Raw genomic sequence first — 72089 nt, forward strand, 5'->3', positions numbered from 1 at the left:
GTTGCAGAGTTAGCTTTTGAAGATACTCCAATTTAAACAATGAGTGCAGACGAAAGCTGGTGGTACAGACTAAGGGTACTTTCTGTAGACAAATTGTAAGGATAATGTAAGGATTGAGGTTCGCAACTCTGAGTACTGTATTTATCCTGGTGGAAACATGATGTTTCACGGTATCAAGCAGATGTTTGGAGGACAGGCAAGAGGAGGGACATAGTGATTTTGTTTCCAAGTCTAATATCTATTATTGACTTTACACAAGGGTCAGGATTCTGGTTGGAATATTGTTTGACTGATAAATTATATCAGCTCAATTTAGTCTATTTTGAACTGGTAAGACATCCGTTCATACAAATAGAATGGATTACGAGACGGCTTAGTTGGATAAACGTGGTGTTTCACACGTTGCATTAAGTTCCATCTGGTGAAAGTAAATATGGAAGTGGATGCTCTCAACAACCGATGGGATATTTAAAATCTTTTGGTTAGTTGTTGAGTTATCAGTTGAATATAGCATATGTAAGAATGACACTTGCTATTACTAAGGTAATTAAGGAGGTCAACTTAGAATATCGGAGCTGATCCTGGAGGTGGTGTTACCTTACTCAGATAGAGCTTAAGGTATGGGAGGAGGATTAATAGGTTCTGTGAATGATGTCGGAGTGACTGGGATATACGATTAGTAAATTTCTCACGGTGCACTCAAATGGATATGAGTTATATAAAGACATCCAATGTCGATTTTGAGGAATAGGTACGGATAGGGACGAGTACATAACTGTCTCTCAGTGGAATTCCTGTTAGAATGGTGGAAGATTGATAATTAGATATCATTGGAGATTTTTACCACTTCCTATATCAAAATAGGAGTAGGACTAATCAGGAGTGAGTGGTCGGTAGAAATTATCGATATTGAATTGGAATTTTAATTCCATATAGGTTAAAGAATAGTGGATTGAACAGGTTCTTTTACGGACATTGTACGGGTAATGTTCATTTTGGAGTTTCATATCAGTTGAACATTGCACTAATAATGGAGTATGTTCTAGCATGTGGATATCCGTTATTATGGATAAACGTGCTATTTCGAAGGAATTTTCGGACGATGTTGGAGCAGTAACTTTGCTTCACATCTCCGGATGGAGGATTTGATCAAGGCATTATATTTGATCATGTAGGATATGCTTGGGGCATATATCTAAGGATTTCATGGATAATTGGAAGTGGTTACTTCACTTTTTAGAGTTTTTGTTTGTCATATAGTTAGCACAAGGAGGTTGGTATGACAAGGATTGAGGTTTTGTAAATTATTTAGTGCAGACCTTTCATTTGCTGGTTTTAAATGGAAGTAAGGGTTGTACAATTAGATCTTTGTAATGGATTGCACGAGTTTTAGCAGTGGCAGTAGGATTTTGTAAAAAGTTGAACCCATCCACTAGAGGTTTCTATCAGGAAACAGTTGTTTGGGATGTCTTCCATATAGAAAGCAATGTGCTTTTGTGGAGGAAGGTCAGTTTTTACATATTAAATTAACTTTTCACGGATTGTGTTTTTGAATTGAGGCAGTAGCCTATCGATTAGTGTTACCAACTTGTTAGCACTGGATGTATAGGAATTTTGTGTGAATATCCTATGGAACTTGGAGGAATAGGGATCGTTACCCTTAAACTAACTATTGGGTAAGATTGAGTCGTTGTTAGATACAACCTAGGACTTGTATATTTCTTGAGTTTCTTAAATATTGGAACCTTATATAGTGTTAGATGCATTGGAATTCAGTGGAGCCATACACAGAGGCAGAATCCACAACGGAACGAAAATGAATTTTAACAAATAATAATTCAGACTTTCGTGAATTCCGAGGATGGAATTCCTTTTGTTAGAAGGGAAGAATGTAATACCCCTAAGGATACCAAAAATGACATGGGCCGAGTATGATCCAGATGGCGAAAAGTGGGCCAAATAAGAATAGTCATTTAGGACTAAGCCTTCATTTGTCAAGCCCAGAGCTGGGAAGCTATGTTGAAAGCCCAACGTTTGATATAAAGAATTGAGCCCATAACCAAGAAGAGCCCAGAGTAACAGCCCAATGCAAGGAGTTAGCTAAGAAGCTTCTAGAAGATCTGTAACATTCTATAAATAGACTGAAAATAGAGAGAAAAGTGGTTGGAAAATTTTGAAGTATAGAATTATTCTTTCTAATTGAAGAGGGAAAATTTCTTGCATCTTCAATGGCGCCATCTGTGGGAAACAAACAAGATTGTTTCACATTCGATCAAGACTGGTTCGATCAAGATTGATTGGTGAAGAAGAAGCTTAACCTCTGTGAGCTGGATTCAGGTCGAGGAATTTATGCTCTGTCTTGTAGAGACCTAGTTCTAGTTGATCCTTGAAGATTGGAGCCAGATCTGAAAAATATCAATCTGTTTACCAAGATTAGATCTGATGAGCTCACAGCAAGAGTAGAATTAACAGATTATAGATCAGATCCGCTAGAAAAAAATCAAAACTCAGCTAGTTAGAGGTTAAATCTAGATCAGAATTCATCTGGTTTGAGGCCAGATCTAGTGCGCTCGCATTAGCGGAAGACTAATCCGATCAGGAATTCATAGTTGATGACTTTGCTCTGATCAGGAACGATGATAGGAGGCGAGAGTTCTAATCCACAAGAGAATGGCCACCAAACGAAGCTAGAAGAGTTGATGAGCATGATCGAAGCTCTAAGAAGAGAGAATACTAAATTGCGAGCTGGAATGGAGCATTAAAAGATTCCAGCGATTCCACAGCCACCTCCAGTAGGTGTGCGCACCTTGCAACTCGATGTTGCTTACCAAGGCGAGCAGGAAGGGAGCAATCATGTGGATCTTCACTGCGAAGAGATCAGGTGCTCATCGAGTGGAGGATCGAGAAGGATCTATTCATTTCAATCCGTATCATAAGCGGATTAGGTGAGAGGAAGCCACAGAGTCTGGACATCACAGGGCTATGTCACCACTGCAGAAAGAGTTCACGGAGGAAAGGTCATTCGATCTGCCCTACCGGCCTTCAATGGCTACGTACGATTATAGGAGTTCGGATGGCAGATCTGCAGATCAGAAGATTCTCCCAAGGCTTCTGAGGGAGAATGAGGTCCTCCGTTCGTCAGCACGAACGGTTGATTCACTATTTACTTATGAGATCCTAAATGCTCCGAATCCAAGGAAGTTTTCTATGCCAGTTTTCATTCTGTTCGATGGAACAACCGATCTGATCAATCATGTTTACTATATCCAGTTGAAGATGGCTCTAAACATGGAGAATGATTCGTTGATGTGTAAGTGCTTTCCTACAAGCCTGACCAGACCAGCGCTCAACTGGTTCAAGAATTTGGCCAAAGGCTCAATCGCAAGCTTCTAGGACTTGGGTGACAAGTTCATAAGCCAGTACTATGGAAACAAGCGCCCGGCCAAAGATGTCTCAAGCCTATTTACAATGAAGCAGCATAAAGACAAACGACTCCAAGATTTCCTAACCAGGTTTAACCCTGTCAAAAGCATGGTCATGGAGTGTCATCCCTCCATGACATTTTAGGCATTCAAGCTAGCAATGAACCAAGGGACACCATTCCATACGAGCCTGGTGGTGAATATGCCGAGGACCATGGATGAGCTAAACGAGAGAGCTGACAGTTTTGTGCGTCTGGAAGAAGAAGAAGTAGCTAATGCAAGGAAGATATCACTTATCTTAACAGAGAAAAAGTCCAAAACCAAGATCCGGCAAAAATAAGCTCCGCTACAGTGCCAGACCTCTTGGAAGGCAGAGAAAAGGCCTAGAGAAGAGGAGTTGGTCACTCTACTAAAGGTCACTCTTGCGAGGCTATATCAGGAGAACAAACATAAATTTCGCTCTCCTCTACCAATTAGACAACCTCTTGAGCAGAGGGATCAATCTAAACATTGTGTTTTTCATAGTGATTTTGGTCATCAGACTAATAAATGCAGGAACTTAAGGAGGCAAGTGGAGATGCTGATAGCGAGGGGAGAATTTGCAGGGTATGTCCAGGGGCCAGCAGTAGAGCAGAACTAGCTTGCTGAACAAGTGAAACGAAGTCAGAAACCCAGCCAGTATAACACCCAACCCGTTCGGATCATAAATGCAATCCATGGGCGTCCTGAGCAAACGAAAGAGTCAGAAGAGCTACTCAGAACGCGCCTCCGCCAAGCACAGATGAAGAGAAGGATTGGCAGCGTAAACGCTCTGCACTAGCATAACGCATCGGTTTAGATAAAATTTGCTAGAATGGACCTGCTGTGTGTACAAGTACCACACGAAGATCCTCTGGTAGTCAATTTGACAATAACAGAATGCTTGGTGCGGAGAGTTCTGATTGATCTGGGGAGCAGTGCTAACGTCATGCCAAGAATAACGTTTGACCGGCTTGAGATAAAGGCAGAAAAGCTTAAACCCACCGAAAATCCATTGCTGGGCTTCAATGTGAAACAGGTGAAGCCCATTGGTATGGTGGAATTGCCAGTACAGGCTACTGAAAGAGTTCTGACAGAGAGCTTTGTGGTCGTCGAGATCCATCCATCTTACAACCTCCTGATGGGAAGATGATAGATTCACAGGGTCCAAGATGTCCCATTAACTCTGCATCAGGTAATGAGATGCTTGAGTCCGGATGAAAGCAAAGTGATTGATATTTATGGAGACCAGGTCGCGGCCAAGGAGTGCTACTCTGTAACTTTGAAAGCTGCTAGAAAGGGAAAAGCTCCCTTCCGTTCTGCTAGCCCAAGATAGCAATTACAGGAGCCTCCACCCAACAAGAATGGGGAGGAGGAGCCTCCAGTCCTGACTAAAGAACCTCTCATTGATATGCAGATCGATCATGAGGAACCGGACCAAACCACAAGAGTCGGCTCAGGATTTGCAGAAGGGGAGAAATAGCAGTTGATTGATTTCCTGACTCAAAACGCAGATAAGTTCGCTTGGAACCATGCAGACATACCGGGGGGTCAATCCTTTTGTTTCTTGTCACTCCCTCAATGTAGACCCGAATGTCAAGCCTGTAAGACAGAAGCAGATGAGATTTGCCCTGGAGCATAACCAAATCATAGTAGATGAAATTGACAGATTGTTGGAGGTAGGGTTTATTAGAGAAGTTCAATACCCATCTTGGCTCTTAAATGTAGTTGTAGTGCAAAAGAAGAATGGGAAGTGGAGAGTTTGCATTGACTTTACCAACCTAAACAAAGCTTGCCCGAAGGATAGTTTTCCATTACCAAAGATAGATCAGATGGTGGACGCAACTACTGGATATGAACGGCTAACCTTTCTAGATGCTTACTCCGGTTATAATTAAATCCCAATAGATTCGAACGATAAGGATAAGACTTCTTTTGTAACTGAATGAGGAACCTATTGCTACAAGGTCATGCCGTTCGGATTGAAGAATGCTGGGGCCACTTACCAAAGGTTGGTCAGCAAGATTTTCAAAAATCAGATGGGGAAAACCGTGGAAGCTTATATTGATGACATGGTGGTAAAAAGTAAGAGGAATGATGATCACCTAGAACACTTAAAAGATGTATTCGGGCTGTTGAGGAAGTATGAAATGAAGCTTAAACCAACTAAGTGTTCGTTCAGCATGGGTTTTGGGCAGTTCCTGGGGCACGTGGTTAACAACAGAGGAATTAAAGTTAGCCCAACTCAAACAGAAGCTCTGATCAGAAATGTAGAACATAAAATGATCAAAGAAGTACAGGTACTCACAGGTCGAATAGCTGCGTTGAGTCAATTTATTTCTAAGCTGTCAGACCATTGCAAACCCTTCTTCGATACAATAAGAGGCCATGGAAGGCTAGCCTGGGGGGATGAGTAGCGGCAGGCGTAGACCAGTCTGAAAGAGTACATGCAAAACCCTCCAGTATTGACTGCTTTCGAACCGGATGAAAAGCTCTTTCTGTACCTTGGTGTCTCCAGCTTAGCGACAAGTGCTATTCTGGTGCGCTGTGCAGAAGGAAAGCAGTTCTCAGTGTTCTATGTTAGCAAAACAATGGCTGAGCCGGAAAAAAGGTATTCAAAGGCCGAACGAGTAATCTTGTCATTAGTGAATGCGAAACGGAAGCTCAGACAATATTTTGAATCCCATCCAATCGTCGTTCTGACCATTTTTCCTATAAGGGTGATCCTGCACAAGCCAGATCTGTCAGGAAGAATCACTAAATAGGCCATAGAGCTGAGCTCATTTGATATAACGTATGAACCCAGAACAGCCATCAAAGGGCAAGCAGTGGCTGATTTCCTGCTAGAACGTGACGCACAGGACATAGACGATGATCTTGGAGACTCCTCATGGGAGCTCTTTGTAAATGGCTCTTCTAATCAAATGGGGGCAGGAATTGGGATCAAATTGCAAACGCCGGAGGGAACCATGCTGAGTCAAGCGGTCAGACTTGAATTCAGCGTAACTAATAATGAGGCAAAGTATGAAGCATTGCTGGCTGGACTCAGGCTGGCAAAAGAGTTGAAGATCAAGAGCCTGGTTGCTTTTAATGATTCACAGCTGATCATTCGCCAGGTGAATGGAGAGTATGGAACCAAAGATGAAACAATAGAGGCATACTGATCTGCCGTTCTGCGTGAGCCAAAACACTTCGATCAATTAAATTCGTTCAATTGCCGAGGGAATACAATGAAGATGCTGATCGATTGGTTTGAAGTGCATCAAGTTCTGGAAAGACATTGGCTAGGGTAATACCAGTTGATGTGTTGTCTCAGCCATCCATTTTTGAGGAGCCGCTCGGCTCGGACCCTTGGCAAGTCAATGTCATACCATATGAGCCGAGCTGGATTGACCCAATTCTGATTTTCATAAGGGATGGTGTGCTGCCCGAGCGGAAAGATGAAGCAAGGAAGATCAAGTCAAATGCTGCAAAGTATGCTATTGTTCATAATCAGTTATATAAACGGTCTTACTCAGGTTCATACTTGAAATGTGTTACTCCCACAGAAGCTAGAGAGATCTTGCGCAACATCCATGAGGGTGTGTGTGGCAATCACTCAGGAGGCAGATCTCTAGCACATAAACCAATGACACAAGGATATTTTTGGCTGAACATGTAGCGAGATGCAGAAGAATTCTCTAGAAGATGCGATAAATGCCAGAGGTTCGGACCATTGATCCACCAACCACCTGAGGACCTGCACGTAATGGCCAAACCATGGCCTTTCGCACAGTGGGGGATGGATGTGGTTGGCCCTCTACCGACCGCCAGGTCACAGAATAAGTACGTTCTGCTAGCGATAAACTACTTTACCAAATGGGTGGAGGCAGAGCTGTATCCTAGCGTAACCCAAACTCATGTAAGACGCTTCATCTGGAGTAATATTATTTGTCGCTTTGGTGTACCAAAGTCGATCATCATGGATAATGGGACTAATCTCGACAGCAAGCAAGTGAGAAAGTTACTTGAAGAGTATGGAATCAATCAAAAGTTGGCAGCGGTCAGCCATCCACAGGTGAACAGTCAAGTTGAAATCACGAACAAAACAATATTTGCTTATATCAAGAAGAAACTTGAGGATGAAAAAGGAAAATGGTTGGATGAGCTCCCGAACGTCTTATGGGCTTATAGAAGAACCCCTAGACGGCCGACCGGGGAAAGTCCATTTGCTATGGCATATAACACTGAGGCAGTAATACCGATCGAGCACTTAGTACCCACTGTTCGAAGTTTAGTGTGGAATCAAGAGCAGAACGATAACATGCTGAAGTTCAACCTTGATCTGCTCGCAGAAAAAAGAGATGCAACGGCAATAAGGCTTACATCTTATCAGCAGACACTCATGAATAACCACAACAAAAGGGTAAAGTGTAGAGACTTTGCACCTGGTGACCTGGTTTTGAAAAAGAAGGTAAGGATTGTCAAAAAGATGATGTCACCATGGAAAGGTCCACACAGAGTGGCAGAAGCCATAGGAAAAGGAGCATATATTTTAGAGACTATGACTAGAAGATTGGTCAGCAAACCATAGAATGCCACATCCTTGAAAAAGTACTACCAATAGAAATTGAATTGTATTATGAGCAATACTCTTTTGAGGTTTTGTTCTTACAAATGTATAGGCTTTCCAAAGATTTATAAAAAGAGTTCGTTCAGTTTCAAAATTTGACTGAACGAAACACTCAGTAAAAAAAAAAAAAAAAAAAAAAAAAAAAAAAAAAGAAAAAAAAATGCTAAGTGGCAAGTGGCATTCTAGCTAAGCGCTAAGTACTCAGCAAAGGAAGTGGCAAGTGGCGCTATGAGCTGAACGCTAAACACTTACATAAAAAAAAAAGTGCCAAGTGGCAAGTGGCATTCTAGCCTAGCGCCAAGCACTCAGCAAAGTAAGTAGCAAGTGGTGCTATGAGCCGAACGCCAAACACTTGCATAAAAAAAGTGCCAAGTGGCAAGTGGCATTCTAGACGAGCGCCAAGCACTCAGCAAAGTAAGTGGTAAGTGGCACTATGAGCCGAACGTCAAACACTTGCATAAAAAAAAATAAATAAATAAATTTCAAGTGGCAAGTGGCATTCTAGAGGGCTAATCACTCAGCAAAGTAAGTGGCAAGTGGCGCTATGAGCCGAACGCCAAACACTTGCATAAAAAAGTGCCAAGTGGCAAATAGCATTCTAGCCGAGCGCCAAGCACTCAGTAAAGTAAGTGGCAAGTAGCGCTATGAGCCGAACGCCAAACACTTGCATAAAAAAAAGTGGCAAGTGGCAAGTGGCAAGTGGCATTCGAGCTGAGTGCTAAGCACTCAGCAAAGTAAGTGGCAAGTGGTACTATGAGCCGAATACCAAACACTTGCATAAAAAAAGTGCCAAGTGGCAAGTGGCATTCAAGCCGAGCGCCAAGTACTTAGCAAAGTAAGTGGCAAGTGGCCCTATGAGCCGAACGCCAAACACTTGCATAAAAAGTGCCAAGTGATAAATGGCATTCTAGCCTAGCGCCAAGCACTCAGCAAAGTAACTGGCAAGTGGCGCTATGAGCCAAACACTAAACACTTGCATAGAAACAAAAGTCAAGAGGCAAATGGCACTAATAGCCGGAAGCTTAATACTTGAGAAATAAAAGTCAGACTGTGACGACCCTGGTTTTTAGGCCAACGCGTCCTGTGATGAACCGAAGATTGACCCAATAGCAGATCCAGATGCTGAAGCAAGAAACAAGTCAACAGTCTCCCAAGGCACAACACACCTCTAAGACACTTTGATGACCTTCCATGAGGTCGTGGAACTCAATGAGAACTAACACGGAAGCAAAAGATCAGAAAAGTGGATTTTGAGCAGATGCAGTCAAACGGTGAAACTCCGTGAACAAAAAAAGATTCAAAATGAGAAAATATGAATAACAGAAGAAACGGCATCAAAAACCGAGTCCCGAACAAAGAGATATGCCCCGAACAAGTTCGGCGGCAACTAGAGCTAGAAACTTTGAAACTGGAGAAAAATGGCCAAAAGGAAATCCTAAGAGTACATGACTCGATGAAATGTGAAAATGAATCCCGAACGAGGATCCAGGCTCCAGACGAGGTATTTTTGCAATAACTTTCGTTAATTGCACAATGACCCCTCTAAAAAGGATTAACTGCACTAATGCCCCAGAATGAAAATATCTTCCAAAAATATTTTCTTCAAAACCCCTGAAATAAAATATCTTCAAAAGATATTTACGAAAAACACCCCAAGAAAAGAAAATAATTCTGAAGAACTGTGCATCCATGCCCCTATGGACACCGGGAGCAACTAGAGTACTTTCTTGCAAAAGTAAAGATACGTATTTCGTGAAAACCACTTAGAATGAAGGTACATGAAGTCGGAAATCAACTCCGAGCACAAAAAGTCAGGTTGTGCCAAAAACTGACAAATGGGGAAAAGACAGAATAGGGAAAAGGACGAAATAAAGAAAAGGACAAAAAGTGAATAGTGTCCGAAAAGTAAAAATGCAGAAATGACTCGATCCTCAAAGGAAGTTGTCAATCCATACGAAAGAGTCTCGGAAACCATTTCCAAGCACTCGAGATGACACTAAGCAACGAGAAACAGAGCTCAGATTGGAAAATTAAACAGAAAAAATTTATCCGTAAAATTTCAGGAAAAAGGAAAGGAAGGAAAATGACCGGGTCCTTACAACCTACCCTCCTTAAAGAAATTTCATCCTCGGAATTTGGAACATACCGGAAAAGAACAGAACAGGGACCGAACAAAAGGCCAAACCAAGAACAGTTCATAAAGCACTGAAGGATAACTCTAAAGTCTTAAGATCAACTGAAGGAACGCGGAACCATGGACTGAGACAACACCTCATACGAATCGGCACGTTAACTCAACATCAACCACCGAGAGAATCCCAAGACAACAAAACGTTGGAACATGATTAAAGAAGAGAGTGACAAGGCAGTACGAACAGCGACCAGAACCCGCCCACACTTACTCATCAGTAAGGTAGCATGACAGTATAAGGCACTAGTTCATAACCTACCCCAACTAGGTTAACTCTGAAAAACCTATCGATACGGATGACATCAATGTCAGAAATGATCATTACCAAAAGAAGCGCGAGAACTAGGCATCTGTGAGAGTTGGGGTAGCTAATCCCAAAACTCTGACAACAATGTCATAGGCACCATTACGCTTAAGGCCTTAGATCTAGAAGTGTGATACCCCTCGAATCTGAGACACGGGTTGATCAGGCCCAAACCCAAACCCGAGGGATATCAAACAATTAATATGTAATTGAACACAGAATACAAGACAAAATAAGAAATAAAGATAATAAACTGAAAGAATGCTAAATGAAAAACCTTAAAATATAAATACCAAAATTCATTAATCCAAAACTCCATAAGTTTACAACTCGGGAATCCATCCATTGGACCCCTTATTAAAAATTCTCCAACGAAAACTGAAAATAATAAATAAATATAAAATCTAAAGCTAACATAGAGAAGATTCCTACATAATCGGAGGAATAAATAGCTGTATCTCCTCTGCACGTCCAAGCTCTAACCCTGGAACTGACGAACACCTGAAAAATAAAGGAGTGGGTCAGGCCCACATGCAAGTCCTGATCTACTACAACCCAAACAGTAATTTGATACGCAGATACATCCTAGGAAGACTCAATAATATCTAGAGTAGTCCATATATGTATATAGTACACACTATAGGACGCTCGCTAGTCCAATAGGTTTGTCTCAGCCTGGACAGAAGGCAACATGTGAATACGCACCCTAAGGTGGGCATGAGTACCTAAACCTACCAGGGAACAACACCTATGTCCAGTTATCCATCCTAGGCGATATACACGCCCTAACCATGGTCCTGAGACTCAAGCTCATACCATGGCACATAAAATAAATATCTAAAGTCTATATTCCTCCTAATACAAAATACCATCCATTTTTGTAGTGGTCGGATATATGTATAACAGGTCCATCCAGAAACCACAATAAGTCATTCAATTATTTTATTAACATGACACAAATAGGTGATGGACTTAACTTACATAGTTAATCCATACCCTAATCCAAATTAGATAGGACTTAGTATTTAATCTAGTCCATACCTAGTATGTCACCGTCCCATACTGGTACATACCACCCTTCACATAGCATAGATACAAAATTCAACACTATGTACGCAACAACCATCCTCCAAAATATGTATCAATATAGATTCATACATATATAATCACATTAGGTAATCACTACATAACCTAAATATCATGCTCCAACAATTTAAATTGCTAGAATCAACCATAGTATTTAAATTCTCCATAAAATCCATAAATTGATAAAAATAGCAATAAGTATTTATCAACCATTCCCAAGATATGCATAAATGCAGTTTAACATGTATATAACCAATTTATGCATCCAATGTAAGACTTAGAATCCTCATTACAGTCCATTAAATTGACAAAGCAAAAATATGCAATTTACTTCACCGAACAATACCGTAACTGATGCAATCTATATCCAGTTAATTCCATCCATGTATCCACCTAACTGTACTACTATATGCTTGTATCACAACAAAAGCATGAATAGCAATTTAAGATTTGGCAGAGAAATTAAAATTCTAAAAACAGTAAACCACAGACAATTAATTTTCCAAACATCCTCCTACCAGTTCTCTATCTAAATTCGGATTAATTCCATCCTCATTATTTAAATGTAGGCTTGTTCCCTAAAACTTTTATAAGTCTTAAACATTATATTACAACCTTCAGTAGCTTCCAAATAATTTTAGAAATTCAAACCTCAGCCAAACGGACCATAAAACTCAGTTTCTGGACAGTTTAAGAGAGAGCAGGCTCTAGAAATTAAAGAGCCTGCTCTTTGTTCCTTTAGAGCCGGCTCTAGGCTCCTTAGATCCGGCTCCACAACAATTAAGAGCCGGCTCCAACCTTCTAGGACCCGGCTCTAAGGGGTTTTAAGAGCCTGCTCCCTTTTCCCCTTAGCAACTTCGTCCGTTTCGTCGTCTTCTCTAATTTCTGTGAGTACCAGTTCTTATAGTAACTTTTAGTGCATGTTTTAAGGTCTAATTCAGTTCTAAATTGATTGTAAAACAATGATATACCATCAAAACTTGAATTGAAAACAAATTACTACACAACGGAGCAAGGTTACAGAACTACAGTTTATTTACTATCTTTCTGAAACAACGAAGAAACAAGTTCAATTCCATGAATTTAAACATTGATTAAATATGCATAAAGGTTATAATTAAACCTTAGTTTAATCCCTGGAGTCTTCCTAAACATTCACAGAACACAGATTAAAGAGATAGAGAAGAATAAGACTTGCCTTTGAGAGTTTGAATCAAAAACTCTAACTGTCGTCTCTATAAACTCCGGCAACTTCAACTTGTTGTTATCAACCTCTGCCACTCCTAGTTAAGACCATAACTCCTCCTTGAATCCCTCCCTTAATCTCCTAAAGTTTCTCTCTGTAAACCACACAAGCTCCCTCTCTATTTCTCTGCCCTCACAACTCTCTGTATGGCTCTGTTACGTGACTCTGTTACTGAAGGTGGTGAGTAGGGTTTACAAAAACCCTAGGCAGACGTATACCCATATATTTATAGAGTTATACCAAACCCTAAATTAATTCAAGCCCTAACTAAATCCTAACCGGACCATAGAACTTAATTAAAACTTGTGTCGGCTAAATAAACTAAACCCTAAATTATAAAACAATTAATTTACATAAGCACGTAATTAACAAAACTTAAGAAACATAATTAAATAACCAATTAACCTAAAACAGTGTTATTTAAAACAATTAATTCAAGAAATGCAAATAATCAAGCAAATAATTAATTAAACATATATTTAAAACAATTTAATTCAAGTAATGCAATTAATCAAGCAAATAATTTATTTAAACAAACAAAAATACAATTTAAACAATAAATTTAGTAACAACACACATAAATAATTAAAATAAAGGCCAGGACTATCCTTTTAAAATTAGGGGTATTACTAGAAGCCACGAAGGAAAAGGGATGAAACGGTGCCTCCCTGGTGCATGTCTCACTCCACCAAACAAAGACTACGACACTACGCTCATATGAGCCTTACTCGTATCAACCGACATAATAGACAAGAAGGTTCCCAACATGGGTCCTTACGGAATGAATTTCTCCTATCCAAGGAAGAAACTCATAAAACAAGAACGCATCCAAGGGGTTCGACAGACCCTAAGTGATAATGCCAAAACTAGACATAAAAGTAAACAGCTAGCATGCAACATGGCAATGGACTATCTACTCAAGATGCCACATACGCAAACGGACATGTTATCAAATCAAACATGTTATCAAGAAGCACGTAAGTACATGGTACGACGATACACGTGAATGAAAAACGTAAGGTATGCTGACTTACGTTGCCTACGGTCATGCTAACATAAGCACGCAGACATGATATCACACTAGGACATGACAGTGACACAGACCATGTTATCAGGAAGCATATATACACACATAAAGCATGCTTAACAAATAATAGATGTCTCAAAACACCTGAGCATATGAACATGTTATCATACAAGACATATTATCAAACAAGACATGTTTTCAAGAAGCATTTAAACACGTAGTGCATGGCAACACAAGCATGGTACGCACCCAAAACCCGTCTTCCAAGGTATTCGAACCTTGACTCTCTGATACCACCTGTGACGACCCTGGTTTTTAGGCCAGCGCGTCCTGTGATGAACCGAAGATTGACCCAATAGCGAATCTAGATACAGAATCAAGAAACAAGTCAATGGTCTCCCAAGGCACAACACACCTTTAAGACACTTTGATGACCTTCCATGAGGTCGTGGAACTCAATGAGAACTAACGCGGAAGTAAAAGATCGAAAAAGTGGATTTTGAGCAGACGGGCTCAAACGGAAAAACTCCATGAATGAAAAAGATTTAAATGAGAAAATATAAATAATAGAAGAAACGGCGTCAAAAACCGAGTCCCGAGCAGAGAGATATGCCCCGAACAAGTTCGGCGGCAACTAGGCTAAAAACCCTGAAACTGGAGAAAAATGACCAGAAGAAAATCCTAAGAGTACATGACTTGACGAAATGTGAAAATGAATCCCGTATGAGGATCCAGGCTCTAGACGAGGTATTTTTGCAATAACTTTCGTTAATTACAAAATGACCCCTCCAAAAAGGGTTAACTACACTAATGCCCCAGAATGAAAATATCTTCCAAAAATATTTTCTTAAAAACCCCTGAAATAAAATATCTTCAAAAGATATTTACGAAAAACACCCTAAGAAAAGAAAATAATTCTGAAGAATTGTGCATCCATGCCCCTATGGACACCGGGAGCAACCAGAATACTTTCTTGCAAAAGTAAAGATACGTATTTCGTGGAAACCACGTAGAGTGAAGGTACATGAAATCAGAAATCAACTCCGAGCGCGAAAATTCAGGTTGTGCCAAAAACTGACAAACGAGGAAAAGACAGAATATGGAAAAGGACGAAATAGGGAAAAGGACAAAAAGTGAATAGTGTCCGAAAAGTGAAAATGCGGAAATGACTCTGTCCTCAAAGGAAGTTGTCAATCCGTACGAAAGAGTCTCGGAAACCATTTCCAAGCACTCGAGATGACACTAAGTGACGAGAAACAGAGCTCAGAAAGGAAAATTAAACGGAAAAAATTTATCCGTAAAATTTCAGGAAAAAGGAAAGGAAGGAAAATGACCGGGTCATTACACAGATAGAGGAGTCAAACTATCTACTCATTCAAGAATAAATTGAAAAACAAAGTTTTTGCAAAACATAAATATCATTTCATTCATCATAAGATAAGTTCTTGAAGTACATGAGTTAATTTAAAAAAAAAAAAAATTACAAAGATCAGCAGAACACTAGTCTGCAGTTTCTTCTCCTAGCCCGGATCCATTGCCTTCCCCATCATTACCAGCTGGAAGGTTATTGTTCTCTTCACCATTGACTGCATCACCATCTCTGGGGGGAGAGTCGGATTGAATGACCTCCTCAATCAGTAAAATTCTGTCAGAGGCAACTGATGTGGAAGGAACGATGGTGGTGATGGGAGGAACGTTCGAAGGGCAAAAGGGAGGGATGATCCCTGAAGCTGTAATCTCTTGGCATTTAATAAAAATATTTTCAGCAACGGCAGAGGGTGGATCCTGGTAAGTGTTTGGCGGGTTAATGTTCAGAGAGGCATCCATCTCATCTGGACCAGCACAGGAGCTCAATTCGCCCGTAAGGGGAAAACTGTCAATGAAACCATCTCTGTACCCCCTCAACATACCTAAGAGCCCCAATCTTGATAAAGCGAGCATGGAGAGCTCTCATGCCACCATCAACTCTACTTATGGCGTTCAGCAGAGCAGAGCGTTCGTTGGAGAACTTCTCCTCATAATTAGAACGGGACAACCTTTCAGTAATCAAGGTGCGCTGGAGGTCCCCCTTCTCAGCCTTCAAAGCATCCCTCTCTGTCTGTATGACGTTCCTCTCTGTCTTTAGAACGTTCGCATCATCTTGAAGAACATCCCACTTAGTTTTTAAAGCATCCCGCTTAGCCTTAAAAGCGTCCCTCTCAGTCCTCATAACGCTCATCACTTTCTCTGATTCGTTAAGCTTAACTAGTAGCTCAGTGTTTTTGTTTTCAGTTAGTCTCTCTGAGTCAACAGATCTTTTGAGACCAGCAGAGAGGGTTTTGATCTTCTTATTTAGAATTTCAATGCTCTTTTGAAATGTGAACATCCCAAACAGAGTCTGCACAAAGCAAAGGTGTTCTGTTAAGTATAACAGTCGAGTAATCAGAATGAGGAAAAATATATAAAGGGAAGAGGAACAGCTACGTCAACAGCAGCTGCTGGGAATCTCTGATACATTTCATTGAAGGTCGTTTTGTTTTGAACTTCAATGTCTTTAGGAGTCCAAAAGCCTTTGTAAAAGGCAAATGATGTGTGTGGATCCTTGAACAGGGAGTCTGTGGGGGCAATGATTGACCCATCCTCACGACTAAGTAAGGGGCGCCATGGGGTTACTATTGGTAAAGAACCAGAGGTTCTAAATGATTTGCCCTCTGGAATAGATAGCTGAGGAGAGGGGGTAGGGTTTGTAACTCTGAAAAGGGTTCGGGCTTTGCGTGCTGGAGGAAGGTCACTCTGATCAAAACCTCCTTCAGGCATGGGTCTTTTTCCCAAGCTCTTCTCTGAAACACCAGCCTGGTCAGGAAGAGATCCTCCACTATTATGAGAAGAATCCTCAACATCCTGAGCACCATTTGGGGAAGCCTTAGTCAGAATGTCAGAAGGTTTATTGTTCAGCGCAATAGGCTGAACTTCAGCGGAGGTAGATACAAAGAGCTCAATAGCCGGATGCTCGGTAGTTGGGACCAAAATAGGGGCAGTTGAAGTGGTCGCTGTGGTGGTTGGTGCAGCTGAAGGAGTAGGAGCCGAACGTCTTCTCCTGTTGAAAGAAGGAATCTGAATACTCTCCATGGTGGATCCCAAAACTGATATATCAGAGAGGTTTTCAGGGGTGCGCAAGTCAGCAACTGAGGGGATGCTGTTCTAAACTCTTTCCTTCAAAATGTCAAGCCTAGCCCTACAAACGCTATAAACTAACTCATCATGATTTATTTGAAGACAACTACAAAGAAAAGTACAGAAACGAGGAAGACAGGATTCACAATGGCAGTCGGAAGGATGTTTCTTAAATCTCTTATATTGAAGGATAGAACACTCTCTAAAAATGGTTGAGATAGGGAAAGTCAGAGGTAATGGAGTTCGCCAGTTTCCACTGACCCCAATTAAGTTTTTCTTCCAGCCCTTTTCAAATGAGAGCTTGTCCATATAGATGGATCGCTTCTCGATGGGGTGGAGGTGAAAGTACATCTCATTATTTCTGGTTTTGGTGACTCAATAGCGAAGGAGGAGGTCTATGATATCTAAGTCAAGACCCCTATCACTATTCAAAATTAAAAGGACTAAAATCACCCTAAGGAAATTAGGGTTAACCTGAAGAGGGGAAAGCCCTAATTTGCTGAAGACATAACAGAAGAACGGGTGTAAGGGAAATCTGATTACATTCAGATGAAGAGCCGAGAAGAGAATCTCCCCAGGAAGAAGACCCTCACCAGTACTCTTATCTAGATTAGCGGGATAAACCCTGAGGGAGACATCGTTAGGGATATTGTTTTTTGAACGAATAGCATTCAGATCAAGGGGAGCTATTTGAAAAGGGAAGGAAATTTTTAAAACCATGAAGTTCTTCGCTTTAAAAAAGAGAACAGCAAGAGCAAGGAATTGACCTTGAAAAGGGAGTTTGCAGAGTATCCAGTCACAAAGCGGAAGTCAAATTGCAACAGGAAAAGTTCACCGGTGAAAACAAGGGAAGCTCGCCGGAAAATATAGGTAGGTGACAGAAGTAATCGAAGAAGACGACACTGGAGGATATAGATGAGAAAGGTTGGAGAAGGGCAAAAATAAGAAGTTGGGTTTTTTTTTTTAAAGTACAAATGGCTCAACATTCAAGGGGTTGTGTTGAAGATGGTGCAGCAGATCTCAAAGTGTGAGTCTCAGAACCAACTGTTCGCTTTCCCATGTCACCACTCCGAGTCATCATGTCATGATTATGTCCTTTCGATAATCTCACCCTAATTAATTAGGGAGAGATTATGGGGGCAAATGAGGATACCAAAAATAACATGGGCCGAGTATGATCCAGATGGTGAAGAGTGGGCCAAACAAGAATAGTCATTTAGGACCAAGCCTCCATTTGTCAAGCCCAGAGCTGGGAAACCATGTTGAAAGCCCAACGTTTGATATAAGGAATTGAGCCCATAACCAAGAAGAGCCCAGAGTAACAGCCCAATGCAAGGAGTTAGTTATGAAGCTTCTAAAAGATCTGTAACAGTCTATAAATAGACTAAAAATAGAGGGAAAAGAGGTTGGAAAATTTTGAAGTGTAGAATTATTCTTTCTAATTGGAGAGGGAAAAATTCTTGCATCTTCAACCCCTAATGATTTTATTTTATTGTATTTTCGATGCTTATATGGCTATGTGTTTATATGGCTTCTGGTATGTGTTTAATTGAATAATTGTTTAATTGTTTAGTGTTAATTGTTTAATTGTTTCTTTGTATAATTGTTTAGCTTGGTTTATTTGTTTTAAGTTGAAATTGTTTTGTTTAATTGTTTAAATTGTTTTACTTGTTTAATTGAAAGTAAATATTTATATTATATTTATTTTTAAATGAAGTTGGACTTGGATAGGATCAATGGACTATTTGGATAGTGTAAATAGGTACAGTTTTTACCCATGGATAGATATACATGTATATATGGGTATATATGTATTTTGGGTTAGTTTAATTATTAGTAATTATTAATAATTAAATTAGCGTCATTATTTTATATATATATATGAAATATCAAGTTTTAGGGTTTTAGATATATTCATTAAAATTGCCAACTTATATACATATATGTATTTTATATTTTATTTCTGTGTTTTCTTTGCCGACTCCTCACATGAATAGAATTAGGTTAAAACTATTTTTACCTATATATATATATATATATATATATATATATATATATATATCGTATTATGTCTGCTTAGGGTTTAAAACACAAACCCTATTCACGGACAGTGAGGGTTGAGAAAAAACAGAGAGAACGAGTTAAGGTTTGGCCAAGAACAATGGCTGAACTGAGGAGGTAGCTTGCTTATGGGTTGAACCAGGAGCAATAAAGGAGTTGAGAACAGTCTCGGATTGCTGGAATATTAGGAAGATGACGTTAAGGTTTCAAAACTGAAATCATAGGCAAGTTCTATTTCTTGCTCTTTTCCTTTAACCTGTATTCTGTGCATACCTAGGTAGTCTCCAGGAACTAAATGGATATTAAAATTGTTGTTGTATGTATGTATTTTAGATTTTAAACTTTATATGATGTATTGATTAATTAAAATTTAATTGTTGATCAAAGTGTTTCGTATTCTATTTAATTGTTGTTAATGTTGCATATTATGCTTTAAAAAGTTTTTGGGATAGTTTTAGGACATGGACGGACCTCTGGAACCTAAACAAAACCTTACAGAGGGTTTTAAGCATTGTTGGAGGTGAAGACAACGACAGGAAACAGGGACAGAGCTGGCTCCCAAGGGGTTGGAGCCGGTTCCCTAAGTATTTTTGCCCACGGCTCTCTGTGAGAGAGAGAGCCGGCTCCATGGAATTAGGGAGCCAGCTCCCTAGGTCACAGAGCCAGCTCCCAAAGTAGGGGAGCCGGCTCCCTTGTGTGGGAGCTTGCTCTCTCATTTTTAAGAGCAAGCTCTCTTACATAGTAACTTACTGGAATTTTTTTTAAAGCACGGTTTTGATATTTTTGGGGTTTCTGGACTATTCTGGGTTATTATTAAGGATTCTAAACATTATTTTATGTTATATTAAAACCCATATTGCATAATTAATGTCTTTATGCTAATGGATTGAACAGTATGAACGCTTGAACAATTTTGCATACTGTTAACGGATAGGAGGATTTAATTGCTTAATCTGATTTTAGCAACTTAAATGACTGGGACATGATTTTTAAATCTGTATTGGATGCATAATAGGGTCATGTACTTATTACATTTCATTATGCTTATTCTGGATTTTAATTGATGAACTATTAAGTTCTGTTCTATTAATTACATGGATGTTATTTTGGATTTTAATTGATGAACTACTTTATTTGTTTTATCAATTATTGGTTTGATTGTGGATTATATACACCGGTATGGGACGGTGGCATATTAGGTATGGATTAAATCAAAACGCTAACTCCTACCTATTCTGAATTTTAATTGTTGAACTGTTTTATCTGTTTCATTAGTTATTAGTTTATTTTATGGATTATATGCACCGGTATGGGACGGTGGCATATTAGGTATGGATTAGATCAAAACGCTAACTCTTACTTATTCTGGATTAAGAAAATGGATTTAATTAAAACATTTAAATCCTAATTACATGTTGTGTCTTGGCAACGAATAGTTGACCGGCACTACATTGGTTTTGGATGGAATTTATATATATAAATTATGGTACCGCGATATGAACATGAGTCTCAGAGTCGATGGTTAGGGCGCGTATATGCATTGGGATGCATAGCTGGCTATGATGGTTTGATGTGTACCCTGCTAGGTCTAGGTACTCATGCCCTGTAATACCCCTAATTTTAAAAGGATAGTCTCGACATTTTAATTTTTCTTTTATTGCATTTTTATTTGTTTATTTTGTTTGTTTAATTGATTATGTGGCATTTGATTTGATTATTTGCTTATTTATTTTATTTGTTAATTATTTAATTGATTTATGTGTATATTTGTTTTAATTGTTTTGTTTAATTATTTATTTGTGTTAATTGTCCGTTAATGTGTGCTTAGGGGGATGTTTCATTAATTGTTTTAAATGGTTTAATGTGTTTACGTGACAGTGTAGGTTTAGATTTAAACTGTTTAATTAAATTAAATTCATTTTTATTATTTTTTGTCTCCTCATAAGATTGGTATTAGGGTTTAATTTCTTTTAGTTTACACGAATGGGCCGACTAGGGCTTATTTTACATTAGGGTTCTATCTCTAAACATACAGGGATTGGGGTTTTATTCAAGCCTATATATATAGAGAGAGCAACACGTCTGCTAGGGTTAGAGAAAACCTTATTCACGTACTTAGTATACTGAGAGAAAATTGAGTAAGTTTGGGAGAGGCAGAGAGGAACCAAGAGGGAAATAGTTAGGGTTTTGGCCGAAGGTCGGACTAAGGAGGAAGGAAGGAAGTCTGCTCGTGGATTGAATCAAAGTAGTAGAAGGTTGAACGGCAGTCTAGGATGTTGATGGAAAATTGTAGAGACGGAGGTTTAAGGTTTTGAACGGAAACCTAAAGGCAAGTCTCTATTCTACTCTTTCCCTTTACCCTATATTCTGTGCATGCTTAGGTAGGCTCCAGGACTTAAATTAAATTTAATATTGATCATTGAAGCATGTTTGAATTAAATTTAAATCGTTGCATAAAACTGTGTTGTGCTTGAAAGTTGTTCTCGTTTTACAAATCTGTTAGTATAAATGTTATACTTGTTTTTCTCTTATGTCAGTGAGTTTTGATGCATGTTTAGAATTAATTTGGGATCATAGATTGAACCTTAGGAATGCATAAAAATAATACAAAGGGATTCTGCATGTAGCCGGAGGCGAAGAAGACAACCGGAGTTGGATTACGGCTCTCAGGGGAGGAGAGCCGGCTTACAAAAGGAGGGAGCCGACTCTAGGGAGGAGAGAGCCAGCTCCACAAGGTGGTGGAGTTGACTCTACATGGGGTAGAGCCGACTCCCACAAGGGTGGAGCCGGCTCCACCAAGAGGAGAGCCGGCTCCATCATTTTGGAGGCGGCTTCCTCCTATTTTCTTTGGTTTTCTGTGTTCTGTGTTTGTTTTGATCAGGAAGGGTTGGTTTTAAATGGTTTCAGTTGTTGTTGAATGAAGCATATACCTATTACAGACATGTAAATACCACTGGAAAGCATGTAATTATAATTATGTTGAAGCATGAAACAACATAGGATTAAACAAGAAGCTTGCATATGGAAGGATGGACAATTAGTTTAAATTGCTTACTGAAATGTTTAGCAATTCGTATGTGCATGATTTAATATTGTTAATCATGTTGTAGCACTTTAATGAGCATAGTTGATCATCTAAAATATTTATGCTTAAATTGGATCACTTGATGTTTTAATTTATATAAACTACATCAATCTATGGACTGTTTGGCGGAGTTAAATGCATAGTCTTACTCCGTCAATTTAAAGGACTGGAATAAGATTTCTAAATCTTAAATTGGATGCATAATTTGGTCATACATATAATGGATTATATTTATGCTTATTTTGGAGTATGGTTGATGAGTATTTATTATTGATTTGTCAACATACACAGGTATGGGACGGTGACATACTAGGTATAGATTAGCTCAAACACTATAACCTACCTATTCTAGATTAAGGTGTTGATTTACCATAAAGGTTCAGTCCTACTCATATTTGAGTCATATCAATAAATAATTGAATGACCTTTTTGGTTTCTAGATGGATTGTTTTACTTATATCAGACCACTATAACAGATGGATGATATTTTGTATTAGGAGGATACGGACTTTATATATTTATGATATGGTGCCATGGTATGAGCTTGAGTCTCAGGACCATGGTTAGGATGCGTATATCGCCTAGGATGAATAACTGGACATAGGTGTTGTTCCTTGGTAGGTCTAGATACACATGACCACATTATGTGCGATTTGCATGGTATCTCTATTCAGGCTGAGACAGACCTATTGGACTAGTGAGCGTCCTATACTATGTACTTATACATATATGGACTACTCTAGATATTGTTGAGTCTATCTATGATGTATTTGTGTATCGGGTTTCTATATGGATCGTAGTAGAATAGGACTTGCATGTGGGCCTGACCCACTCTCTTATTTTTCAGGTGCTCGTCAGTTCCAGGGTTAGAGCGTGATCGTGCAGAGCAGATACAGACATTCATTCCTCCGACTACGCAGGACAACTTTTTTATTTAGCTTTGGATTTGGATTACAGTTATTTCCTTTCAGTTTGGGATTTTTATTATTAGGGTCCATTTGAGGGATTTCCAAGTTGTCAACTTTATGAAGTTATTTTGGAGTATTGGATTTTAATAAATATCATTTTGGAGGATTTTTAATTAGAATTCTTTTCAGCCATTATTTATTTATTCCTTATTTTGATATTGTATTCCATGTTCGTTAAAATACTATAATTGTTTAACATTCCCTCGGGTTCGGGCCTGGGCCTGATCAACCCGTGTCTCGGATCCAAAGGGTGTCATAGTTGGTATCAGAGCACTCCAGGTTCAAGTGTCTCTTGGGTATTTCGTATTAAGACTTCCGCGTAGCGTTTTCTCTTGTTTAGAGCTTAAGTTTAGGATTCACTGAATTCCTTTACAGTTCGTTTAGAAGGTACTAATCTCAATCTTATTCTGTAATTTCAAAATGTTTAGCACTAGGAAAAGATGTGGTCCGTGATGAAAGCAAGGAAGGACCCCAGGAAGAAAAAGACTACTCTGACAATTCCTCTGCGAAGACAAACCAAAAAGGTAGACTTGGTTCCAATTAGTGTTGTCTCAGAGTATAATCCAAGGAAGGTTTCTGGTGTTCGGGATTGGCCACCATACTGTGGACCCAACACAACTTCGGTGGTGCTCGAAGCTGAGCCAAGTGGAGAGGAAGACCCTGAAGAAGATCAGGATGGAGGAGATACTGGAGCATCCAAGATGGAAGGCACCGAAGTTCAAGGATGACTGCTCTTTTAAGAGTACTTTTAATTACTAGTAGTAGAGGAGGTATTAGTAAAAGTGTAATACGGATTTAATCACGTACACTAAGATTATGTTAAAGAATAATTTTCGATTATTCGTTTGACCGTTTATGGTTTGGAAAAGTTCTTAATAAAGTGAACTAGCGATTTTGGCTATCTTCATTGTGTTTCGTGATAGCATTTTTGTGATATATACACATGTGGTTTTATTATACTATATTAGGATGTGTATGTTGCGATGATAGATGATTATTACAGTGGAGTGATTGCGTTTGAACGGGCAAACAAATATTTGCTTGTAAGTACAAGGTGTTAAGACAGGATGATTACCAGGGAGTTTATAAAAGAACTTGTGTAAATCAATATGGTAGGTTTGGTTTAGAAGGAGGAATTCCCAGGATAGAACGATAATCTAAAAATTGGAAGATTTTAGAGCATTTTTGTTTTACCTTATGTGTTTTGCTCTATGGGGTATTCAGAAACATGGGATTTTCATGGATTGGTTGGTGACACACATATGCAATAGACCTCAGGATATTTTATTTTTACACCGTTTGGCAATACTGCCATTTTTCATGAGAGTGATGGGCCTGTGACACTAGATATTGGTAGACTCAGATTTCTAGCAAATCTTTTGGTCCTGGACATGCACACTTATGACGTAATACTTGGGATGGGTTGGTTATCACTACCATACTCAAGTTATTTGTTTTGGATAGGTCTATTGTGTTCACCATACCTGGTCAGGATATTTACATAGTCGCTATGCTGCGTTCTAACAGAGTTAATATCACTTATTTATTCCATGTGGAAGAGGAAGTGGAGGAGGAGGTTATTGTATCTTTGGATAGCATACCAATTGTACAGGATTTCCCGGATGTATTTCAAGAGATTCCAAGGTTGCCGCCAAGTCGCGAGATCGACTTAGCTTCAGGCACTACGCCTATTGTTAAGGCACCGTACAGGATGGCACCAGTGGAGATGGGAGAGTTGAGGGATCAGATTCAGCAAATACTCAGCTAGGGTTTTATTCGTAGAAGTACGTCACCTTAGGGAGCACTGGTTTTGTTTGTAAAGAAGAAGGATGGTTCACTTCGCCTGTGTATAGATTACAGGGAGTTGAACAAGGTTACTATTCGTAATAAGTACCCTTTGCCCAGGAGTGATGATCTTTTTGATCAATTAAAGGGAGCTACGTACTTCTCTAAAATTGATCTGCATTCTGGATATCATCAACTTCAGGTTAGGGAGCAGGATGTTCCGAGGACAGCGTTTCTCACTAGATATGGATCTTATAAGTTTCGTGTGATGCCGTTCGGGTTGACTAATGCACCAGCGGTCTTTATGGATTTAATGAACAGAGTCTTCGGGGCTTACTAAGATTAATTTGTAATTTTTTTTTATAGATGACATTTTGATTTATTCAAAGTCAAAGGACGATCATGCTAGACATCTTCGGATAGTCTTGCAGACGCTTCGTGAACACCAGTTATATGCCAAGTTCGAGAAATGTGAATTTTGGCAGCGGGAGGTGAAGTTTCTGGGTCATGTGGTGTTAGAAAGGGGAATAGTGGTGGATCCAGCCAAGGTTTCAGCGGTGGTTGAGTGGGGACAGCCTACTTCACCTACCAAAATTCGGAGTTTCCTCGGATTGGCAGAATATTATCGTAGGTTCATCTAGGGGTTCTCGAAGATAGCGGGACCACTCACTCATCTGACTAAGAAGGGTGTATGGTTCGTGTGGTATCAGCACTATCAGAGAGCTTTTGATGAGCTAAAGACTAAATTGACTTCTGCACCAGTTTTATCTACCCCATAGAGTAGGATTAAGTATCTTGTTTACATAGATGCTTCTTTGCAGGGTCTGAGATGTGTTTTGATGTAGGAGAAGTGACTGATTTCGTATAGATCTTGGAAGCTTAAGCCTCATGAGCTTAATTATCCAACACATGATTTGGAGTTGGCAATGGTGGTCTTTGCTTTACGTATTTGGAGGCATTATCTGTTGGGTGAGTCCTTCAAATTATTTAGCGATCACAAGAGTCTGCAGTACTTGTTCACTTAGCGGGAGCTGAATATGAGACAGCGCAGATGGTTAGAGTTTGTGAAAGACTATCATTTTTCTATACAGTACCATCCAGGGAAAGCGAATGTGGTGGCGGATGCACTCAGTCGCCGACCTGTTGGTAGTCTTTCTGCGCTATTCACTACTAAGTGGAATGCTTTGAGGATGGTGGATGAGTTGTCGGATGCTTTCATGGCTTGCATGGTATTTACACCTTCTATCATTCACAAGGTGTTGGAAGCACAACTCATAAATCAACAGTGCATTGACAAGATTGCAGAGATAGCGTCCGGGGAGGTTCCATTTTACTATGTTGGAACTAATGGAGGTTTGAGGTACAAAGGATGTTTAGTAGTACCTTCTGTTGATGATTTGAGGAAGGATGTGATGACTGAGACTCATCATTTTGAGTTTTCTGTTCATCCAGGAGGAGACAAGATGTATCAGGATATGAAGCGGCAGTTTTGGTGGGCAGGTATGAAAAGGGATATTGCTTTAATTGTCTCTCAGTGTAGTACTTGTCAGATGGTCAAGATTGATCATCAGCGGCCGCCAGGAGCTCTACAACCACTGCCGATACTGGAGTGGAAATGGGAGAGCATTTCTATGGATTTTATGGAAGGTTTGCCAAATTCCTTCAAGGATCACAATTCCATTTGGGTCATCGTAGACAGATTGACAAAATTAGCTCATTTTTTGCCTATTCGTACTGATTTCACTTTGGAGTAGTTGGCGAGACTTTACATTACAGAGATTGTGAAGTTACATGGCATTCCGTCGTCTATTATATCGGACAGGGATTCAAGCTTTGTGTCAAGATTTTGGAAGAGTTTTCAGTAGGCTTTGGGAATAGAGTTACATCTTAGCACTGCTTATCATCCTCAGACTGATGGCCAGACTAAGAGGGTTAATCAGATCATGGAAGATATGCTTCATTCATGCATCCTTGACTTCAAGGGCCATTGGGAGGATTATTTGCCACTTGTGGAGTTTGCATATAACAATAGTTTCCAGAAGACTATTAGTATGGCACCATTTGAGGCATTGTACGACCGACCGTGTCGATTGTCTGTTTGTTGGATGGAGGTTGGCGAGAGCAGATTCTTGGGTCCTGAGTTCATTAAGGATAATTCTGAGAAGATTGCTTTTATTAGGGATCGTATGCGCACTGTTTAGAGTCGGTAGAAGAGTTATGCCGATCGTCACACTCGTGCTTTGGAGTTTCAGGTTGGGGATCAAGTTCTACTCAAAGTGTTGCCAATGAAGGGAGTAATGCGCTTTGGGAAGAAATGGAAGTTGTCACCACGGTTTGTCGGTCCATTCATGATTACGGATCGAGTTGGAGCTGTCGCTTATCGGTTGGCACTTCTGGATAATTTGGATCGCGTACACAACGTGTTTCATGTTTCCATATTGCAGAAATTTCTACGAGATGAGGATCGATATCAGCAAATCGATGTTGGGGAGATTGAGTTGCAACCGGATGTAACTTATTTGGAGCCACCGTGTCGTATCATCGACCGTTGGGATCAAATCCTTCATAATAAGGTTATCCCTTTGGTGCGTGTTCAGTGGAGTCATCACAATAAGGCTGAGTCTACTTGGGAACGGGAGGATGTCATTCGCTCGCAATTTTCCGAAATATTGGAAGAAGGTAAGAGCGAATTCCGAGATCGGAATTCCTTTTGTTAAGGGGGAAGAATATAATACCCCTAATTTTAAAAGGATAGTTGCGGCATTTTAATTTTTCTTTTATTGCATTTTTATTTGTTTATTTGTTAATTTTGTTTGTTTAATTGATTATATGGCATTTGATTTGATTATTTGCTTATTTATTTTATTTGTTAATTATTTAATTGATTTATGTGTATATTTGTCTAAATTGTTTTGTTTAATTATTTAATTATGTTAATTGTCCGTTAATGTGTGCTTAAGGGGATGTTTCATTAATTGTTGTAAATGGTTTAATGTGTTTACGTGACAGTGTAAGTTTAGATTTAAACTATTTAATTAAATTAAATTCATTTTTATTATTTTTCTATCTCCTCATAAGATTGGTATTAGGGTTTAATTTCTTTTAGTTTACACGAATGGGCCGACTAGGGTTTATTTTACATTAGGGTTCTGTCTCTAAACATCCAGGGATTGGGGTTTTATTCAAGCCTATACATATAAAGAGCAACACGTCTGCTAGGGTTAGAGAAAACCCTATTCACGTACTTAGTATATTGAGAGAAAACAGAATAAGGTTGGGAGAGGCAGAGAGGAACCAAGAGGGAAATAGTTAGGGTTTTGGCTAAAGGTCGGACTAAAGAGGAAGGAAGGAAGTCTGCTCATGGATTGAATCATAGCAGTAGAAGGTTGAACGGCAGTCTAGGATGTTGACGGAAAATTACAGAGACGGAGGTTTAAGGTTTTGAACGGAAACCTAAAGGCAAGTCTCTGTTCTACTCTTTCCCTTTAACCTGTGTTCTATGCATGCTTAGGTAGGCTCCAGGACTTAAATTAAATTTAATATTGATCATTAAAGCATGTTTGAATTAAATTTAAATCGTTGCATAAAACTGTGTTGTGCTTGAAAGTTGTTCTCGCTTTACAAATCTGTTAGTATAGATGTTATACTTGTTTTTCTCTTGTGTCAGTGAGTTTTGATGCATGTTTAGAATTAAGTTGGGATCATAGATTGAACCCTAGGAATGTACAAAAACAATACAGAGGGATTTTGCATGTAGCCGGAGGCGAAGAAGACAACCGGAGTTGGATTACGGCTCTCAGAGGAGGAGAGCGGGCTCACCAAAGGAGGGAGCCAGCTTGGGTGGAGCTGGCTCTACAAGGGGTAGAGCCAGCTCCCACAAGGGTGGAGCCGGCTCCACCAAGGGGAGAGCCGGCTCCATCATTTTGGAGGCGGCTCCCTCCTCTTTTCTTTAGTTTTTCGTGTTCTAGGTCTGTTTTGATCAAGAAGTGTTGGTTTTAAATGGTTTCAGTTGTTGTTGAATGAACCATATACCTTTTACAGACATGTAAATACCACTGGAAAGCATGTTATTATAATTATGTTGAAGCATGAAATAACATTGGATTAAACAGGAAGCTTGCATGTGGGAGGATGGATAATTAGTTTAAATTGCTTACTGAAATTTTTAGCAATTCGTATTTACATGATTTAATACTGTTAATCATGTTATAGCACTTTAATGAGCATAGTTGATCATCTAAAATATTTATGCTTAAATTGGATCACTTGATGTTGTAATTTATATAAACTACATCAATCTATGGACTGTTTGGCAAAGTTAAATGCATAGTCTTACTCCGTCAATTTAAAGGACTGGAATAGGATTTCTAAATCTTAAATTGGATGCATAATTTGGTCATGAATATAATGGACTGTATTTATGCTTATTTTGGAGTATGGTTGATGAGTATTTATTACTGATTTGTCAACTATATTAGATGGAGGATGGTGTGCACCGGTATGGGACGGTGGCATACTAGGTAGTGATTAGTTCAAACACTATAACCTACCTATTCTGGATTAAGGTGTGGATTTACCATAAAGGTTCAGTCCTACTCATATATGAGTCATATCAATAAAGAATTGAATGACCTTTTTGGTTTTTGGATGGATTGTTTTACTTATATCAGACCACTATAACAGATGGATGATATTTTGTATTAGGAGGATACGACTTTATATATTTATGATATGGTGCCATGGTATGAGCTTGAATCTTAAGACCATGGTTAGGATGCGTATATCACCTAGGATGGATAACTGGACATAGGTGTTGTTCCCTGGTAGGTCTAGATACATATGACCACATTACGTGCGATTTGCATGGTATCTCTATTCAGGCTAAGACAGACCTATTGGACTAGTGAGCGTCCTATAGTGTGTACTTATACATATATGGACTACTCTAGATATTATTGAGTCTATCTAGGATGTATCTGCGTATCGGGTTTCTATATGGATTGTAGTAGAATAGGACTTACATGTGGGCCTGACCCACTCTCTTATTTTTTAGGTGCTCGTCAGTTCCAGGGTTAGAGTGTGATCGTGCAAAGCAGATACAGACATTCATTCCTCTGACTACATAGGACTACTTTCTTATTTAGCTTTGGATTTGGATTACAATTATTTCCTTTCAGTTTGGGATTTTTATTATTAGGGGTCCATTTGAGGGATTCCTGAGTTGTTAACTTTATAAAGTTATTTTGGAGTATTGGATTTTAATAAATATCATTTTGGAGGATTTTTAATTAGAATTCTTTTCAGCCATTATTTATTTATTCCTTATTTCGATATTGTATTCCGTGGTCGTTAAAATACTATAATTGTTTGGCATTCTCTCGGGTTCAGACCTGGGCCTGATCAACCCGTGTCTCGGATCCAAGGGGTGTCACATGCCTACTCCAGGTGCGTTTTGCATGATACCTACTAGTCAGGTTGAGACTGGCCTGTAGTCCAGTGACAGTCCCTTAGTGTGGATATATCTACATATATGGACTATTTAGCTATTGTTAAGTTATCTAGGATGTATCTGCGTATCGGGTCTCTGCTTGGATTGTAGTTAGAGTAGAACTTGTTCATGAGCCTGACCCACCATTATTTTTTAGGTATTTATCAGGAGTAGGGATTGTTCATGCTGAGCAGGGATCGTCTACTTCACTCTTCCGGATTTTTACTTAGAAGTTTTCTTTATGTTTCAGTTTTCTGATGTAGACAGTTATGTCTGTCATTTGTTTAATTTTGTTTTTCCAAGGGTCCACAGAGTATGGATTCCCGAGTTGTACAAGTTGGAGGATTATTTGTATCAGAAGAATTTATTTATAAGAGTTTATTCTGAGGATTTTGTTAATGGATTATCATTTTAGTTTCTTTCAGCAATTTTATTTTTTTATCTTTATCAAATTTGTATTATGTGTTCGATTATTGCCATTTGTTCGTTTTGATATCCTCGGGCGTTTGGGCGTGGGCCTGGCCAACCCGCATTCGGAAATCCAGGGGTATCACATTGAACTTGTAAGAATTATATTATCTTTGAATCAACATTCATGTTTTGTGCCAAGAAGTTTACCCCTTGCATGCAAAATAAATATTTGTATTCTGTGTTCGATTATTGCCATTTGTTCGTTTTGATATCCTCGGGCATTCGGGCGTGGGCCTGGCCAACCCGCATTCGGAAATTCAGGGGTATCACATTGAACTTGTAAGAATTATATTATCTTTGAATCAACATTCATGTTTTGTGCCAAGAAGTTTACCTCTTGCATGCAAAATAAATTTAAATTAGCATGATAAGTACACTCGATTTCTTCTAAGGATCAAAACTTCTTAAGTGTCATAAAAATTAAATTTTTTATATTTATTTGACACTTTAGTCTTAAGAATATGTCATTCAAAGAACACTTTTTTCTAGCTTAGATGACTAATGTGATATTACAAGTAGTATTCTACTTTGATATATCCATTTTTAGCACTTTAAAACTTCATGTTATGTTTCTACATCACTTTTTAAAGAATGTGTCTAAAGAGGTAGTAAGCTTATCCACATAAAGAATCATGTAGCCATTTTCTCACCACATCTCTTAAAGAAGATAATTTGGTATCAAGGTCTCAATCTATATATCATTGCTTTTGCAATTTAGAACTTCATGAGATTTTGAACTCACCCCTTGAAAAATATGTATAAGAGAAATATTGAGCTCATCCACATAAAAAATCATGTAGCTAATTATCTCTAATCATATATATTCAAAAGAATATGCTTTTGTATAATTGGAAATTCATTGCATAAAACTTAAGTAATGACACTACATGCATATGTTTTATACTTTACATGCCACATGTGAATTTGATTATTCAATAATATCTTTTGGTATAAATGGCTTAACTTATATATCATTGCTTTTAAAATTAGGTGTATCCATTAAATAATATAATGACTTTTTGGTCATTATATTCCGTTCTTATGAGCTTTCATAACTTTGAAAATTTTTCCTTATTATTGAAGATATCAAATGGGAAACATATATTAGGATTGAAACACATTTAAATTCTTAGATTTGCTTATACAAGGTTTTTGCCTTTTGGTTTATTCTAGTCCATGCTTCATTTTTTTATTTTTTTTTGTTACACTTTATTATGTATACTTTTGTATACTTTTGCATAATTGAGTTTAAGTTTTATCTTTGGTTTCTGTTTTATGTATACTTTTGTATATGTCATGAACCTTAATGATCTATTGAACTTATACTATCAATGAAATTGGTATCTTATGATATAATTGCTTATATATTTCATTCCAAAGCACATTGTAGTCATTAATACTATACTGCCATTGCTTGATTATAAATACTTCACTATGCTAAATAACCTATGCTAAATGAAGTTGTCTAGGCCTCCCACCTTTTTGAGATGACAAAGGGGGAGAAATATGTGTGATGTGATTCAAATGCTTTATGTTATATATATCATTATCTCATTGTCTTTACATGTCAAATGAATGATATATATCTTTTAATGGAAGCTTGTTGACAGGGGGAGATTTTATAGAAATCTATTAGAGCTTTAAAATGATCTTAAATACATGTAAATGTTGAAAATAAATGTAAAATGTACTAGCATGCTATTTTATGACATTATATTCAATGAATGCATTTTGACAGGGGGAGCATTTTTCAAATGCTATTCCATTTGCTTATGAACACATAAATGTTTTGTCATCATCAAAAAGAGGGAGATTGTTGACCTTAAGGATTTCATCCAAGGACAATCTAGTTGTTTTGATGATAACAAATCATTAATGGTGTTTAAGGACTAATGTTTACATTGAGTGTTATATAGATTATTCACATTCAAAGAATGACCTTAATGAAGTACCAAAGATCATTCCAAGTATTCCATTATTCAAGATTACATTAATGAAAGAAATGTATACAAATAAGAGTTGAAGTTGCGAGGAACAAAATGCAATGTCCATCCAAAGATAGCTTGGACAAAAATGAGTAAGAAAGTAACTCAAAGAAATGAAGAAAGCAAGAATACTTCAAAGCCTAAAGATCATGGACAAAACATAAAGAAAGGGGTAGATAAGATGGTGAGTGTTTAGGATTAAATGTCAAAGTCTTTATGAATACATTTGAAGCTCATCTCTATAGGACCATGCATATCATACATCATTCATATCCTCCTATATCCATTAGCAATAGACTATGCACTTTATTTATATATATTGACATAAGAAGTCTTTGCTAAGAAAGAGTTAGTTCAAGCTTGTATAAGCTTTGAAAGAACTCACAACTTAAGCTAGAAATGATAGGACCATGCATATTAATCATAAGATTTATTTTGGTCTCTAGAAAGTAAAAGTAAGGCATTGAACTTAATCTTTCATCTTTAAAGCCTTTATTAACATGAATTGGTAAATGACTCTAGGACACAATACACTTGAAATTTATCATCCGTATATGTCCCTAGACTCTTAGAAACTGGACTTGAACTAAATTGATCCAAACATCAAAGTCCTAGGTGTTAGAAAGATGGCTATCTCATAAGAAGTAATTTTCAGCCCATAAAAGTTTCAAACCAGCCTGTACTAAAATAGTTATAACTATTTTTGTAGCTGGAGTTTTCAAGTAAGGCCAGTTGCATTAGAAATCTGACTTCGAGACCTTGAGTTTTGACTCAAATTTTACCTGAATTGGATTTGAATTGACTGAGATATGACCATCACAAAATTCATGTTTTTGGTCTGCGAAATTTCTGACCAGGTTTCACTAAAACAGCCATAACCATTTATGTGGTTAGATTTTTTGAGTAAGGCTGGTGGCATTAGAAAGCTGACTTCAAGGCAATAACTTTAGACTCAAATTTCACCTCATTTGGAGTTAAATGGATTGAGTTATGTCGATTTGATGTCTGTCCAGCATTGGAGCCACCTCCATGAAAGAAAGAGCCGGCTCTTTATCATTCCAGTAGCCTATTCTCACAAAAAATACCAACTCCCAAGTAGAGAGCAGGCTCCCAAGTTAGGGAGCAGGCTCTCAGAGGTAGGGAGCCGGCTCCATGCCATGGAGAGCCGGCTCTCAGAGCTAAGGGAGCTTGCTCCCTTCAGGACAAAGCAGGCTCTGCTCCTATGATTTGAGTCCAACGGCTATTTAATTTAAAATTCAAAATTGTCTACTTCTTGCATCATCTTTTAGCCTCTAAAACCTCTATAAATACCAAGGGAATGTCTAAGTATAATATACATACCATTTGAGAGACATTACATTGCAAAGAGAGCTTTTGTTCTCATCTTCTCTCTCATTTCATTTTTTTATTAATCTTGAGAGATTCAACTAAGGATTCAAAGGGCTTTTGCTCTAGTTCTAATCCTCAAAGAGCTTTTGCTATATTCTTCACTTGAGAGATCTTATTGAGTTTATAAGAGTTTTTGTTCTTCATTTAAATCATCTTCTCTCATTCATATTTTTCATAGCGTATTGAGCTTCATTTATATTCATATATACTCTAGTTGTGAGCTTTGATTTGCATATCAATCTTTGAGAGATATATTTGTATGCAACAAATTTGATGTTCACTTGTAAGGGCGTGTGTGGCCTAAGGAAGAAGAAGCAAGTTAGCTTCAATTTGTAAGGGTTGGTGTGACCCAAATGAAGACTAAAAAAAGTTGTCTCTTAGCAAGGTGTTGTTTCATGTAAAAGTTTGCTCTCTACCCGTAAGGAGAAACTATAGTGGATTGGGAAGTCTCAAGAGGGATCTTAAGCCGAGGAGTAGGAGTTTCCGATCCTCGCAAAAATCGTCGTGTTATAGTTTGCAATTTCTCTTCTCTTATCTCTTTTACAATTGTGCAATAAATTGTTTACTTTCATATCTTGATTTCATATGTTGATTATTGCATAATTGGTTATATTGTTGATTAGAAATTGTATTTCTATAATTTGCGAAAATTGGCCATTAACTCTATTCACCCCCCCTAGAGTCAATTCTTGGTTAACAGTGTGTATAAGGCCATACATAGCACATACTATTGGAGTTATGAGTAGATTTCTTTCCAACCCTAGAAAAAGAACATTGGGTAACAGTGAAGTGGATTCCCAGGTATCTCAAGGGTACTTCTAGAGTTTGTCTTAATAATTATACAAAATAATTTAATAATTATACAAAATAATTTAATAATTCAATTACAGCAATTAGGCATGTAGAGATCAAGTTATAACAACAATTCATGCATCAAATTACAAAATCATACAAAGCATGCAAACATATATTTAAACATATAAACTTTATGTTTTATACAGATTTGGTGGAGAAAACTGTTTTCACCCTAACATAACTGATGTGGCACCGATGTTTGGGACCAGGTGTAAGCTTGGTCGATTGTTCGAACTCTCATCTCTTCATCTGCCTACTCCCACCATTTTCGCTATATTTACACAGGTCAATTCTTTTTTTCTTGAATTATGACACTCCTGCTTAGGTCATGTTTCCTTGCCTCGTGTCAAAACTTTAGTCTCTAAAGGCTAGTTAGGTCAAGTTAAAACTAAGAATTTTGAATGTATTTCATGTCAGCTAGGCAAACAACCCGCATCACCTTTTAGTACAAGTGAATCACGTGCTTCTACTCCTTTTGACCTTATTCATTATGATGTTTGGGGACCTTCGATGTCTATAATAGGTGGATCACGGTATTTTGTGATATTTGTTGATGATTTATCACGGTTCACATGGATATTTTTGATGAAAAACCGTTCTGAGTTACTTAATATATATTTTGATTTTGCAAAAATGATTTTAACTCAATTTTCTAAAAATATAAAAAAAAAAAAAAAATCATTATAACAATGCTATGGAATATCAACAAAATGCATTTTTTTCAAATTCTCAAACATTATGACACTATTTCTCACTCATCTTGTCCCAGCACATCACAACAAAGTGGTAGAGTTAAGCGCAAACTTCGACATATTCGAGACACAGTTTTCTCACTCACATTTTCTGCTTAGGGGGAAACAACTCTTATTGGGGGGAAGTGACTCTTTTTGGGGCCTTGGGGGGAAACAACTCTTACTACTGTATACACTATCAATCATGTGTCACCACCTCTCTTGCACAACCAAACACCATGTAAGCGTTTATTTGGCAAACCACCTGAGTACAATCGTCTTAGAGTTTTTTGGGTGTGCCTTTTTTGCTCTTCTCCAACCCCACAAACGCACAAAATTACAACCATGTGCTTGACTTTGTTACTTTCTTGGGTACGGAATTAGACAGATAGGGTATCGGTGTGATGATCTAATCGCTAAACGACTTATTGTCTCTCGTCATGTAGTCTTCTAGGAACACAAGATGTTCTATATATTGTCCAAATTTAATGTTTTTGAAAATGCATTTCCTATTCCTTCATTAACATACTCTGCAGATCTTTTTTCTGATATTCACCCTTCAGAATCATCAGAGGCAGTCAATCCTCCTTCGACCAAGTCCTAGTCATTTGCCCAATCCGATTCTCATGTCAGCAAAACTACTTTAAATCTAACAGGAAGAAATGGACATCAGAAGCATTTTAATTCTTATTTATGCTTCTGATGTCTTATTTGTAGTAGCTTTGTGCTGGTTCTTACTTCCTTGGAAATATAATTGGGTAATTTTTATCTTAGATTAGTATGTTATTTACTAAAAGAGTTTTTTTTTTTTTTTAATTTTTTTTTTTTGGGCAAAGGTAAATGACTTTTTTTTTTTGGCTCCACAAAATAAAGGTTGCAATTGGTCTTGTGATAATGGACAAGAAGAAAAAAAGGGGTCAAAAAGCAAACATTTATAATAATAATAAAAGAAAAGCTAGGCCAGTGAACGAGCTTCGGATTATTACAAGTTGAAGAGGTTTTATTTTAGATTATAAACATGTAACCTCTAAGTCACCCTCGACAATATTTGTGTGATTGGTCAAGAACAAAGTTATGGTATTATTCTAGAACCCAAAAGCACACGAACCCTCGGACTTGGGAAAATCAGATTGTTTGTTTAAACATTAAAAAAAAAGGGCTTACAATAGAGATTTGCAAATTATCTTTAAAATATGTTCTAATATTTTCTTGTTTTCATGTCTCTGAGTTCTCCGTTTTTCTAAGAGTAGAAATAGTATTCTCCCCATTCTCAATCTACACTTCCTCACTCTTCCTCTTTCAAAAAGCTGAATTAAACAAGTACCACGTAACGAAACTTTTAACATACTGAAGTCATTAGAAATCCCTCCTTTTCTACCTGATTAATCAAATACTTTCTTTGTTTCAAATTAAATGTCTAAATTTTTATTTTTGATTGTCTCAAAATAAATGTCACATTTAAAAGTCAAAGTACTATTTTTGTAACATTACCAATTAAACATTCTTACATTAAACTTATAAAAAGTAAACAATCTTGTGGACCCGCTATGAACATATTTAGTAATTCATTCATTATCAATACAATAAAAAATAAATTAAAATTCATCATCTTAAAAGTTAAATTTTTTTAAAAGAATATCTAATTTACGAGGAAGGGAGTAATAGTTAGATAAAAAATTAATAATTTATTAAATTACAAATGGGTATTGACAATGATCAATTTGATCTAATAATAATAATAATATTAATAATAATATGGATAATTTCACTGACACCCCCAGTAGTTTGGTCAAATATCAATCTAAAACATCTTTCGAAAATAACTATCACTCACATTACAAACGTTTGCTCCGTTTTTCACTTACACCCCAAAAGTTAGTTTACAGATGTGTCAGACCACTTTTTACATGTAAAAAGACATTTTTACCCTTTGACTTTAGTTTGACCCTGACTTTAGTATACCCTCATTTTTTTAATTTATTTTTTTACAAAATATCAGTATTAAAAGACAATATGGCCCCTCAAAAATTTGTAAATTTACAAATTATATTATATATACAGGCAGACATATATATACTCCTATATACACACACAGACATATATATATATATATATATATACACACACACACACACACAAGCACAACACCACCCCCAAATACAGCGGCGGAGTCGCCGTCGAATCCGACAACGGCCGCTCATTCGCCGTCAAAGTCGACTCTCCCACCTTCCAAACCGATGTCTCCCTCGCCGCGACCTCATCTGCAGGTCACTCGGATCTTCCAATCCTCATCATCGGACCCTTTCCTCGACCTCTCCGACTACCTTCAAGACCCGGATCTGTCTCGCCGGATCTCCAAGACCCAGTCATCTCCCTCTTCGCAGAGCTCGTCTCCGCCGGATCTGTCTTGCCGGCGCCATCAACATTCTCATAGCCGTCTTCGCTCTCTATCTCCAAGCTCGTTGTTGCTGCTACTCTACCGCCGAGCCGAGCTCTTCACTGCCGAATTGGAGTTGTCATCTCTCCCGCTAATCCACTCGCTACCAAGTCCTGCGAATCCTCCTCCATTCGCCCCTCGCCGGTTCTCTCAAACCCAGATAATCAGTATATATATAGTTCTCACGGCCAATTCAGTCCACCGAGCTCGGCTGTGGCTGATGAGCAAGGGTCTTCAGAAGGCAGCCGGTAAGCAAAAGAAGCTTAGCTCGCTCTTTCTCTCCCGGCGACAAGCACTCGTTATCGCCGTCGCCGCCCTAAACCATGTTGCCGCTTCTGTCGCCCGAAGTTTCCCACAGTCGTCGGCGACACCACCACCACCATCACCCCATCATCACGGACCACCAACCACCAATCTCTCTATACACTTTCTCTCTCTTATGCAACACACCACCCACCACCAAAAAAGCCTTAACTTTTGGAACCACCACCCACCACCACCACCACGACGGCCAACAGTTCCATCTACCCAATTGTCGGGATATAATTGTCTTTTAACTAATCTGATATTTTGAAATAAATGTTATTAAAAAAATAGGGGCAAAGTTGTCTTTTCACATGTTTTTAACGGAGGCTGTAACGGAAAATAAAAAATGGACCTAAGTGATAGTTATTTTCGAAAGATGTTTTACACTGATATTTGGCCAAACTACTAGGAGTGTCAGTGAAATTATCCCATAATAATAATAATAATTTGATCTAACACTCTAACATAATATTATATAAATGTAATACGATATAAATGTAATGCTATACTATAAGACAAACACCATATTAAAAAAAAAAACGATATAAATGTAATGCTTTACCATAAGACAAACACCATATTAAAAAAAATAAAAATAATAATAATAATAATAATAATCTAACAATTCTGAATTATTACAGTATTAATTGAAAATTTCATAATAAATAAAAGCAAAAAGAAAAAGAAAAAAGTGATGTTCTATCAGCTCATGTATGTTTTTCCGTATTTGACCACACAAACCTTAAAAAGCTTGTGCGGGGCTGTTTCAGTCAGAATTTGAAAGTGCGGCTGTCAAGTGTTGTTTGGGTTTATGTTCAGTTCTGTTCTGCTCTGTTCTGTTCTGTTCAATTCATGACTCACGTGCATCACAAATGACGTCATCAACCCCTTCTATTTTCTCTCTATTCAATAATAAGAAAAGAAAAAATGATATTTTTGACCGCATCATCTGGTTTCTACCCACCCTACCCTACCCTTATCTCCTCCACCGACTGGATCTGCAATCTCTCTCCTTTGAGGTAAGACCTATCTGCAATCTTTCTCTCTAGATTATTATTGTTATTCTCAATTTTTTGTGTAAATTTCTCTCTCTTAATTGGTAAAGATCTGTTCTTTTTGATGGATGAAGCTTGCTAGGGTTTTCCTCGTCGTAGAACCAACCAGTCATGGCTATGTCCAGTTTTTTCCATCAAAAGGGGGTGCGTTTTCTTCTCTTTAAGCAATTTGCAAGTTCTGATTTGGTGTTAGATCTTTTATGCAAAATAATTGTTGATATGAAATTTCAGTAGCAAATATATGTGTATATATATATGTATACATATTGTTCTCTAATTTTTGAACCATTCATACTAACAGCGGCTGTGGATCGAGAAATTATTGCATCTGTATAATGGCACATCATACTCTACCATTCTTGTTATATGACTTGGCTGAAATTCACTGCTTTGCTTGGATTGCAATTGAGAATATTTTTGCTTATGCCTCTAAGAGTACGTTTTTGTTCTCTCTTATATGTATATTATATAATATTATTCTTCTTTTGTTATAGTGAATTACTTGATCGTTGCAAGAAATAATGATTACTTGTTTCTGTTGTATTTGATTTCCTTACCGGCTGTATTGTTATTTTTTAAATTATTATATTTGCTTATTTATTTATGTATATTGTTTCTGGTTGTTCTAACTTTTAGATGTCCTGAGACCAAAACTTACAATCTTTGTTTTTCTCTGCGAGCATAGACGACATGTATTTATGCATTTACCCTGTGAGAATCCATTGGTAAATAACTTGTTCAAACAAGTTGGCTGTCAATTCTAATAAACGATGACACAACTGATTTTTTGCTGAAATCGAGGGCCAAAAACTTCAAGTAGAAGATATTGCATTATGACTTAAGGATAGAAGATAACCCACTCCGTCCCTATCTATTGCCATTCTTTTCTTCGTCTTCAAATCAAAGAAGAAAAATATAGGAATTCTCTCCTATCGGTCTATGCCAGCACCATAAATCAGGTTGGGGAGGAAGATCACAATTGGAGATTGATAGAAAAGCAAGGGTATGGGCTAGTGTGGGTAGGAAACAAAAAATATCTATTCTAGTTCTATCATCAGCTATGGGTTCAAATCTAAGAGAAATTCTAGAGAGAGACCCGTGATCCCCAAAAGAGGGAGAACTGTATCTTGTCCTTTTACTATTGGCAAAGGGAATTTTGTCCTACCAAAGGATCTTCTATTTTCTCACCCATAGGTTACACTACCAAGAAAAGGATGGTACTTGCCTCTCTAGTTCTGCTTGCTCTGTATTCTTACCAAATAATAATATCCTATGGCAAACTGGCACCACTGGGCGAACTCTGCAGTCTGCATGAGGCAATTTGAAGGGTCACATAGGTACGGCTATGATTTGGACATAGTATAATAGTGAACCCGACTAAGCATGAAGAGATTCTATTGAGCAAAAGAATAAAGTATACCCTATTCTGTTCCTCAATTGGCTTTCTTTTCCTTTCTAAATGAAGGAAAAAGAAAATTAGGTAAGAACTATTTCCTACGGATGATTGCATTCTTGCTCGTGCTTACGGACACATTCCTGCTTGCCAATTAACCAAATGTTTTTCATTAATTTAAATTTTCAATAAATAAGACAATTCATTCTAATTCTCTACCTGGTAAGTGCAGTATGGTGTGCTTGAATATTGACATGGTATTTTGTCCTATAAAGGGAGTTTCTACTACATGCCACACTTCTTGCTCTCCTCTCTTTATTCTTAGAAAAGAGTAAGAACCTAAAAGATGCAAGAAGGGCCCACATCATTCTTAGCCACAAGAAAATGAAACAATGTGCCATTTTGTACCCTGCCCAAATAGTGAAGGCTTTTCCAATCACTTAGATACCATTGCAGCTATCATGATCAATCATATCTTTTCAATGTCAACAGTGAGAGAGAGAGAGAGAGGAGAGAGAGAGAGAGAGAGAGAGAGAGAGAGAGTTAATGTAATGTATTTAAAGTTCTAAACTCAATGGTGAAACCAGTTGCTATTTTTGGCAAAATCTTTCGAGGTATCATATATTGTGCTCACTCTAAGTTGTTGTAGAGTCTCCAGAATTTCTTCGAATTTGGGAACGAGGAGTCCTTCCCTTACCTTGGTTATCTCATTCGTGCAATACAACGCTAGGTTTGTGATCTTGACAGCGTCACTTCCACTGCACCCTGTTTTCCTAATTTCTTTGTTGACCACGTGCCCATTCTTGTCAGCCTCTTCCTTTGCCCAATCCGGTATCACAACATTTCTTATTGAACCCTCCCCCCCTCTTTGTATGACTTCATCTCTTTTCATGATCAGCTGGAGCATTACTACTCCAAAGCTGTAAACATCATACTTTTGTTTTGCGAGATAGACTGCCAACAAAAAATAGGAAGAAAATCAATTGTTAGTTCTGTTTGAAAAAGGAAGTATGGAGTAGTAGATATATTATTACTTGAAAGAGGGGAAAAAAAAGATAAAGAAAAAAAAAAAAAAAAAAAAAAAGAAACTCTCTCTCTCTCACACACACACACCAGCACACACAACACATTTACTTCCACAAAAAGCATAAGAGGCCCATGTTGCAAAATTTTCAAATATTTTGGCAATACAAACAATCATTAGATTACTTATACTTGAGTGATATCGTCTCAGCACTACCATGGTCGTGAACAATCAGATGCAACTAAAACTAAGCTGCTAATGTAATAACATATGCGATAGAATCAACCCTCTGACAAAACAAAGAACAATCATTGGAGTACTTATACCTAAATGATCTTGTCTTAACACTACAATTGTCGTGAACAATCCTCTGTTGATCTCTTTAGGATTCCTCTACTTCGGTTGGATTTTAATTGGTATGGATCGATATCGATTGAAAATTTTGGATGTCGGGATCCAATGATTCTAATTAAGAATGACAACCATGTGCGTGCATATTTGTGAGTTCAATATTTAATGCTTACACACACGCACACACTCTCTAAGTAAGTTTAATAATGTAGCTCAGGAGGCCTCACATCAGCATTGCAAATTTGCAAGTGTATGGGGCAATAAAATTGAATCCTGCACGCACCAGCGCACACACAACCAATACTTCCACATAAAGCATAAGAGGCCCATGTTGCAAAATTTTCAAATATTTTGGCAATACAAACAATCATTAGATTACTTATACCTGAGTGATATCGTCTCAGCACTACCATGGTCGTGAACAATCAGATGCAACTAAAACTAAGCTGCTAATGTAATAACATCTGCAATAGAATCAATCCTCTGACAAATCAAAGAACAAACATTGGATTACTTATACCTAAATGATCTTGTCTCAACACTACAATTGTCGTGAACAATCCTCTGTTGATCCCTCTGGGATTCCTCTGCTTCGGTTGGATTTTTATCACCCCCGGGGGGGGGGGGGGGGGGGGGGGGGGGTATTAGTTCTTTGAGCATGACGTGATGTTCATTTGATGGGATAAAATATTCTTATCAAGGACATTTGACGTAAAGATTGTTTGATATTATTATTTGGAGGGGTTGATATTTGTCTGTATATTCTTTTATGCAAAAAAAAGTATCATCCAAAAGTCCATTTTCCAATGATAGTTATGCCTAAGTTGGGTGCTTGTGGGAAAAGGCTAGAGAAAAATTAACCTTTTGGCATTATCTTTGCTTCAAGATTAGTCATGTTTTATAAAAAGGATAAAGAGAGGGAAAAGGTATATCCACAATCTACAAATGCATAAGGTAAAAGGATTAATAATAACAATGATTATTATACCGAGGGTTGAGCTAGAGAGTAACAAATGAACTTATTGTGGAAAATTTGCTAGGCATGTCCCATCACTCTCATTTTCTGAAATCCCTAACTATAAGCTATTGCGAAATTTCGCTGACCTTTAGCGGTTTTCTTCACTTGTATGTTGAAAGCAAGAAGGTAAACCTTAATATCATCCCATTTCCAATTAGTATCAGAGATTTTGTAAAGACTATTGAAAAAGATGAATATATGTTGCACACTAAAGCTAGAAGTAAATATATTTACGTGAGCGGTGAGCAGAAGGAGCTATATATCCATAGGTAAATGCCATCAGCGTCTCATCCACCCTTGTCACAGTACCAAAATCAGAAATCTTGGGCTCACCGTCCTGGTCATTGAAATAAGGGGGTTAGAAGAACCAGGAGCAAATATAAAATTCAGACTTCAGCAGTATATTAAATCAATTATGTCCATTTTAAAAGTCACTCAATTCATATATGTTTCCTTGGAAGAATTTCTGATCATAAAATTCAGACTTCAGCAGTATATTAAATTGATTATGTCCATTTTAAAACTCACTCAATTCATATAAGTTTCAATCTTTATAAAAGAAGCTAAATGAGAAACACTTCCTTGGAAGAATTTCTGATTGCTATTTTGTGGGGCATCTATGTTTGTGAGGATGCTAACAAATTATGAATTCCAACGATAACAACAGCAATTGCTGTGTAGGGGTAAAATTTGAAAGAGTTAAAGAGGGAGATGCCATCATTGAAACAAGAATTTTTTTATTCCTCACCTGTCCCAATAAGATATTTTCTGGTTTTAAGTCTCCATAGACCACCCCAGGGAAGTCTCCACAGACCACCCCAGGGAGGTAGGTGTGGATGTATTTCAGAGCACTGGCTATTCCTCTGAGTACCTTGAGGATCCCCGGCCAGTCTAACCCTGCAGACAAATTTAAACACAATACAATAATTATGAGCAGCAACCCCACTTCAAATGTAATATGCTATTGCTTAACTCAGAATGTATTCTGTTATTACCTGACTGGTGCTGTTTTAGAGTGCCACCAGCCATGTATTCGTAGACCAGATAGAGCTTCCTTTCCGCTCTGTTATCACAATACCCTATGAGCTTGATGATGTTGCGGTGCCGGAATCTAGTAAGCCAATTGGTTTCGGCCTGAAATAAAAAAATAATATTAAAATTTTCAAAACAAACAAAAGATTAGTAAATAAACCTCAAGATTTGCACAATGGGTGAAATGGTTCCATGCCAGGTATTTGCACAATGCTAATTTCTGGTCTGTTCTACCTAAACCTCAAGATTCAGTGGTTTGGAAGCAAAATTTTGGAAGTCAGAGAGTTCTTAAAGGGCAATGTCACATACAATCTGGGTAATGGTAATTCTTTCAGCTTGCTTGAGGATCCATGGTGTGCAGTTATGTCGCTAATTCAGAGATTTGGAGTGACTAATTTCAGGAGCTTTGATAGAAAGGACTTCGTAAATGTTTTAATTGATAATATGAGCTTGTCCTTCCCACCTTTCTTCCCTCAGGTTATGAGTGATTTCATTTTCCAAAAGTGAATTAAAAGATGTCCCTGACGATATTGAATGGAACCATGGGTCATTCACTCTGAAAAATTAGTAGGGTTAGAGAGGAAGACCTTTAAGACGGCCTACTCTTTGTTGGAAATTTAGCGAGAGACGCAATGGCCGTGATCATATTGCACAACAAAAATTTATCGCTACTGCTTATATGCTAGAGAAGTGTGGTGCTCTGTGAGTCTCATAATGCATCTGCCAGAGACCTCTTTCAATACCATCAATCAGCTTGTGAAATGGATTTTGCAGAACTCTACAAGACAGAACCACAAATCCAAGATGCAAAAGTGCCTCTTCTCTGTTTTTCTTTGGATAATTTGGGTTGAAAGAAACTCTGCTTTTCATAATGGATTTAGAGACACTGCCATCTCTATAGTGTGGGAAGTGCAACAGTTTTTGTCATTAGATTTATCAGATATGTTATGTTTGGTGTGTTTGCTATTGGAAATTGATACTTCCTTCCATTTTTGTAATAGATAAGTGCTCTCTCCTTGCCAAACAGGGTTGGAGATTGAGGATTGGGGAAGACAGTTTAAAACACCAATGGGCCAGTGGCTTCAAAGGGAGGACAAAAGGGTTTTAGTACCAATAAAAAAAAAAATAACAATAGAAAAAGGAAGACAGCTTAAAGCATAAATATTTTTCATTCTCATTTTATTTTATTTTTTTGGTTCTAGTACCACCAATTAAAAAAAAAAAAAAAAAAAAAAAAAAAAAAAGGGAAGACAGTTTAAAGCATAAATATTTCTTCATTCTCATTTTATTTATTTTTTGGTTCTAGTACCAATTAAAAAAAAAAAAAAAAGAAAAAGAAAAAAAGGAAGACAGTTTAAAGCTTAGATATTTTGTGTTTGTTATTGGAAATTGATACTTCCTTCCATTTTTGTAATAGATAAGTGCTCTCTCCTTGCCAAACAGGGTTGGAGATTGAGGATTGGGGAAGACAGTTTAAAACACCAATAGGCCAGTGGCTTTAAAGGGAGGTCTAGGGTTTTAGCACCAATAAAAAAAAAATAACAATAAAAAAAGGACAGTTTAAAGCATAAATATTTTTCATTCTCATTTTATTTTTTTGGGTTCTAGTACCAATTAAAAAAAAGAAAAAGAAAAAAAGGAAGACAGTTTAAAGCATAAATATTTTTTCATTCTCATTTTTTTTTTTTTTTTTGGTTCTAGTTTCAATTAAAAAAAGAAAAAGAATAAAGGAAGACAGTTTAAAGCATAAATATTTCTCATTCTGATTTTATTTTATTTATTTATTCTTCTTGCATCTCCAAAGAATAGCTCTCTGTGGCATGGAGGAGAGTGTGCCCGCTAGCAAAAGTAGCACAAGAAGGGATTAGATGGGGGTTTTCATGGAGGATAAACATGGGCCAGAGTAATGATTTATTTTTTTTTTTTTCTAGTCAAATCGACTTGTTAAACCAATCTGGTAATAGAATCCGATTGTGTGATCACAAATAAGAAAAATAAGACATAAGGTGTTGTGTGTGATTCATTCAATGTAATAGAATGAGAGCAAATAAGGTTTCTGAATTAGGTAAGTAAACTATATTGGGGAAAAGATACATATTCATTCTATGGTTCTCAAGGACCGAGGTAGCAAACCTGCCATTGTGCCAACAGATTCGCCCAGTGTTCATCGCTAATCGCCGGTTTAAAGACTTTAATGGCTATATCACGGGGATCCAGTCCCTGTATAGCCATCCTTCCCTTATAAACTTTACTAAACCTTCCCTCCCCTAGTTCATCTGCAGGTAGATAATCACTGAAGTCTTTCATTTGGTCCTGGGTAAAATTTATTATATAAGCCATTTCCTGTAAAATAAAAATACACACACGAGAGGGAAAAAAAATAAAAATAAAAATAGAGATAGAGCAGGTGGACAAATTAGTCTGGTACCTAAATAAAAAACAACCGAAGACTTCAAGCTTCAAATTAACACACGAGAGAGAGAGAAAAATAAATAAATAAATAAATAAATAAAGAGAGAAAAAGGAAAGAAAAAAAAGTGCGTGGAAAAAAAAATAATAAAAAAAAAGAGTGCGTGACGTGGAAAAAAAATAGAGAAAAAAAAAAGGAAGAAAGAAAAAAAAAAAAAAAAAAAAAAGCGTGAAAAGGAAGAAAAAAATCATACCGATTATTTGTGATCTGACAAGTCTTCAGAACTATTGTAATTGATATCAAACCTAAAATAGTGGTGGTATATATAGGTAACTAAATATATCCTATTTGTATTGGGATTTGTATAATTCAGTTCAAATTGCAAAGTAAAATTTCAATCCAAAATTGGATAGAAAGGAAACCTTACAATCCTATTTTACAATCCAAAATTCCATAGGGAAGTGAAAAAAAAAATAATCAAGTTGGATACTTCGAGTCCCACTTGAAAAAGGAGACAAGACATGTCAAATGTAGGACTCGAAGTGGGGCAATTTGTAAACACTAAAATTTTAGTGTGCTTTGGTTTTGACAAATAGACCCATTAAATATGGGCCTAATATTTAATTAAGTTATTTAATTGATTCAAGTTTGATTCACTTAAATTATTTAATTAGCCCGACTCAGTTGATTAAATATAAATGTAGTTATTTCTAATAAAATATATTTGGAATAATTATTTTTAAGGATAATTATTATAATATAACCGACCCAGCCCAGTTATTATTTTATCCTTATCAGGAGATGACACGTGTCATCATCCTATGGATCCAAGAAGCCTATAAATAGAGGCTTAGAGGAGGAAGAAAAGGGTACACAAAAATTAGAGTCCAGAAATTAAGATAAAAAATCCAAAAGGTCTAGAAATTGAGATCAGAAATCCAGAGGGCCACAAATTCAGTCAGAAACAGAAGCTCTCATCCCCAATATCCAAACCCAAAGGCGAAGAACACCAAACACATCCATCAAATCGTGCCGGTCTTCATCAAATTCCACGGTTCTTTATTCAAATTCCACACCAACAACAAAAAAGGAGATCGAATCAGAGGACCATTTTTTTTGTAAAAAATATTATAAAGGATTGTACTCCACATTCATAAATTAATAAAAATTATTATTATTGTCCATATTTTGTTTCTATTTGTGGGACAACAAAATTTGTGTATACAAATTTTTTTTTTTTTTTTATAAATAAAATAAAAAAATAGAGCAGCTGGACAAACTTGTAACACCCCTCTGGCCCAGAAAATGTTATAGAAAAAGTAAATAAAGACGGACAAGCATTTTCCAAATCAATTTTGCCAAACAAGCGAAGAACACTTCAAGTTTAAATCAGTCCCAACCAAGTGAAAAAAAAAAAATCACGCACGAACGAATTAAATAACAATCAACGTTTGTGAGGACCAGAGAACTGCCGGAGAAATGAAGCGATGCCGACGGAATTTTGGGATAAGGGTTTTACATATAATAGGGTTCTGTCTTTAGGGCATCATTCGTGTTTGGGCTCCAATGCTTGGGCCTTTTTTGTTGGGGTTCAGACTGTTTTTGTTTGGGTTTAGCCCACTTGTACATTTCATATATCTATACAAGTTTAATTTCCGAAAAAAAAATTATATGTATGTATATGGGATTTGGTAAATTAAAAAAATTGTCGATTATTTAGGTTGGGTTGATTTGATATGGTCTGAAATGAAATAATTGAAATATATACTACGTACCAATAGGGTGGTCTTAATTAGGCAGGTCCAAACTCAATTTGTAGCATGGGTCCAAATTGTCTGTGTCTGAACTGGGCCGGTGATTTTAGAGCTTGGGCCGAGATTGTTGAACGTTCACCTCAATATATAGACTTTGCTTCAGGAATTCAATAGAAATAGAATTTTTTATTATTATTTTTTTCCTTAATAGAAATATAATTAAAGAAAGGCGATGACGACTTTGATTCTGAAATTCGGTGACGAAAGACAATGACATATTGTCTGTATTTTAGTATTTTCAAATCATCATTAAAAATAAATCTATAATTCATCATTAAAAATAAATAAATATTTTAATAAAATAAATTATTAATTAAAAATACATAGTTACCACTATTAAAATATAAGTTAGGCTGATATAGCAGCAGAGCAAAGTATACTGGTGCAACTCCTCCTCCTCCTCCTCCTCCTCCTTATTATTTATATTTTCAATACAGGCACTCATACTCTCTCAATATCTTTTTCTTTAAAATACTCAAGAAAATCGTTAAATATGTTTTTCTTTTAAAATATACGTTTTTTGGATGATCACCCAAAAGCTTGTCGCTAATCAAAAAGTTGAAGTAATGTCGCCTTATTTAAGTTTTTTTGAGTTTCCATCCGTAAATATACGTCCATATTGCTTTCCAAAATGAAAGAACTTCTCTTATGTTGGTCGTTGTCCATGGAGGCAAGAATAGAGTTTCTTTCTCCGCACCTCCCCAATGAAAGTAGAGCCCTCTTTGTTTTTATTTCAATGGGTTAATTTTGTTTCCCTTTATTTGTTTATTTATAATAATTTCAGTCTTGCTTGGCTTTCATTTCTTGCCTATCAATCAATTGCGAAGTTTTCAAGATTGTTTTTTTTTTTTTTTTTTAAAGCATTGTGGCCTTGCAGAGTCTCTGTTTTTATCATTGTTAAAGTCTATTTTTGGTTTATTCATAATTCTGTATGCAATGATTAATATGGGTTTGATTTTTATTTACTATGGTTATATATAGATTTTACTGTATATGTAAGTTTATGGGTTTGATTAATGCTTTCTTTATAAGATTTTGGGTTTTACCCAATCTTTCTCTCTCTATAATGGTAGTGTACATGCAAAAAGAGTAATGGGTTTGATATTTCTTTACTATGGGATTATATAGTTTTTACATTGAATTGATTTTTCTGGAAAGTTACATGAGTAATTGAATTTGTTTCTTCAGTTCTCTCCTTTTAATTTTATTCTTAGTTGGTTTTCTTATCTTCTATTTATAAATTGCAGAGGTATATTAAGCACACAAGGAAGTCGAGTTTTCTTCTCTAGGAACGGGTATGCCTATAACCAAACACGATTTGATTTTATTTATTGGCATCATCTTTGTCTTTCAAATTTATTGATTATTAACTGACATGAACATATTTTATTTCTTGCTGCAGTATGATGAATCGTTACAATTGTTTTGTATGATTTTCATTTCTTAACAATATCTAAACCAAATTTGAATATTTGTATAGACTTTTGGAGATTGATTTAACTTTTATATACATCAACATTTATGCTTCTGAATTGTCTTTCTTATGCCTTGTTTATGAACTGTATTGTTTGTTTCATTTTTTTCTATTCCTTCGAGCTTGTAGAGTCTTCAATTTGAATCATGGTGCCCAAGACCAAGGCACATCATCCCCTCCACGGAGGGGATCCGGATTGTTTGTCTATATTGATTTTCGAACCTCCAACTCTCACTCTATGAGATTGAGGAAATACTTTGGGCTTGCTTGGTTTGTCACTCGGAAAATAGTTTTCTGTTTTGATTTAATGGTACAAAAATCCTACTTAGTTTAGTTTTTTTAAAATTCAATTATAATAAGGCATGTGTTTAGCATTCGATAAGTAGTTTTCTATTTTTTTTTTTTTTTTTTTTTGAGTTATTGAGAATTGTTTTATGAGTGACAAATGCCCTTGATAACTTCGAATTTTCCATTTTAGAGTTTTATGTTTTTTTATTATTATTATTTGCCCTTGATAACTTCGAATTTTCCATTTTAGAGTTTTATGTTTTTTTTTTTATTATTATTTGAACTTTGTTGTGAATTGGTATGGATAGCTTACATAAGCCTATTTGTTATGTTTTCTCAAGCTAGTTCTCAATAACTAAAAAAAATAGATTAGAGAATATTTAATAGTACTTCCTCACCTTCCAAAGTGATGATCAAGTACAAGTTTTAGAGGGAAAAAATGAATAATAATAATAAAGTAAATTTCAAAATTTGACAATCAAACAAAATATTGGATTATTTTCAGTTATTAGAAAATAGAAAACTTGTATGAAAAACTAAACCAAACAACCCTTTAACTTTCAATTTCACCTCCACCCCAGGGCATATATGACATCAATCAATACGTTTTGCGAGGGCATTTTTAACACCACCCATATAGGCTCACTGGTATTTGAGCAATTATTCTGAAACTCATTATATCATCAAACTAACACTACCACACTTTGTTTGGTTTGATTCCAAAATTCAAAGCAATGCTCACTCACTGTACCCTACTAATTCACCTGCCATTACTTTATCAGGACCATGAATATGGTCTGTGCCATCACCTACTTGAAAGACAATACCGGTATTTACAATCTTTACTTCATTGATCATTTATGCTTTTGAGTTTATAAACTGTATTGTTTGTTTTGTATTTATTCTATTGCTTTGAGCTTATGGAGTCTTGAATTTGAATCATGTTTTTAAATGTTTCTAGGCATGGAATCTATGCCTCAAATCTTGGAATTTTTAGGAAATGTAGTTTAATGCTTTTAAGTTGATTTGCATGAACGTTGGTTGAATTATTTTAGACGTCTATTTCTCTCAAGTCCTCTATCAGTGTTATCACTTGCTTCTCCCAAACTATGTTCGGAAAAGAAAGCAAAAGAAAATAAAATTGTTTCATGTAGTTTCACTATAGGACATATTTGTCTTTTTTCATGGTTTCATATGAAAATTTAACTGTATATATTGGTACTGACCATGTGTGCCACCATACTTTAATGAAATAGGTCCAACTACGGAAATGCTCAGAGAGTATATAATCTCAGAAAATACTCCCCCGGGGAATTAGAAGATTTGACCAGTAATTTTAGTGAAGCAAACCTGATTGGAGATACCCAATTAGGCAAAGTGTATTGAGGAAAGACTCAACAAGGTCAGGATGTGACTGTGAAGATTTGGTAAGATTTAGGATACTTTCCTGTAGGCCGGGATGAACACCGTTCCTAATTAGCGGTAGTAACAGTACTTCATTAGTTTAGTGTCTGTGAAATTTCAATTTTGAAATTTGATGGTTATAGATGTTGTTACTGTCATTGTTGAATGTTGTGTTTCAATTTTCCCAGAAAGAATGTATTTTTCTAATGTAGTCGAGTGTAAACCATCATCTGAGTCTAGTCAAACTTTTGGGATATTGCTGCGAAGATAGTCTATTGGATGTTGTTTATGACCTTAATCCCGTGGACACAGTGCACAACCTCATTGATAAAGGTATTACATATTTTTTTTCTTCGATTAATCTGTTATAACTTGACTTTTCTAATCATACGACAATCTGTTGAGCATGCACTGTCATGTTTTCAGTTTATGTTGGGGATAGAGAGGGAAAATGAATCATACAAATTGACAACTATAATTACAAGACCAACTGATTTTCCATATTAGTGTTTGGTGATAACATTTACTACATTGGCTTGCTATACTGAATCTTAAATCTGCTCCTAAACTAATTATTTTAGTAAATCATCGTTTAGTTTTCCCCTTGTTGGATAATCTGTGTGTGTGTGTGTAAATTCTTTTTTCTTCTTTGACTAAGAAAATATTTTTCTTTGAGTAATTAAAATTCTGTCTTGTTTTGGTCATACCGCATTTAGTATCGAGTGTAGCTGCCATCACATGTAGGGATATGGTTGGTAATTAAGATACACTTTTTAAAAATTGATTAGTATGCCATTTACTAAAAGAGTGTTGTTTTTTTTGGGTGAACGCAGATGGCTTTTCCTAGCTCCACAGAATCAAGGTGGCAATTGATATTGCAGTTCTGCTCGAGTTTTTGCATTATCATCATAAACCGCAATACCCAGTTCGCAATATTAGTCCTGCACATATAATGGTTGATCAAGTTAGATATGGTGTCCATGTACTTCGTGCACTTAGCTTTTCTGTAATTTTGTTCTGGAGAATTTTTTAATAAGAATTAAACATGGTAGTATGTTATGCTTAAACTCAGGATTACAATCCAGTACTATTCGACTTTGGTATACTAATTGGTGGGGTTTTTGGTGATGAGCAACCAATCACAAATAAGTTCGTGCTTGGAGCGCCAGGCTATGGTGATCCCATCATTATGAATTTCGGTATGTCAACTTAATGTTGTATTTATAATCTATTCCATGCCTAGAGTTCATTGCCTATGTCACCAGTGCACTTCTTAATTGTGAGTGTTTTTTTTTTTTTCCAACTAGTATATAATGCTATATAAATTGTGGGCAAACGAGGAATGTCAATTGAAAATATCAACCCAAACAGATGAGTAAATCATTATGATTACTTATAAAAGCATCCTTGACCTCTCTTTTTTTGGGAATCCATGGTGCTTATTGTGGGAGGAAACTTGTGTGCAAAAAACCGTAATCCTAATATCATACTATTGTTACGTGGTTCGCTTTATGAATCATATGACATAGTATCAAAACCTCCCTTGTTGCATACATGTGGTATGAATCATAATGGTGAAGATTGAAGTAAATCGATGGTGCAAAGGAATTGTTAAATCCTAAAATAAGTAATTAATTTGAATTCATTTTGGCTATGAAAGGTCATTTGCTGTTGCTTGTGGAAGAGAGGTGGAAAAAAAGGAAAAATTATTGATGATGTTAAGCAAGAGAAAGAGAGAGTGCCCCTTAGTTGTGAGAGAGATGGTGGTTGTGATTTTTGCTCTAATAAAAGATGGTCTTCTTCATTTTGGGTGCAACTTACTTGTTGCATACAAGAGTATTCTTTGATCTTGTCATTTTCATCTCAATTTCATGCTTCCATAAAGTTTGATATTCTAAATCAGATCATATGCATACATTTATTTGGTGAAAAGCATATTCTCCCCCTCCCCCTCTTTTTCTTTCATGAATTGGATTGGGTTGTTTCCATTTGTTTTTAACTTCAAGGAGATCCATATTGTTACCATATTTATATATTTTCATTGATCTTAAACTCGAATTTTTTGGATGTAAACCTTAGCCCTACACGTTTATTTATCAAGTTAGGGCTCGATTTGTGTCAGGATGTCAATGACATGCTCCAATTCAGTTTGAATCCACACAACAGAGACTTCATTTCAATAATCAACAAATTCATCGGTTAACTTATCCAATGAATGTATCGAAAACATATCCACATATTGGAGATCATATACAATAAATCTGTAAAGATCATATAAGTGGAAATTAGGTGTGTGTGTAAAGATATAATATATAAATGTAATAAGTGTGGTGAGTGGTCAGTGGAGTGTAATATTTGTATATAAAGTATGTAAGTGTGATGAGTGGAGTGTAATATTTATATATAAAGTATGCAAGTGATGATTGGAGTGGTTAGTGGAATAATATGTGGAGTTGTTGATTCCTGTAACTTCACCTATAAATATGTGTGTTCCTGAAGGGCAAATGGGCACTTATCAAATGAAATAAACATCAGATCAGTTGTGTATTCTTAGAACTTTTGTTCTGCAGATATCTATATTCCCTTTGTGAGGATTATATCTATCTTTAAAGCTTTCGCTACGTCAGTTGGTATCAGAGCCTTGAGTTACCCTAGTTTGATGTTAAATGATTATTTCGGTAGTAACCATTTTGTTGACGAAGATCGCAGAGTGCAGGCCCCTTGGGCAGCCATGCATACTCAAGAACAACGATTTAGACAAATCGCTAGTCTTGAGAGTGGTGGCAACCAGGTTCATAATTCTATTCGGGTTCGTGTCGGAGATTTTCCTCTTAGTTAACCGAGCATTGGTTATGGTCTTGTAAATCCACGTAGGCCTCCAGCCTGTGCGGATTATTCCAATGACAAAGAATTTGGAGTCAAAGGAGTTGCGATGGGCTTACGTGATCGATGTAGGCGCGACAACCGTAGATGTCCGGATAATCATGAATTTCAAACGAAACTTAATCTACTCAGTTTTAATGGAAATCTTTATGTTGAGGATTTCTTGGACTGGTTGAATCAAGTTGAATAGTTCTTCGAGTATTTTGACGTACCCGAAGAAAAGTAGGTTTAATTTGTAGCATTCAAGCTTAAGAGAGGTGCTTCTGCCTGGTGGGAGCAGACACAAAGCAACCGTAGGAGACAGGGAAAACAACATTTCAGAATATAGCACAAGATGAAGAAATTATTGTTGGTTAGATTTCTTCCACTAAATGATGAACAAATCCCGCATCAACGGTTCCAAAATTGCTCGCAGCAGTCTCGGTCTGTTAGTGAGTATATTGATGACTCCGACAGATTGAATGAACGCAATAAAATCTTAAAGTCGGTAAGCCAACAAATAGAGCGATATATTGCAGAAGTGCGGGTGGTGGACCAAAATCAGATTACGATGCCTATGGAAGAAGAACTACCCAAAACTTCTAAAGCGGAGGGGCATTCTTTTCTTGCTAGTGGCAAAGCACAATTGGTGGAGGCAGTGATGACGAAATCTTGCGAAATGGTGGAGCTTGTTGTTGAGAGCAAAGATCCTAAAGGAGAGACACTCGTTCCGATCTGGTGCAACCAATATTAGCAAAATCTCAAGAATTGGCTGTGGAAGAATTGCCAGGTGATTTGATACCAATAAGGGATAGTCAAAATCATAAAAATTTGGTTACCAACGAGAGTGTACTAGATCTGAAACATCACTTCATTAGTCCAGTTGAGAATGAAGAGTTGCAGAGGAAAATTGAGGAGTTGGTTCCTATACCTCGTTTGGATGTGATGGTAGATATGGTGGTTGGAATGACTATTTCTCCTACCTTAGATGTTGCTGATTTGTTCAAGAATCATCCTTCGAATGAGCCACTTTATTTACGAGTAAACTCGAGGACGAGTTCTTTTGAAGTGGAAGGGACTGATAACAATAGTTGGTGGAAGACATAATAACAGTTAGCGGAAGCCATAAGGAATGTTTTGTGGGGTAATTTAACAAGTGTGGAGTGCTTTAATGAGTTGGTTTGGTGAATGTTTTATGGAGTGCTTTAATGAGTATGGATGGTGATTGTCTAGTAGAGAGTTTGGTGAGGTTATTTAATTCATGTAATGTCACCTATAAATAGGCGTGTGTGTGTGTGAAGAAGAATTTCGTTCCCATTTTGAAATAAAAAGAAGTTAAGTGTTTTATAACTCTTTTGAGTTGTTTGGAGTTGCGGCTGTCCTATCATTTGAGAATTTTAATTTCCATATAACTCCATATTATTTTATGGAGGTCCATATTAGTATAATTAAACTCGTGTGCATATATATATATATATATATCTTGTAGAAGTTGAAATAAAATATTTGGTGGGCGGTGGGCCCCCGAGTTTTTTCCAGGCCAATCGATTTGTATAATTTGGTTTGGATATTTGACTATTCTGTGTCCATTAATATATGGAAGAGTTGGGCTTTGGGGGCGGTCCACCCAAGTTAAAATCCTTTTAAAGATCAAGTAAAAGAAACTAAGATAACTGATATAACTTAACTATCTCACTATTAGAGATAGATTGAACCCTCTACAGTCAGATGCTTCAATAGGACTACAGCGATTCGAACTTCTCTTGATGTGAGAAGTTGTAAATAATTGAACTGTATACAATTTTTTTTAAAAAAATTGAAGTCCTACTGAACATTGGGACTTAGAATAGAGCAATAAAAGAACAAAAAACTGCAACAAAAAAAATTGAAGTCCTACTGAACATTGGGACTTAGAATAGAGCAATAAAAGAACAAAAAACTACAACAAACACTTTGGTTTTTATCATAAGCTTTCTTAATTGCATGAGGTTTGTAGCCCTTTCATTGGACTTCCAAAACTTGTATACCTACCTCTGACACCGAGTCATCCCATATTGTTTCTGGTGGTTTGCGCTTCATGTTTTGTTTGTCTAATTCATTTTATTCCAATCTAGAATACAACATCACTTGATTGTTTACTTGACTCCAATTTGGTCTTTTACGAGATTTTAACTATTTTGAGGAATATTTAAAGTAATTAATTTATAAATGAAAAATATTTATATGTAGTTAATTTTCTTCAAACTGATGTTTTTGCTTCCTTGTTTCGTAATGGTTTCTAATCTTTTACTCTTTTTATCTGATTTTGAGGTATGGTCCCTCCTTTCTCTTGGGCCTTTTCTTGTTAACTCTCTTACTTATTATATTTGTCAACATAAAGGGCTTTTTGGTAACACCCCTACCAAGTGCTTAAAACTGGAAACTTTCAGTGGTTATCTATCTAAGTGTTTTGATAATGGACTGTGAGTTGTCTTTAAGAAAAATGTTTTCCATTTAGAAAGTGATATAAATTTTCAAGGTCATAATCCACACTTAAAACAAATTTTTTGATAGGTATTTTTCAAGTGAATTTGGATTTACATGTTGATCCTTAACTATGATTTCATCAAATTAAAAAATTTTATACTAGATTCCTAATTTTTGTTACTTATCAAACAGCAGCTAGAGTAACTTAGAACCCTTGCTATTTGGTATGAACAAGAGAATTGAATATTTTTTTTCAGTAAAGAATAAGGAATGTATCTCTTTCTATGAAGTGATTATTCTTCCGATTGTATAAGATTTATATTTATATTGTTGTTGTTGATATCGTTGCTATTATTGTTATTGTCAGTGTCAGTGTCAGTGTCAACTCCATTCTTACTAGATGGTATATATCTTGAATGAATTGATTTTAGTTTCTAGAAAGATGAGAATCTTCAAATGGTATTCTTATTGTATGATTGTATCTTTTGCATGAAAAAACTACCTTTATTGGGTGAATCTAGCCATTCATTTATTTATTTATTATAATTTCTACGGAGCAAAGCCACCCTTGAGACAGTCTTCAACAATAAGTATCTCGCACATATCTTCTCGTTGAAATTTTGCAAATTGTGTTTAATGGAATTAGTAATTAGTTGTGCTCACCAAATGAAAAAAAGAAAAAGAAAAACAGAAATATAAGAAGAATTTGGTAGATGTATGTTCTAGTTGCTTTGTTTTTTTTTGCTTATACTAGCTCTGTCTTTGGGCATCTTTTCAGTTGTGTGATTATTATTATTTTTTATTTAATAAAAAAAATCCTTCAACAGGTGAATGGGAGATGGTACACGACATCTTCTCGTTTGGCTCTGTGCTTTTGGAGTTCATATCCAAAAGACCCTATGAGAGCGAGAAGCCCATACACTGTTGGGCTAAAGCCGAATACACTTGGAGCAAGTCGAAGAAATCATTATTTGGCTGATTTGCCCTCTCGAAGAAATTATTTAATTATCTTTTTGTAAAGTTGTGGTTGTGTAAAGAAAGTTATGCCAGATTTTAATACTAGACAAGAGTTCATGTATTTAAGATTTTGAGGCGTGACAGTTTGGTATCAAAGCCTAGGTTAAGAATTACCTGGCTAAGAGAAGTGATAGTAAGAATAGAAGCATATACTTATACGAATTATTGCTCTCTTACCATGCTCCAGTTTAAGTATAAATTACTTGTGAGACTTATCATTGACATTCTTTACTGAAAATAGGATGTTAGGATCTAGAAGAAGCAGAGGACGACCTGCTAGAGGCAGAGGTCAGGGAGGTGTTGATCGTGGTGGTGTTAACCATGACGATGTTCAGTTGGAGGATGTACCTCATGTGCCGAATCCTATGATTGGATTTATTAGAGATATCCGCAAATTGGGGGCTGTTGAATTTGCTAGAGCTACTGATCCACTTGATGCTGAGAAGTGGATTGAAGATATGGAAAAGTATTTTGAGATGATGGACTGCATTGAGGTGCAGAAAAGGAAGATTGGTGCATTTCTTTTATCTGGTGAGGCGCGCCAGTGGTGGCAGTCAGAGACCAGGATGGTTGTGGACATTACAACTATGACCTGGGATGATTTTAAAACTCGGTTCAACGACAAATACTTTCTACAATCAGTGAAGGAGAAGAAGGCAACTGAGTTCATGCAGCTGGAACAGAATCATGATATGACAGTCAATGAGTACGAGAGAGAGTTTACAGAGCTATCCCGATTTGCTCCTCACATTGTTGCGAATGAATTACACAAGGTCAGAAAGTTTGAGCGGGGATTGATCTCTCATGTGAAGAAGTTTGTGGTGGGTCATCGTTTTGACATTTATGCTAAAGTGGTGGAATGTGCTATGGCAATAGAGGAGAGTAATAACATTGCCTTTCAGAAACAGAAGGAGCGTAGGGCAGAACAGAAAGGTAAGGGGGCTAGCAGCACTCAACATAATCTGAGTAGCTCTCAACAGAATCAGAGGGGTCAGCAGCAGCAGACTCAGAGAAACTGGCAGGGTCAGTCTTGGCAGAGAGGTAGACAAGATTGGCGAGCAGGGAAACGGCAGATAGTTGGTGAAGGTGAGCAATCCACAGCTTTAGTACCAGTCACACCTCATGATGCACAGCCATATCAGTTCAGCGGGCATTGCTACAATTGTCGTGAGCAAGGACATTTGGCTCGTAATTGTCCCAAGCCTCACAAGAATAACCAGCAGAAAGGTCAGGCACCACAACAATAAGGAGGTGCAAGGGTTTATGCAGTTGTTACAAATGGTATCAGAGCCTAACCCAGCCGGAAGTGTGCCGACGAGGACATCTGGCCTCCAAGGGGGGTGGATTGTGATGACCTTGTGGGCGGGTGTGCCGTGGGCGGGTGCGAGAGACACTGTCAGGCTACCACATTGGCGAGCTACGGGTGCACAGTCCCACATCGCCTGGGTAGAGGAAAGGTGAAGTGTTTATATGTAAGTGTGTCACCTCTAATTGGTATGAGGCCTTTTGGGGTAAAGCCCAAGAGCAAAACCGTGCGGGCTTAGGCCCAAAGCGGACAATATCATACCATGTGGTGGAGCAGGTCGTTACAGTTGGGCTAAAGCTGAATACACTTGGAGTAAGTCGAAGAAATCATTATTTGGCTGATTTGCCCTCTCGAAGAAGTTCTCTCTCGTGCACAAAAGCTTTGAAGAAGATTTGGGGTTTAGTCAACACAATGGATATAAAATTACCTGGCAATGCGCAGTGTGCGAGACTTGGGCGTACGTCCATCAATAAAGGAAGTTGTTCAAACCTTGGAGAGTTTACGTGCCGTTTGTTGTCATGGTAACTGGGGTTATTAATCTGATGCTCTGTAGGTGAATAATGATGGTGCTTTCTATTACTAGAAAATTCAGTTACCTTGTTACTGTAATATAATGTTCTCCAAGCTCTAATGTCTTTAGACTGGAAAACTCAGTCATTTCAACAATTTTTATGTTACATTTACCCACTTGAATCTAATTTTTCTTTCCCTATATGAGTCTTGACTGATATTTATGTATTCTTTTGCTTCCTTATTATGTAATCTGCTCTGACTTGACCCAAGGGACCTTCTTTTGCTTTTTTTTCATCTGACCCTTGGCGGGAGTCTCTAGCGCTGTGATATACTATGAGAATATATTCAGTGTCGGGCTATCAGAGCCGTCCGTTTTTGAGCATGTTGTGCATGGACAGCTCTGATATAGCCGGTGCAGGGGCATACAAAATATCTTCTCTTCATTGTATGAAATAATTTTTCTATATTGTTTAGTACAATATAATAATACCTGTAATAAATTGACATGTTCAAAAACATATATTGAGAATATGAATTCAAAGATTCAATTAACATAGAACACAATATTTACAACGTGACTCGAAAGAAATTAATATTAATTGATTATAATCATATACAATAAAATAAAATAGATGAGATAAAATGTGTTAGAACAGTATTAAAGTCATATTTTCTCCTCATTTGTATGGACAATAGTATTAAATAGTACAATCCAAGTGCTCGTAGGGATTGTATCTCTTCCATTACTTATTTTATAATCCAGGTGCTCTCGTCATACACGAAGAAAATGATCTATAATTGTTATTAAATTAACAAATTGGGCATGGTTTAATGATCAATTTGATCTAATAATAGTCTGACATAATATAATAGATAGGTTAAATGCAGAAAACCTTCTTATAGTATAGGTTTATACACAATGCACCCTTCCTTTTAAAACTTTTTGACAAAATAGTCATTTTATATGACCTGTATTTTTACTTAGGATAAATTATCTAGACATGAGGTTTTGACTTATTATTACACTTTGATGAGAAAAATTGAATCAACCTATCTTGAGGTATGTTAAAATTACAGTCAACCCCAACTTGTTAGACAATATTTAAAAAATATCAAAAATGCCCTTCAATTAAAAGGCTTTTACTTTTTCATTCATATTAAATAGGGCAAATTACATGTAACACCTACGAGGTTTTAATTTAGTGCACCTAGATAGAAGTATGCATCAATTAACAGCAAAGTCTAAATTAACTAATTGACTTTTGTAGATAAAGGCAAATTTACCTATATGACCTTAATGCACGTAACCATTATTTAAAAGAAAATTCTAGAAGGGAGTGTGTGATACCTCTCGGATCCGAGACGCAGGTTGATCAGGTCCGAGCCCAAACCCGAGGGATATCAAACAATTAAACTATTTTAAATCGAACACAGAATACAAGATAAAATAAAAAATAAAAAATAATAAGCTGGAAGAGTGCTAACTGAAAATCCTTAAGATATAAATATTGAAATCCAAAAATCCAAAACTCCATAAGTTTACAACTCGGGAATCCATCCATTGGACCCCTTATTAAAATTCTCCAAAAGATACTGAAATAATAAAAATAAAATCCAAAGCTAACATAGAGAAGATTCCTACATAATCGGAGGAATGAATAGCTGTATCTGCTCTGCACGTCCAAACTCTAACATTAAAACTGATGAGCACCTGAAAAATAAAGAAGTGGGTCAGGCCCACATGCAAGTCCTGATCTACTACAATCCAAACAGTAATCCGATACGCAGATACATCCTAGGAAGACTCAACAATATCTAGAGTAGTCCATATATGTATATAGTACACACTATAGGACGCTCGCTAGTCCAGTAGGTTTGTCTCAGCCTGAATAAAAGGCAACATGCGAATATGCACCCTAGGGTGGGCATGAGTACCTAAACCTACCAGGGAATAACACCTATGTCCAGTTATCCATCCTAGGCGATATATGCGCCCTAACCATGGTCATGAGACTCAAGCTCATTCCACGGCACCATATAATATATATATAAAGTTCGTACTCCTCCTAATACACAATACCATCCATCTGTGTAGTGGTCTGATATATGTATAACAAATCCATCCTGAAATTCCAGTAGGTCATTCAATTCACAAATGATATGACACATGCAGATGATGGACTTAACCTTTATGATTAATCCATACCTTGATCCAAATTAGGTAGGACTTAATGTTGGAATTAGTCCATACCTAGTATGTCACCGTCCCATACCGGTACATACCATCCTCCAATTAACAAAGTTGATAAAACAGTACTAGATAGTCATCAACCCAACTCCCAAATTATGCACAAACCAAATTAACCATAATTATAAAACTTAGGCATTCAGTCCAGGCCTAGAAATTATATTCCAACCATTAAATTTGTTATTTATAAAACATAGCATTTACATCATGCAACAAGTCCACTAATTGATAAAATTAACTGATTTGTTATATCAATTTACTTCCAACCAAACATAGCTAATTCCAAGAATTTAGTATGCTTAGAAAACTGTGTAAATATAATTTAGACAGTATTAAACCAAGAAATCTAAATTACAGTCCGTTAAATGACAAACAAAGACATGCAATTTACTTATCCAACCATTACCATAACTGATGCAATCTATATCCCGTTTACACGATCAGTTAATTCCATCCATGCATACATTTGACTATACTTCTATATGCTTGTATCACAACATAAACATGATTAGCAGTTTAAGATTTGGCAAAGGAAGCAAAATTCCAAAATCAGTAAACAACAGAAATTTAATTTCCATTCATCCTCCTACCAGTTTTCTATCTAAGCTCGGATTAATTCCATCCTCATTATTCGAATGTAGGCATGTTCCCCAACACTTTTATAAGTCTTAAAACTTAAGTCACAACCTTCAGTAGCTTTCAATTAATTTTAAAAAAAATCAAACCTCAGCCAAACGGACCACAAAATGCAATTTCTGGACAGTTTAAGAGAGAGCAGGCTCTAAAAGAGCCTGCTCTTCTTTTCTTCAGAGCCGGCTCTAGGCTCATTAGAGCCGGCTCCACAATATCCTAGAGCCGGCTCTACCTTCTAGGAACCGGCTCTAAGGGTTTTTTAGAGCCTGCTCCCTTTTCCCCTTAGCAGCTTCGTCTATTTCATCGTCTTCTCTGATTTCTGTGAGTAACAGTTCTTGTAGTAAACTTTTAGTGCATGTTCTAAGGTCTAATTCAGTTCCAGATTGATTGTAAAACAATGATATACCATCAAACTTAAATTGAAAACGAAACATTATATAACGGAGCAAGGTTACAGAACTACAGTTTCTTTACTATCTTTCTGAAACAACGAAGAACAGGTTAAATTTCATGAGTTTAAACATTAATTAAACATGCATAAAGGTTATAATTAAGCCTTAGTTTAATTCCTGGAGTCTTCCTAAACATGCAGAGAACATAGATTAAAGAGATAGAGAAGAACAAGACTTGCCTTTGAGACTTTAGATTAAAATCTCTAACCGTCGTCTCTATCAAATCCGGCAACGTCGGTTGTGCTAAACTACCTCTACTGCTCCTAATTCAGTCCCAAACTCCTCCTTGAATCCCTCCTTTAATCTTTTAAGGTTCTCTCTGTATCTTGTCTCATAAAAGATTCAGTTGCTCTCTGTATCTCAAGGTCTCTCTGTTTTTACAGAATTTGACTTAGTTTTCTAAAACCCTAAACCCCAGTATGCTTATATTTATGGGTGAATCCTGATAACCCTAAGTCCATAAAGATATAACTCGGCCCATAGGTACCTAGGTTATAATCAACGTCGGCTACCCATGTAAATTTTAAACCTAACTTACGATAAGTAAATAAATTCAAAAAGGAAAACAATTAATTAATAACAATTCTATCAGGTAATTAATCAAATAACACAATTTAAAGAAATTAAAGCCAAATAAATAATTAAAACAGTTAACTCAAATAATCAAGCAATTTAAACAAAAATTAACATTTAAATAAGACAATTAAGTCAATTAACTAATTAAAACACTTAAACAAATAATTCCTATAAAATAATCAAATTAATCAATTAATTCAACTAATCACACATAATCAAATAAAATGCAGTTAAATAATAACGTTAAAAACCCAGGAATATCCTTTTAAACTAGGGGTATTACAGAGTGGGTGAGTGTAACTTACTGTTTTACCCCTCCTTCTATATTCCCCTCATTTTTTATGGTTTATTTGTCATTTTAGGTTTCAATAAATCATATTTACCCTGGATGATGTTTATTTGTTTATTTGTCACATTTTGATTGATCATTTTAAGGTTTAAATCTAAAAAAAATCAATATTATCTCCATACTTTTTCCCTTTTGAAATGATGTAATTTCAATTCAATTAATGGATAATTTGATCTTCTCACAATAGCAAGGTTATTTTTGTCCAAAAATATAATTTCCATACACTAATTTGATGCATCCCTCAAAAATGGTGGTCATGTGTTAGGTCAATAAATCCACAAAGGTGATTGACCAATATATGGCGCATACTTCTATCTAGGTGCACGAGATGAAAATCTTCATGGGTGATATCTGTAATTTGTCCTATTAAATATTGTAAAGATTATATATATATATATATATATGAAGAAATATATGTAGTATATTTCTCTGGCTGATTACCAAGGCTTCCCCGCCGCTGCTCATGATGACGACGTCATTGTCGAACGCACCTCATATACCCTCGAAACCGACACGAACGTACCAAAAACTCCTCTGCAACCATCCCCTCTCCTCTGCCGTCATCACCACCTCTCTCCTTTGCCACCTATTCAACCCCACCACCGCCGCCTCAAATCTCCTTCATCACCAACTCCCTCACCGACTATCACCTATCACCTATCTACTCTCTTTCTCTCTCTCTCTCTCTCTCTCTTATATCTTTTTCCTCCACCACCAACTCCTTCCCCAGCCAGCCTTAAATCTCTGTCAAGAAAAAGAAATTAGAAAATTTAGTTTAATGGCCTTTCAGAACCACCCTCTCCACCATAACCTCCACTGCAACCCGCCTCTTTCTCCACCAATATCTCCATCACTCCTTTGGGAGATTACCGATCCAACCCATCTTCAAATTCCGGCGGTTGTGCAATAGTCTTTAGCTCACTTTATTCCCCAATCTATATTTCCATTCTCTATATAAAAGCTCAACTTCTATTTTTTTGCAGTATATCAATAGTAGAAGGGAATTTTTTGCACTTTTTTGCACTAACGCTAATATGATTTAGTGCACTAATAACATATTCTTTCCTTACTTCTTTCTTATACGAAAATCTAATTGTTTTGAAAGAAAAATAACTTACTATTGCTTAAGGCTACAACTCGGGCGGGTTTAAGGTATAACTTGAGCCTAACCCACGTACCATATGAAATGTTAAACCCAAGCCCAACCATAATCCTATCCTCAACCTTAACTATTTAACCCAAGCCTAACCCATCCTTCTACTCTTAAATTCGGGCTTGCAACTCGGGCTTAGATTCCGGGTAAAAACTTCGGGTTAATTCGGGTTACTCATATGGCTAATCGTTACACCAAAAATTAATATGATCTTAAATTAGTTTTAGATGAAATTACTCTTAAATAAGAAAAAGTTTAAAGACTTTTTGTATAATTTTAATGAATTGCAAAGAAATTTTTAGAAAATTAATTCTCCTAAATGTTAACATACAAGAAGTTGAAAAGAAAAAAAAGTAATCATAATTTATATATTAGATTTACTGTATTTAAAAGTGAAAATATATATGAAAATACTATTAGAATTCGGGTTCGGGTTGACTCGGGTTGCTAGTACTTCAACCCAAGCTCAACCCTAATTAAATTCGGGTTGAGATTTTTCAACCCAAGTCCAACCCTAATTGTAAAACTGATTGTCCAAGCCCATAAAAAATCGGACTGGGTTTGGGTTACCCAACCCAAGTTGCACCCTTACTATTGCGACTAAAAAAAAAAAATAGTCTGAATATATTTAAACACAATCATCAAATCACAACTTCACACGGGACAAACAACGTTTGAAAATAATAATTATAATAATAATAATAATAAATCTTCTTTTAAAAAACTTTGTTTACTATCAATTGAAAAAGAAAAAAATGCCAAAAATAGTGATGCATGAAAAAAAAAAAAACATTTGATTTGTCAAACCATCTTATTTTAATTGGTCTATTTATGCAACAAATAAGGAATTGGCCCTTCACTTGTATTGTGCACAGCTAGCTAGTGTGCATTTATATATAAAATGTTTCTTACAATTTTTCCTGATTTGATAATTTTCCAGATGACAGTGGAATATCATATCCCTTCACCTCATATTGGTGGGACCAACCTAGGTAATGGGTTTTTGTATAGCTTCTGTTGAAGATCAAGAAATTTACACTTATAGATCTATATTTTGCTCAGTGTCCATGCACAAAAGTAGTACTTGCATGCGCAAATATGATACTTTTGTATAAAAGTGATACTTATCTACATAAAAGTGGTATCTCTTATCACAAACATGGTACCTTTGATAACCAATCAGAAATTTTTAATTAAGTAATTCACTATAATAAATTGGTGCATATATCACTATTTTAAGAATAAAAAAACTAAAATGACAAAATCTTTCAATAATTGTTAAGTGGGTAAAAGACAGAGATATTGTATAGAGATATTATTAGATGATTTTTTATTCCATTTAACAATATATATATATATATATATATATATATATATATATATATATATATATATATAAAACATAACAAATATAAAATGCTGCAAATGCGTACTTTAAAAAGTAGATGTAGAAAAATGAAAAAATTATAAATGGAACAAGTTAATTATAAATGGAAAAGGAAAATTTGAGTTTTTCTTTTAAAAAAATTTAAGGAATTTAAAGAGTAAAATAAAAAATGAAGAGATAATTTTAAAAATCACAAAATTTATAAGAGTGACATGTGTAATTTTTTTCATATACATATAGAAAATATAGAAAAAATTTAGAAAAAATACCACATAAATTAGAGTATGGGCTAGGTAGAGGCACGTGCCCCAGGCCTTCCGTCCCTGTAACAATACGTCAACATCAAAGTTTATTCTAGGGCTAAGGGTGCTAAACCACTTGGAGCGGAAGAAAGTGCAGAGTCCAATAACGTGAAAGCAGTAAAATCTAACGAGATTGGGAGCCGGGCAACGTTGAAGGTTAGTAAAATCTAACGAGATTGGGAGCCGTTCATATTTTTTTCTATTCCTTCGAGCTTATAGAGACTTCAATTTGAATCATGGTGCACAGGACCAAGGCACATCATCCCCTCAAATTCTTTGTCTATATTGATTTTCGAACCTTCAACTCTCACTCTAGGAGATTGAGAAAATACTTGAGGCTTACTTGGTTTGTTACTTGAAAAAAAGTTTTTTGTTTTCAGTTAATGGTACAAGTTATTATAATTGAATTTTATAAGGTATGTGTTCCGATAATTGTTTTTTATAGTTTTTTTTTTTTTTTTTTTTTTTTTTTTTTTTTTTTTTTTTTTTTTTTTTGTTAAAAGATTTGTCTTTTATAGTTGTCTAGGAGTAGTTTTCTATTTTTAGCATGCCCTTAATAACTTTGAATTTTCAGTTTTTTTTTTTGAACTTTGTTATGAATTGGTATGGATTAAGCCTATTTGGTTCTATTTTCTCAAGCTAGTTCTCAATAACTCAAAAAGATAGATTAGAGAATATTTAATGGTACTTTCTCACCTTCCAAAGTGATGATTTGGTACAAGGAAAAAATGAATAATAATAATAAAGTAAATTTCAAAATTTCTCCGTTATCAGAAAATATAAAACTTATATGAAAAACTAAACCAAGTAACCCTTTAACTTTCAATTTCACCTCCACCCCAGGCCACATATGACATCAATCAATATGTTTTGTCTGGGCATTTGTAACACCACCCATATAGGCTCATTGGTATTTGAGCAATTATTCTGAAACTCATTATATCATCAAACAAACACCCATTACTACACACTTTGTTTGATTTGATTCCAAATTCAAAGCAATGCTCATTGTACCCTACTAATTCACCAGCCATTACTTTATCAGGACCATAAATATGGTCAGTGCCATCACCTACTTGAAAGATGTGGGTGCCACTCATTAGAAGCTGATGTGGCATGTTGACAAGTCAAAAAGACGCTAACCAAATCCCCTTGGCGATTTGAAAAGTCAAAAATCTCGAAGGACCAACCCTCGAGCACCTTAAACATTGGCATCGCTCAAGGCCCATCAAGCCTCGAAGGATCAAACTTCGAGCACCCTAAGCCTTGGTATCGCTCCAGGTCTATCAAGCCTCGAAGGATCAAACTTCTAGCACCCTAAACCTTGGTATCGCGCCATGCCCATTAAGCCTCGAGGAACCAACGCTCAAGTACTCTAAGCCCTGGCATCGCGCCAGGCCAAGCCTTAAGGAACTGACTCTCGAGCACCCTAAGCCCTGGTTTCTCTCTAGGCCCATCAAGCCTCGAGGGACCAACTTTTGAGCACCTTAAGCCCTAGCATCGTCCTAGGCCCAGTCAGCCTCGAGGAACTGACCTTCGAGCATCTCGAGCCCTGGTGTTACGCTAAGCAGCATCACTCTGAAGGATCGGGGCCCCAAAGGGCTCTCCATCAAAGGTTTGCATATAGCGCGAAGCGAAGGTAGGGTCTTTGTAGCTATAAGCAATGTATGTTTGGGAAACTTAGGAGGATCTTGGATTGGTGGATGAGAAGTCAAGAAGTGCCTTCGCTTTCAGCAAGGCCCAATTAGCAAGATGATGGGATTATACATATCAGACAACAAACCTTAAAATCACATTTAATGTTATGTCAGGCTTGACCAACTGACGGCCAAACAACATTTAATGCCTTTGATTAAGGGAAATGACATGGCAACAAAGTGCAAGGCTCGATGAGAGGATTAGACCCTTTAGGCTCCTAAACCTCTATGATTACACACGTAATCCCAACTAGGAGCCATAGTTATTAAAGGCCCAAGGAGCACCAAGGCGCTAGAGGTCCTTTAGAGCCTAGGCATGAGGCGCACGGTGAGGTGCGCGCCTGAGTGAAGTGAGGCGCATAATTGAAAATTTAAACTACTATAATAACATTCATATCTCATAAGTCATATCAATATTCTAAAAATTACTATCAAATATAAAAACGTAAATCCATCAACTATACAAGCATCCAACAACCATAAAACAGAGCACAAATTTGTTTTCTTGAAAGGCAAAGCAAAATGTGTTTTTTGAATGGAAAAACAATGCATAAAAAGAAATAAATATGTTAACAAAAAAAAAAAGAAAAAAAAGAAAAAAAAAAAAGACAAAGAGATGAGAGAACTAGACGAAGAGAGAGATGTAAACAAAGATAAGAAGAGAGGAGAGATCTAGAGGAGAAGAGAGAAAAAAAAGAAAAGAAAGAACTGACTTGGCTTCGTCGTTCATATCTGCAACTAGGGCTTCGTCTTCGTCTCACAATCTCATTCTATCATTGTTCGGTTAACACTTTAACTCTTAGGCTTTCTTATCTTTTTATTCTTTTGAACAAAAGTTCCTTATATCGTATGAATGAGCTTTCTTTTTTGTTTATTAGGTTGCCAAAAGTACCTTTTTTGGCTTTAAGAAATAGAACAATCGTATGTTTTTTAAACAAATATCAATGAGGCGCGCCTAGGCGCACCTCACAAATAGGACGAGGCGCAACCGAGGTGCGCGGCTAGTAAACATCAGTGAGCCTGGGATGATAACAGACGCTAAACCTGAGCCTAGGTGTGCCTTTAACAACATTGCTTGGAGCAATGCATGTGAGAAACCATGCATGAAAGGGACCATTGGATAACAGTCAGTGGAATCTGAGCCTATAAATAGTACTATCCCTAGTGAAGTCACCAAAATGTAGGGGTTCTTTTTTAAGGTGGCGGAGATGATACGAGATTATGTTAGTACATCAAAGCTACCTCGAGATAGCATGGAAACTGAGGAAGGCACAGGGTGAGCTGCACTGGTTTGAGGGGGCTTTGCATTCCCCTTCCTTGCTGAAGTAACTGCTGGCTCCGCAGCGCTCACCGCTGCTCACTTTCGGGAGGACCCAACATTTACACGCGAGGTGGCTCTTGTCTTGTGTCTACGGGCAGGTGGTGGGGCCACCTCGACCTCAGGATTAGCGATCGTTGCAGTAAGCTGCAAAGATTCCCTTTGTTGCATCGCAGTCGGTGCAAGATCCGGTACGAAGCTACAACTCGCACCCCAGTCAAACTCTATAGGAGGCCTCAATGAGAAGTCGATCCCCCGCATATATCACCAGTGCCTTTGCCCGCTAGGCAGGGCTAGAATAGAAATCTTTCCAGCTGGCTAACTCTATAGCCCAAAGCAAATGAGCTATCTCCATGCACATAGGCACTCTAACCCTTCCGGCAAGAATAGGGCGCCCACTCCTTCTCGCAGCAGTCTTATGCGATCTGCTACAAAACTCGCAAAACTCCCATCATAAGAGTCTTCGCTCCCAGCAAAGATAAACTATGAGGGCACCCCCTTGTCATAACCAAATTGTAGAGGCACTCGGTAAGGGTTATAAGTTTTCAGTAGTTGACCCCCCTCCCATAGAGCTGGCAAATAACCAGGGGTGGTGACTAGCAAAAACACTAGCACCTTATTCGCGTTTAGCCGGTGAGCCCCCGCTGGAATGTGCTCATCATGGTCGAAGTACATAGGCATAGTCAATGCCCCAGGCAAGTTCATAGCATAAAGACGAGAGATAAATTGGAAGCACTGGTCCAAACGTCCTCGAGGGGAACGCCCATGCCACCTCATACCTCGCACGACTTGTTCGTCGATAGCCAAGTCTACAGGGCTTAGGGCATAGGACTGGAATCTCTCATACAGAAACATCTATAAAAAGAGGGTCTATACATAAGAGCTATGGGCGTAGCGACCAGTAGAGCGCACCATATCTTCCCCCACTATGTCAAGCCGATGGTATAAGGTCCCCAAAAATAGAGGCGCGAGTGCACCTTTCACGCTACTCGCTAATTTTACAGCGAGGTCCAGGAGGCGAGGTAAGGGAGCATCCTTAGGAGTACCCTCCAATATATACCTCAAGAACTAACACAATAAGTAGGCCGCGAGACCTAAGGGATGGTCAATCCAAGGACCAAGAATCCCCTTTATACCTTTCTCTAAGAGGTCCTTCCTCAACATAGGGAAATCTCTGAAGTAATATCGCACCAAGGCACCAAGAGTGGCCTTACGCATGCCTTTGCCTCGAGTGGTACGGCGAATCCGTTGTTTGCCCCATAAAGATTTGAAGTCTTTGGTCTTATCCAAAGCCATTTCGAGATCTTGTGCTAGAGTCTCCACCTCTTACGAGAATTCCCACAAGCTAGGATTTTCCACACCCTGAAAGGGTAACCCCAGAAGTTGGCTTACATCCTCGATAGTGGGAGTAAACTCTCCCCACATGGTGACAAAGGTATGCGAGCTCGAACTCCACCGTGAGATTAACTCCCATAAACTTGCCACATCGCGAGGAATATGAAGTTGGCGAAACAACCTTATACTAGGCAAGAGGTTCGTCTTCTCTAAAATTGCCTTGTACACTGGATTGGCAAGGATCGCGTCAGTCTATGCCTCCCAACCATGACATGGGCTAATATGGTTCACGAAGTTCACAAAGGACAATGGGTATCGCCCTTGCTCGACACCAAATCTCATAATGGTGTCTGCAGGATTACGCGAAGCTAAGTTAATCTCAACCTCCTCTTCCATCAGTTCCACCACTTCCAATCGCTCACCGGCAACCACAGCCTAGTTCGCCCGGTGCCAAAACAAGTCATGTTTCCCAAAAAATGGTGCTCGCCGCCATTCCGAATCCGGTGGCACTTTAGGGGGAGGGCAATCCTTCTTGCCTAACTCCTGTTTCTTGGTCACCATGATATCAATCCCCCAAACAAAGTATACACGA

At 37.0% G+C, this 72089-nt stretch overlaps 1 protein-coding gene and 1 long non-coding RNA gene across 2 annotated transcripts; one reads left to right on the plus strand and one right to left on the minus strand.

Moving 5' to 3' along the window:
- The first annotated feature begins 39420 nt into the window (after positions 1 to 39420).
- On the plus strand, positions 39421 to 42156 carry LOC132274503 (uncharacterized). Its single transcript, XR_009470447.1, has 3 exons — positions 39421 to 39639; positions 39750 to 39819; positions 39977 to 42156. It is a non-coding gene; the product is annotated as an uncharacterized LOC132274503 (long non-coding RNA).
- Positions 42157 to 43675: 1519 nt separating this feature from the next.
- On the minus strand, positions 43676 to 46833 carry LOC132272917 (probable serine/threonine-protein kinase PBL5). The gene is made up of 4 exons (XM_059773981.1): positions 46627 to 46833; positions 44457 to 44595; positions 44210 to 44358; positions 43676 to 43798 (listed from the first exon to the last, which is right to left on the minus strand). The coding sequence occupies exons 1-4, from the start codon at positions 46831 to 46833 to the stop codon at positions 43676 to 43678; spliced, it is 618 nt and encodes a 205-aa protein (XP_059629964.1).
- Between the last annotated feature and the right edge of the window lie 25256 nt (positions 46834 to 72089).

The sequence above is a fragment of the Cornus florida genome, unplaced genomic scaffold, assembly GCF_030987335.1.
Source record: "Cornus florida cultivar Cherokee Brave unplaced genomic scaffold, ASM3098733v1 CherokeeBrave_3.0.0_Hap2_Chr09, whole genome shotgun sequence".
In the NCBI taxonomy this organism is placed as follows: domain Eukaryota; kingdom Viridiplantae; phylum Streptophyta; class Magnoliopsida; order Cornales; family Cornaceae; genus Cornus; species Cornus florida.

What these genes read in the sequence shown, in the direction of transcription:
- LOC132272917 (XM_059773981.1), bottom strand. Translation starts at nt 46,833, where the DNA reads ATGGCTTATATAATAAATTTTACCCAGGACCAAATGAAAGACTTCAGT. An exon ending in ATCTGTTGGCACAATGGCAG is followed by an intron (nt 44,596 to 46,626) that starts GTTTGCTACCTC and finishes TTTTTATTTCAG; the next exon opens with GCCGAAACCAATTGGCTTAC. An exon ending in AAAATATCTTATTGGGACAG is followed by an intron (nt 43,799 to 44,209) that starts GTGAGGAATAAA and finishes TTCAATGACCAG; the next exon opens with GACGGTGAGCCCAAGATTTC.